The 72089-nt window shown below is 37.4% G+C and overlaps 1 protein-coding gene across 2 annotated transcripts; it reads left to right on the top strand.

Moving 5' to 3' along the window:
• The first annotated feature begins 35273 nt into the window (after positions 1-35273).
• On the top strand, positions 35274-38841 carry LOC131601718 (uncharacterized). Of its 2 annotated transcripts, none has more exons than XM_058873591.1 (5): positions 35274-35399; positions 35847-36307; positions 36400-37588; positions 37696-37842; positions 37990-38841. In XM_058873591.1, exons 2-5 carry the CDS (start codon positions 36257-36259, stop codon positions 38574-38576), a joined length of 1974 nt encoding a protein of 657 aa, XP_058729574.1. In that variant the 5' UTR covers positions 35274-35399; positions 35847-36256; the 3' UTR covers positions 38577-38841. The 2 variants fall into 2 exon arrangements, with proteins under 2 accessions (XP_058729574.1, XP_058729573.1); XM_058873590.1 differs by lacking the exon at positions 35274-35399 and adding an exon at positions 35523-35763.
• Positions 38842-72089: the final 33248 nt, after the last annotated feature.

Genomic DNA, 72089 nt, shown 5'->3' with positions numbered 1-72089 from the left:
TGGTACTGTTTGTAAAATGCAGCAGCTAATTCTTCCCAAGTATGAACCTTGGTATTTTCCAGCTGGTAGTACCACTCGAGTTGTGTACCCGACAGACTTTCTTGGAAGAAGTGAATCCACAACTTGTTATCCGTTGTATGAGGTTGTATCTTCCTTACATAGGATCTCAGATGTAGTTTCGGGCAAGAAACTCCATCATATTTTGCAAAGACACGAACTTTGAATTTTGGAGGGATAACAACATCCGAGATGAGCCCTAGATCATTGAAATCTAAGCCAGGTATTTTTTGTATCTCCATAGCTTTCATACGGTCTTCCAGCTGTTGGTATTTTTCATCATCCGGTTCGTCCCCAGAATGATCATTTTCTTCATTTGAAGAGAGAGAGGGTTTAGCAGAACCCTGGTTGCTTTGATTGTCTTCTTGTTCATCATCACCGACTGTTTCAGGGATCGGTGGCTTTTTGAACTTTTTGACTGGAATTTTGATTTTCCTTTTCAGGTGACTCAAGCCTACAGATCCTTTGGGCTTCTTTTTCTTCTTGATTATCAGGGCTTTCAGTTCTTGTTGCCCCTTTGCCAGTTCCAGAATTGCCACTTGAACTTGGGCATTCTGTGCTTCGAGATTCTTGATGCTCATTTCAGATTCCATCTTTTCTGACTGAAATAAACAGCGAGAAGATGAGAAATCCGTCATGTGAACCTGTTATGCAATGTGTATGACTGGATGCCATGTGTATGCAATGTATGAAATGTATATGCAATGTATATGAATGCAATGTATGAAATGTATATGCAATGCATGAAGTGAAATGTGTGTGCAATGTTTCAAGGATCTTAGAGTTTAGATTTGTTAAAGAAGAAACAAACGTTAGTTAATCAATTTATTTCTTTTTTTTTTTTGCTTCTTTTTTCTTTGCCTCATTTGGGCTTACAAGACAGAAATAAAATAAATGATCCTTCAGGTCTCCCGTGGACGCTTTCTCTTTGCCCCCAGAAATGTGTTGATCTGCTGTTCTTCTTGAAGCTGTCCGGTGAGCTCCAATATCCTTCTCTCATAGTCTTGACAGTATGATTTGAAGGTGTCTCTTTCCTCTTTGAGTTGAACCCGAGATTTTTGCAACTCTTCTAGGTCAGTTGGCATGTCCGGGTGTAGAATAACTTGAGGTTCATATCCTTCGACCTCTGGTTCAATAGTCACAGGTAGAACAGCAGGATATGGCATAAGGATTTTCTGAGCATGAGTGCGGACCCATCTGAGGTAGGGTTCCATAGGAATAGAATTCCATTGCCCCAGAGTTTTGCTTTCTATTCTATAGACACTGCCCCATGCATGTATGAACCTTCGTCGGTGTCTATGAGAATCATTCTCGTAATCAAACACAATGCCATGGATAATCATGTCATGAGGACCGTTGCTCCTTGCATATCCGAATTGGCGTAGAGCTAAAGAGGGATTGTAAGTGATGCCTCCTTTGATGCCAAGGAGTGGCACATTAGGGTATTCTCCACAATGATCAATGATAGTAATGTCTCTTTGAAAGAAGTTGTTCCACCGGATATCTGAATGAGACAAAGACATAATCCTGCGAGACCATTGCATTCTTTGTTCATTTCTCAACACTGATCGGGGAAGATGAAATGTAAACCACCTAGCCAGTAGTGGTATACAGCACATGAGAGTTCCTCATTTCTTCATGGTACGAGTGTGTAGAGAATGTAGAATGTCTCCCAGCAATGTTGGTACCGGGTTACGGATTAGGAAAAGGTTGATGATGTGTACACTTATGAACTGGTCGGGATTTGGGAATAAAACCAACCCATAGATCAAAAGTGCCATAACTTCCTCAAAAGCTGGATAACTTTTGTTTTCTAGCAGTAGTCGAGCCTTTTCCAACAAGAACTTGGCAAGTAAACCCTTAACTCCACTCTTTGTTTCCCAATTGGACTCGATTTCTGATTTCCGCAGATGTAAAGCAGCAGCAATGACTTCAGGTTTTGGAATCCTTTCTAAACCAGTGAAAGGTAATCGATTTCGAACAGGCAATCCAATTAGTTCAAAGAATTCTTCCAAAGTGGGTACCAACTGGTAATCAGGAAAGGTAAAGCAATGATGTTCAGGGTCAAAGAACTGGAACAGGACCCGTATCATGTCTTCTTCAAATTTTGAGGTAACCAAATGGAGTAGGTGACCATGCCTTTCAGTGAATTGAACATTCCTGGGGAATTCTGACACTAAGTCTTTTAGTACAGATGGTACCGTTGAGATGTTGATTCGAATGTAATCTTTGGTGGCGGGAGCCATTACCTGCAAAAACAAAGGTAAACTCTTTGATCCTTGAAGTGTTTGGTGCAAAAATGATATGCTTATGATGCAAACATGTGGCACACAAAGACAAATCAAACAATAGCCTTAGGTTTAAAGGCTTGCATGGAGCTGATAGGTGATACCCTCCCCACTGAAGTTGAGTTGTTTAAAACCTGTCCTAGAATAGTATTCGGGTTCTATGATCCTTGGAAGTAACATCTCAATACGGCGCTCGAGCGGCCGATCAAAATATTCCTCGAGGATAACTAACTTCGATCAATTTCAAAGCTAGCCACTTAATAGGCCACAAGTCAAGTTCAACTAAAAAGGTTCTAAGACAAATTAGTGTTTAATGACATTTCGGAAGCCTAATATACTCCTTGATCGTTTTCAAGGGACATCGGTATAAACCAAAGTATCGCACTAACGATGACTACCAGATCAACCGTATCGGTACATGCCGTACAGTTTCCTTGGTCTATTGTCATATACTTAAGGTATCTCGAGATTCGGGTTAGAATCTTTCACACAAGCAAAATACCCCAACAAACCTTTGAAAAAATAGAGCAATCAAGTCAATCAATTGAAAACATCGACCTATTCTCTTAAGGTAACCCCTTTTGAAAACATTTTGTTTTTTGAAAGTATCTCCCCAGCAGAGTCGCCAGTTCTGTGGACCTCCGTTTTTTATCCCGGGCCATACCTCTGTTCTGTAGAGATACGTGAACTGACTCTTTTTTATCGCTTAATGCTTTCGCATTTTGAAAATTCACAGAGTCGCCACCGACCTTTTATTTTATCCAATTAAGGAAAGGTTTATAAAAGAAACAGAAAAAAGACCTTTAAGAAATTCTGGGTAAGGGGGTAGGTTATACAAAGGGAAGGTGTTAGCACCCTTTGTATCCATGGTTATCCATGGGCTCTTAAGTTTGCTTAGCTCACTTGTTTTTCGATCACTTTTCAATTGCTTTAGAATGCTCATATGTGGTTTCAAATACCTTTGTAAATTGAATTTTGTAATGATCCGTGTGTGGATGTATACAAAATGCTTGTTTATCTTTCGAAAGATGTTTTGAAAAGAACGTTAACTTTGTAATAATCCGTGTTTGGATGTATACAAAATATTGTCTTTTTGGAAAGTTTTGTTTTGAAAAACAACAGTATATGAGAATTTTGTTTGTTTTGATTTGATCAAGCAAACTAGGAGGTCTACCCTGAGTTGTAAGGTCTTTATCCTATTTCCTTTAAAAATCTATCCTTTCACCGGATACAAACAAAAGGTTCGATTTTGTACTCGAAACAGTAGAATTTTGACTTTGATTTTGAAAAGAATGAGAAGGGATTTACCTTAAGAGGTGCAAGTGTGATTGTGATTGTATTCAGATATTTTATCTTTGAAGTTAGTGATCTAACGGTTCAATTTTATCTTTGACATACACGCAGTTTATATGTGCGGGAAATTAAAATGCGGAAATGTAAAGTGCGGAAAGTAAATCTACGCTATTACATCGATTGTGCAGGAAATGTAAACTAGCCTATTTACATGAATTTGACATCCTATACATTTATCTAGGAATTTAAATTGCAAGAAAAATAAAAGGCATGTTTTTGGATTTTTTATGATTTATTTTAATTATGATTAATGCATGATTAATTAAATTAAAATGAAGAAAAAAAAGATGAAAATAGATTTAAACCTAGAAATTAAGTTTAAAATATGTACAAAATATTTTTCAATTAATTTTAAAACAAAACTAATTTTTTTGGAATTTTTGGAATTGATTTGAAATTGATTAAGTTAATTAATACATAATTATGCAAATAATTATATAAATAATTAAAACTTAGAGAGAAAATTATTCAAAATATGTACAAAATTAGTTTATAATATATAAACAATATTTTATATAAAGAACAATTTTTTTTATGATTTTTTGATTGGTTAGAATAATTAAAAAGCCAATATATAAATATATACTAATTAATTATGCAAAATATTGAAATTTTGAAGAAAAATAAAATATTTTTATTTCAGAAAATAATATATTATTTTAGAAGTCTAAAAATATTTTTTGTATATTTTTTTGGATTTTTAAAACTATTTTTAATTAATTTTACAAAGAAAATTAAAATAAAATAGAAAGTAAAAGGATACCGATCATGTGTGGTGGGATTGAGAGTCCATGGTAAGGACTGCTTTGTCTGGGGCGTTGGATTAAATTATGAGGAGATCTTGTGGCTCAGATTTAAAGTCACATGAGGCGCATGGATAAGGAGACAGCATGTGATCATGCAGAGTTTGAGAGTCCAGCGTGGGACCCATTCTAGTTGACCAGCAAATGAGGAGCATGGGATGTGCCACGCGTGCAGATAGAATGGTCAATTTTGACTGACGAACCACGCTTGGACGCGTGGTCGTCTTCAACCTTCATCTCCTTTATTTTTTAAACAGATAGCGGGGGTTTTAAACCTCCTCTATTTGTACAGTAAAAATGCCATTTTTGGTAGCTTCATCAACCTGCAAAAATAAGTGTTAGGAATAAAAATAAATGACCCAGATCCCCTAATTAGGATGCTCTGAGTCCAAATATGACGTTAGTTTCGCTGTTTGAGTATTGTAGTTATGGATTCGAAGAGATCAAAGTTGAAACATGCATGAACACTTGTTAATGGCATAGAGCTATCCTCACGTGGAAACTAACATGTTAGAGCCCAGATCTTCCCAATAGGACCTCATGAACACATTAGGATGATTAGATTACATTAAGACTGATTGAATATAGGAAAACGAAAATTGATCATGTATGAATATGAAGAACACTATGCACGTGCTACGACTCTCATGGGACCATATTAAGGGTTCATTCTTACTCTATATGATCTCAAAAGATGATTGAAAGTGTTTGTTTGTATTGATATTGATTGGAAATATGAAAATGAAAATTACATAGCTTAGAGATTTTTGTGAGGATTATGATGTTTCTATGCTATGCTTGAGCTATAATTTCGTGTGTGTTGGCCCTCCTCTGTTGCTGAAATATGCTTGCCTATTTATAAGCCATGAGGTGCTTAAAATTGAAGCTAAAAGCATTGATTGCTTTTGTTGAAATTTTGACCTTTTTAGCTTAAGAATCAAGCAACCCTTGCTTAATTTTTCCACACCTCTTGCCATAGACCTTCCTTGTATCTCATGCTGCAGAATTGGAGTGATTATTTGATGAGTCATGCTTGGAAAATAAGCTACCCATTATTCTTCCATTTTCCTTTTTAAATTTAATCTTATATGTGATAAAATTAAATCAAAAATGGATAAAAATGATGTGGGCTTTGTCTTGGTCGTGGGAGGCCCATAATAACATGGCAAACATGTTTGAACCATGAAAACTTGGCCCCATTTGGAAAAAATACATTTTTGAGCAATGTTGATTTCATGTATTTTCCCAAAATTTAGCCAACTTCAACAAGGTGTAAATCCCTCAATTTTTGTCATATGAAGGAGATCTTGCACTTTTTGGAAACCTCAAAGAGTCCTCTAACCAATGCCTTTGGTCTCATGTCAAAATGATTTTTGATGCTCTTTGTGTGTCCTTTTGAAAAAAGTGTCTTTTTGTTGACTTTGAAAATGACCTGTAATGTCTTTGATCATATTTTTCAAATGGTGAATCCAATGACCATGGGATCAATGGCATTTGAAAGATAATTGAATTTCCTTCAAAATTAGCTTTGGTTTGAATTTTTTGGATGAAGGATGAGAGAGTTATGATCAGTCAAAGTTGAGTTGACTTTTCAGGCAAAAACCCTAATTTTGAATCTTAGGGTTTTGTTGATTTTTGATCTTTCCTTGATGAATTATGATCATCCAATGATCAAATGATGAATCCTTTGACAAAATATGGACTTTGACAAAAAAATTCATTTTTGACTGTCTGTTGACTTTTTTGGTCAAACGGGTCGTCTGTTGACTGTTTGGGCTGCTGACGGTGCGTCTGAGTGAATTGAAGTTTGAAAATTTGTATGATGGTACTTTGAGATATATGGATGTGTATGAAATCCATTTGAGCTCTCAAAAACTTGTTTCTCCTGTAAAAACAAGAAAACCCTAGTCAGGGACTGTTTATGTAGGAGACAGTTAAGCGTACCTGATTTTTGTGCAGTGTTGAGTCTCTGCTAATCGCGTGATATTCAGAAGACTTCTAGAACAAAAATCTTGGAATTTTGAATTGTGAAAGATTGATTTGATTGATGGTACAAAACACTGAGAATTGTACTGCCAGCAGTTTGGCTGTCGACTGACTGTTCAGGTATTGACGTAGCAGTTAGAGTGAAAAATCAACAGTCAAAGTTAATTTTCTTTTTTTGTTGTTTTTGTTTTTATGTGAAAAATGAAAGTTATTTACATGACTTGTTAAAAACACAGACATAATAACTAACTAATATTTACTGTATGCGGGCAAAATTACCGATAATAACCCTGAAAATCATTTAATGCACAGAAAAATGAATATTTGACTGGCAGAAAACACATAAAATATTATCTGAGTAATTAAGCAATATTATGACAAATAGTACAACATTTAATACTGACAGTACAAATATTACATACTATATTGAACAGTACGACGAATAAACGGTACATTTAAGAAATACGGCAAATCTTAAAAATAACGATTGATAACCCATGCTACAAATAGTAACATGTAGATGATTGGGAGCATAAGCATCCCAGGTCCACAGTGTTCCGGGCTATGTAGACAGAAGAAAGACATGATCACCGTAGCAATGGTGATGACCATAAGAAAACACGTTTCCCACCGCTTCGCCATTTTGTCGGGGAAGAAGAAAGGATGGATTATGAAGTAGAAATTTGAGAGATGAATTAGAATTTGATGTGAGATTTTATGGAAGAAAATGGGAGGTATTTATAGAATGGAAAGAAGGATAGAGACGTTGGGGAATGATGTGATTCCGTACAAAAGGAAAATTTGAGTGGAAGTAAGATTTGAAAGAAAGTGTATGATAGTGTTGGGAAAAAGAGAGATGTAGAGAATAAAGTTAGGATTTGATTTTTGAAAAAGAGATTTGAAAAGATTTTTGAAAATAATGGAATATAGTACAAAAATTAGTGGGAAACAAAAGATAATAATAATCTACTTGTTACCAGTACAGTCTGAGTTTCCTGATTCTGCGCCTGCAAAAAGATTTAACTCTGTACCAATTGTGTCAGTACTATTTATCTGTAAATAAATAAATAGCATGTGTGAAGTAATAAACAGTATTTGGCGTTTGCGTAAGAATAAATTCAACTGCAAGCCAAATTACTGTATAAGAAGAATTCTAAAAACTAAGTATTTCATATATCAGGATCTTTGTTGAAATAAAAATCCATGATTATATGAGACTTTTAATTTTCAGATTGGAGTTTTCTTGAAAAATAATGCGGGCAAATTTTGGGGTATAACACCAACACTCACTTCTGTTCTTAGTTTTTCAAAGAAGTCAACTCCAAAAACAGACTCTTTTACTTGCTTTGAGAGATCATCATATGATGTTTCAGACGCGCTAGTACCAGAAGGAGTCGAAGCCCCAGACGTACTCTTGTCAGAAGAAGATTCCCTTTGAGCTATCATCAGTCTCACGTATTCAAGAGGATATTTATGCTCCAGAGTAGTCAATTCCTCTTCAGAAAGTGGCAAAGTTGAACTCTGAGTTGCAACGGTTCGAGTGGGATTGGTTTGTGTAATGTTGGTAGCAGCATTGTCAACAAGAGAATGCTTATTCACTCCAGGAGCCATTTCTTCCTCGATCGTTATTTCATTTTGGTTGGAAGTATGTTCAGCGTCCCTAGTGGATTGATCGTCATCATAATCTCTAGGAAAATTGGCATGAGAAGGAAGATTGTTAGGAGTTTCTTCAGAGTCCTCATCTTCTGAATTGGACTCTTGACCGTGTGCCATATTCGTTTCCATGTCTTTGACAGGAGAAGATATCTCTGGTTCTTGTTGAGCGTTAATTCGTTCAAGCAGCGACGCTCCAGTCGAAGATCGTTTGTTCTGGGCAACATTACTTTGGGGTGGAGACTAATTGCCTTCATGTGAGGGTTCACCTTGATTGATGGCAGTAGGGATCACAGTTGTTTCCTGAATGAAAGAATGTTAGAATAAAGGAAAGACTTATTCTTTTAGCTGATGAAAAGAAAACAATAAGAAATGACTAACGGTTGGGTATTACGTTCGAAAGCGTTGCTTCCAATGTACTCTAGAACCAAGTTTCCAGAGGCCTGAGGCTGAGTTTCTTTGGGAGACGGAGGAACGATTTTCAGTTGAACATTAGCAACGTTCGTGGCTTGATAAGAGGAGGTTGTTGCCTTTTGCTTCTTTTGTTTCTTCTTTTTTTGTTTGGGAGAAGCAATCTCTTCTTGTTCTTCGACGGCGGCATCACCACTGGATTTCTTCCTTTTGTTTGGCGTCACGGGAGGTTTCCCACTACCCTGAAAAAGGAAAAGATAAAGGCTTTTAGAAAAAGGAAAGGAATAAAAGAGCATATCACTAAATACCTTTGCTTGTTGTCTTGGGAGCAACCTCGTCAGATGGAACTCCTTGACTTGAGGAAGTGGTCATGCCAGAGGTAGTTTTAGCTGAAGGTTTGTCTTTTCGTGATGCCTTCCTTTCGATGGCTGAAAAGAAAATAATTGGTCAAAATATGCACTTTATTAAAGATTAGTAGTTTAAAAGGTTATAAGACCTAGAAATCCAAACATTCCACACCTTGACCCATTGGTGAGGTAATCCTCACTGCATCCAAGTCGAAGTGGAGAAAGCCTTTGAAACTATCTAAGGTATGTTTGGTTGCTACTACTCTTTTAGAAGGTTTTTTTCGGTCATTTGTTAGTTCTTTAAAGAGATCCCCACATACAAACCAATTTGGGTAAGGGGGAAAAACGATAAGGCAAAATCTGCACTTGGTAATCGTGGGAATCGAGGTGGTTCGAACTCGAAAGCTAAGTCATATCTAAACTCTGGTTTTACAGCTTTGAGAGTTTTTCTTTTAGAAATTTGTTGTTCGAACTTTTCTTTGAGAATAGGAGTTGCATCACAAACTGTTCGAAGAATATCGGTAGGCTTGTAGACAGTTTCAAAGTACTTTTGGAATGCTTGGATTTCTTCGCAATGTGTGAGTTTACCTTTGTAAGACTGATCCTGCAAAGACGAAAAAGCTTTTGTTAGATTAGCATCGATTTCCTCGGTGGTGTACATATTCACATAATAGAAGTCCGTCCAGCATTGGTCGAACCCTATTGTAGAATAGAATGCTGGTTGGTATGCTATTAATTGGAAATCAGCAAATTTTGCATAGCGTTTTTGGTGTGTTTCAATATCTCGAGCCGTCCAAGTGATATTCGCAACACATAATTCTTGCTTCCGTTGAAAAAGTGAAACGGGGATGAGTTGGCATAATCCAAATTGTCTGGAAACAAAATTAGGTTGGTAAGCCAACGAGCATACTTGGCTTTTTACTGGTAGAAGTCTGAAAACCAGTAATCGAGGAAGCAAAAATGCACGCCATGTGTCTTCGACGGTGGGGTTCTTTTCTTTTACAGCATCTTCAAGGGAGGCAGTAAACCAGGTTGGACCATGAGTTCAATTGGCGAAGGGATCCATCGAAGGGGTGAAATTGTGACATGATGAGAACATTAGAGTGAAGTGGGTAAGAGAAGCTTGCAAATTTGTGTCTTCATCAGCAGGAGTCAACCTAAGGAGTCTGGTGCCTTCGATCTTCCTATCTTTGATATCTAGACTATTTTCGTCAACGGATCCATGCGTTGACAAAGAAGGTTCAAAGGTAGCATTAAGCCAAACTTGAAGGAGCCAATAAGGGCCGGACAGAAGCAAGTTAGTGCCAGGTTTATAGTTTTTTAATTTCTCACTAGCAGATCCTAGACTCTCATATAAACCTGCTAAGAGGAGTTCACTTAAGCATATTTTTCGACCAGCATTTAATTGGTTAGCAAGTGTTAGGAACCTACGTGCAACTTGCAAAGATTTACAACAAAAGACGAATTTGGATAACCATAGACCTAAGAATGCTATATGTTCTACATTTGAGACATCTTCTTCTTGGGAATGGTAGAAACTGATATAAGAACTGAAAGCAGCATTTTTAACAGTAAATCCGATTAAGTCTTCACTATTCTGATAAGGATCAAAGGTTTCTCCTGTTGGAGGGAGTTTGGAGATAGCAGCTATGTCGAAAAGTGTGGGAGTTATCATTCCACATGGAAGCTGGAAAGTGTTATATGTATTGTCCCAAAAGTACAAGCTAGACAACAACAAGGGTTGATAGTAACTAAACCCTAGCCTGAACATTTTAATTAGGTCAAAAATGCCTAGTTCTTTCCATAGCGGAGCTTTCTGGGTTTCACTCTATCTAACCAAGATAAGTATGATTTATCCAAAGTTGGGCAAGAGCGGAATGGCCTAAAATTATCTGTTATATAGTCCAGTCGGAAAGCCTCTCTCATCCCTTTGTTAGAATCAGCAGATTGCTGAGTTGAATCCTTTTTCTTAGACGAATTGGTTTTGTTCACTATAGGTTTTGTGTCAAAGTGACAAGGGAAAAACTTTATGCATTTTTCCAAGTGACCTTCCGGGGCTAACGTCCCTAAAAACCCTAGTGTACTTTCAGAAAAAAGAGATGAAATCATTACCTGAGAAGCCATGATAATCCTTTGTTCTTTTGTAAGTTTTGGGGGTGAAATGTTCTCCCGATTTCCATTAGTCACGATCCTGCTTGTTGGAGTGGGTTGAAGATCGGAGCTTTTGGAGGAACCTATATTTGCGGGTTGCTTTGTTTTCTTGGTTTGTTTATCAGAAGGCATTGTGATTTTTTAGGATTTGTGTTTTGAAAAGGGTTTCTGAAAAAGAAGTGGAAAATCGTGAATAAGAGAGAAGGTTGAAGATGAAGTTGCGTGAAAAGAAAGTTGTGAGGTAATAATGGGCTTTTATAGAGTTTAGCTTATGAAGAGTAGGTTATAAATGTCAGAAGTGTTAGGTTACGTGCCAACCGTTTTTAAAGACAGCTGTAATTTTACTATTGAAGTTTCCTTGGGAGTGGGAAGTTATGATGAGCTATAACTGCACGCACGTCTCGATGAGACGTTTTGAGAAAGCAAACCACAATTGATTGGCAGTGTCATACCCCAAAATTTGCCCATACTAGTTCTCTTATACAAAGTTAAATCAGTACATAAAGCTCCAAGACACACTCTCCTATGCAAGGCTCTGAAACTAGGGTTTGGTCTGCTCAAAGGAAAATCAGTGAATCAATGGCTCCAAGGCATCTCATATGGATCAATATATCTCACACTATCTCTATAACAAGTATCAAGTCTCAATTCAAAAGATTGGCCACTCATTTGTTCAGAAAGTCAACAGTCGAGTAAGTTAACCTAAAAGTCAACTGTAGGCAAAGTAAAGTCAAAACTCCCGATTTTTTGTCAAGATCCTCATATTGAAGTATCATTCACCATTTGATCAATAATTGATCATGGTTCGTCAAGGAAAGATCAAAAAATCAACAAATCAAAAAGTTTCTAAATTAGGGTTTGTATAGGAAAAGTCAACTGAACTTTGACCAGCCATAACTCCTACATGGAACATCATAAAATTTCCATCCAAAGCTCATTTTGAAGGAAATTGAATTCTCTACAATTTTTTCTCTCACATGCCAAGTCTAGAAATGCTTCATTTGAGAGATATGGACTAAAACATTATAGGTCCCTTTCAAAAGTCAACAAAAAGTCACTTTTTTCAAAAGAACACACAAGGAGCATGGAAAATCATTTTGATATGAGACCAAAGACACTGGTTAGAGGACTCTCTAAGGTTTCCAAAAAGTCCTAGAACTCCTCCATACCTAAAAAATTGAGAGAGATATGCCTTGTCAAAGTTGGCTAATTTTGAAGGAAAAAATGTGAAGAAAAAGGCTTCAAATTAATTTCTTTTGCAAAGGAGCCCAATACTTTGTGATCCAAACTGGTTCCTCAAGGCACTAGGACCCTCCGAACCCAATCCTAAGATTATTTGATTTTTATTCTATTTTTATTGAATTTTTATTCATTTAAAAATATAATTTCAATCAAATAATTAAGAGAAAATATAAAAGATGTGATTTATTTTATTTCCAATCATTTTTTAATTACCCAAATATCACATTTTTTATTCAAATTCGTTTTAATGAAAATTGGGAAGAAAAGATTGGATTTTGGCCAAGTTTAGAAGGTTTTGAAATCATATCCAAATCAACTTTCAAATCTTTGATTCAAGAGGATTTAGTTGAGTTTTGGCTTGTGCTATAAGTATAGAATACGCCCACAAGGTTTAAGGGAGGAGGCGGCAAGCAGAGAACCCTAACAAAAGCTTCAAAATTCAAGCGATTCTCAAATACATTTTCCAATTTGCAGGCCGATTGAAGGATTCTTGTTGATCAATTCAGGTTCCCAAGGCATTAAGGAATCCTCCTAGATCGATTTTGAGCCTTGAAGCGTCGCGAATTTTCACCTGCATCCCACGGTTTGAACTGTTTTTTTAAGTTTTCGATTGTCTTGATTCATGCACCTTTTTCATAATTTGAATACACATACATGCTTATCACGATGCCATTAATGTCTCTGGAGGTTTAATTGTATTTCTGAGCACGTTTGTAGATGACCACCATTGTTAGGGTTTACAGTTCTCAGATTGGGGCTATGCGAAACAGCCAAAATTAGACAAAATTAAGTCCATAGCCATGCTCGGGCATTGATTTCGGTTCAGTCCATGGCTTTATCTTGGATTTATATTATGTATGATGTGTTTTTGAAGATGACAGGTCTATGGAAACGCAGAGAAAACCGTTGCCATATCTCTGTGAAGCGCGAAGGAGGAAGACAACCTTTGGGCGCGCAACTTTTTTGATTCAATTTTTCTTGACTTATTTTATATTATGTTGTTATTGTTTCATAATAATTTCAACTTGCGAGGATGGCACTAATGGCAAACGCGCGCGTGGGTGATCAAAGGGTCCAGGGTTCGATCCCTGGCCCTTGCAAAGTTTATTTTCAATTTGTTTTCTTCTATGGATCCCATGCGTCTCATGTGTGAAGGCCTACCATGCGCCTGCATATACCAACCAGCAGATCTACAGAGATTGGAATCTGAAGGCCTAGAAGGCGCCTCCCCACCATGGACTCCCAAGGACCTATCACATACAATCAAAAGTTAAGTTAATTTTTATTGCATTGTCTTTATATATATATATATATATATATATATATATATATATATATATATATATATATATATATATATATTTATATATTACTTTTATTAAAATCCTTTTAATAATTCTCTTAACAAAAATTGTTTTGTCTAAGTTTTTATTTTTACAAGAATATTAAATCAAAATATTTATTTTAATTGTCATTAGCCATATTATTTGATTTAAATTGTTTTAATTTATTTAAATTATGTTTATTTACTTATATATTCAAAATTCATATATCTTTCATTTTAACTCTAAAAAATTCATAAAAAATACCTTTTGTGTCTGATTTTATTTTCTCGTTCTCGATTTAATTAATTAGGTCGCGAGACTAATAATTAATTAAATCATTTACGTTATTTTATTTAATTCGTACCCTAATCAGGGTTCACGACGATCATTCCTTACACTGAATATTTCTTTTTTCTGTGCCTTTTCAGGGTTGGCTTTTTACATGCTTTCTGTAACACCCCATATTTTCTAATTTTAATTTAATCGGAAATTAAATTATTATTTAGAATTATTTGGTATTTTGTTGAATTATTGGAAAATTATGGATTAAGGGCCATTGGGCTAGAATGGTGAGATTAGTAGTATGGGGGTGCTAAGGGAGTAAGCCCATTACTAATTATTTTATGTTTTCATAAAATAAAGGAAATAAGGAAAATTGGGAAAAAGGAAAAAGGAACGTGAAAAGCAGAGCAGAGGAGATAAGAGATTGGAAAGCTGATACGTGAAAGAGGAACAGAAGAGGAAGAGGGCTAATCAAGATCTTTGGCTAAGGTAAGGGGGGACTCTTCCGGTTAATATCTTTTATCGTATTATAGATAATAGGATTGATTTAGATGCATTGTTTGTGTCAATTGGTTGTATGATGGATTGGGGTTTTGGGATGATTTTGAGGGGAATTGTATGATTTGATGAATTGTATGATTATAGGATTGTTATGATGATTAAATGATCCTCTTTGGGTGTTATATTTGTGTTATAACATGTATGTGGCTGATATGGTGGTATTTGAGGTTCATAACATAACTTGGTTTGGTTTTGGGGATTTTGGGGTAAATCCCGTAATGCTGTCAAATGCGATGAAAGCTCTGACTTTTGCCAGTTCGCGCCGCGAAGGTAGGTGCGCGCCGCGAAGGTGTACTTGTTTTCTCGCATCGCGCCGCGTGCATAGGTTGGCGCCGCGAACGTGTTGTATGCTTCAGGTCGCGCCGCGAACTTTGGTTGCGCCGCGTGCTGTAGCGATAACTGTTTTCTTGTAAAAAGTTAAAGATGTGTAACTTTCAAACCGTAAGTCCGTTTTAGACGCCGTTTTGGACGTTGTTCCTTAAATTGAATGTTCTACCATATGAAACGAATAAAACAATAACAACTTGATTTTATTTTAAAAAGTATCATTTTCTTCAAATGTGGTTTATTCTGGTTTTGCATAGCTGATGAGGTGCAATGGTTGTTGTGTGCATAATTGAATATGTGCAATGATGTGTGTTGTGATAATGTGGTTGCTTCTGTTAATTGTGCAAATGGGTGTTGTTCATGGTAAATATGGTTATCATGTGTTTTGAGGAATGATGAGGTAAATACTCTGTCGTTGATGAGTTGCTTTGTTGTACTTGGTACACGATTGTGAGGGGTGTTATCGTTGTTGCACTGTATAATGAATGATTTACCTGTTATGATGTTGTGGTTGTAATTGGTGTTTGTTATACATATATTGTTGATGTAAAATATGTATTTTATTATGGTTGAGAAATAGCATAACTGTGTATGGCTATTGATTATTGTGGTGGTTGATGATTATGACATTTGGTTGATTTATGTGGGTGATAAGCATGTTATGGTTGATACATGCATTCATAATCATTATGTGGCTGATCCTTGACGATGGTGGATCAGTGGTAGCTAATTCCCATTGTGTGGAATTAGTGAGTGGGTGTTGCCGTATCCTTGACGATGGTGGATCGGTGAGTTGGGTTATCCCAGATTTTGGTACCACATGCATATAGTTGCATTTGCATTAGGTTACTTGTGTTATTATAACATGAATGGAAGATTGTCCAATGTTATAATATGTGATGATTGTGTAATGGTTATGATTTGTTTGGATGAATTATGGTGTTGCCTCTTGGTAATGTATTCTATTTGTTGTTGTGTGTTGATGAGTACTTCCTGACAATCTGAATATAATGAAATTGGATGAATAATGTGACTATGATGTGTTATTGTTTATGATTCGATAACATTTGTTAATTGCGAATGAGACTCACCCTTACTTTGATGATTTCAGATTGGCGAGTAGCGGCTTTTGGCTCGGTGAGGATTAGCTCATGAGTCAGTTTGTTTAGTATAGCGTTCGGTGTCATGCTCTGATATTGTAACACTGGGGGAAACGATAGCTTAGAGTTTATGATGATACTCTATTGTGTTGTTACTGTATTAATTCTGTGGGATATTGCATAGATGATGTTATGCTTATCCGTATGGTGAATTTCCGCTGTGTTAACATGGGATGTTTATGTATTATGATGAATTGTTCCTTAGTGAAAGCTTGACAATTGATTTATGATAATTTGTTTTAATTGGAATTGTGGCACCCTTGTTTTCATGTTTTACTCTGAATTATTTTATAAATTTCCGCGGGGTTTAGAAGGGTGTTACAATAGTGGTATCAGAGCAGGTCGGTCCGTCCGGCCAATTGTTGAGTCAGTTGAGTTGCGCGACAGTTGTATATTGTCGGCATTTTATTCCTTGGTACGCGACATGTGAGTGAATCACTGTCGGTACTTGGTTATTTGTTGCAGGTGTTGGATTGAAAAAAGTGGGGGAGAAGCTTCGCTTCTCGGTTATGTTTCAGTTGTAAGAAGATTGATTCAGTAGGCTGTTGTTGGCAACAGTGCGAGCGTTGTCGGAGTTTATTGTTTTCCGAATTGAAGGTGACTTGGAATTAAGACTTCACTGGGAATTGAGTTGGAACATCTTGAAGGAAGGTGATTAGAGGTAATTGACAGTTATTGTAAGAGAAGGAAATTGGAAAGTTGCAATGTGTCAGCTCTGCTGGTGTGCTGCGAAGCTGTCAGTTGAGTAGCCTTACGACTCAGAAGAGGTTCAGCTGCAAGTTTGCGAAGAGGATTGATGTAGTAATGTTCCAGAAATTGCGCTTCGGCGATGGGAAGTGTTGCTCAAGTTATAATAATGTTTGGAAGTAAAGAGATATGATAAGGGGCTGTTTGGAATGTGATAGAGTTGAAGAGAATGAGTTTTGGAGAGAGATTTTCGTAAGCAAAACGCAGGAAAATTGCTGAATAGCTGCGGAACTTCGAAAATTCATAACTGGAGTTCTGGACATCCGAATTGAGTTCCGTTTGAAGCGTCGGAAAGCTAACGAGATGAACTTTGTTATAAAAATGGTTGCAGCAGCTGTAACATAATTAATTGTGACAGGATGACGTTGGAAGGAGGCGAAGTTACGGTTACTCTTGTTCTTATAACTAGACTTGTTTATTGGTACTGCACGGGATGTCAGTGTCAGTGTTGAATGGATCGAAGGAATACTTGGATGGTTTTTTGAGAAGTAATTTTAAGAATTGAATTTACCAATTGAGGAGTTTTGGATATATCGTATAGAGTGTCGCTGCATGATGTCAGTGTTGCATTTTCGGGCAATGATTGGAAAATTCATATCTTGGGTTCCGAGTGTCGGATTAATGTGCCGTTTGAACCTACGAGGAGGAGGGATTGTGTTCTAATTTATGGAAGAGTTATAAATACGGTAGAGTGACCCTATGAGGAGAGGTTCTAAAGTCGGTTATGGAAGCGTGAAACTTGTTGAATAAGAATGCCTACTACCGCGATTGTTTGAAACGACGTGGAGTAGAACATGTTGTTGATGAATAAGTCGATGAGATGTTCGGTCACAAAGATGATTTGAATACCGATGGATTTTAGTGAATGAGTAAATTAGTAGTAAAGATGGGACAAACTTTAGAACCCTTGGAATCGTATTTGTGATGGCAAGGTAACGATAAGTATAAAAGAAGAATTGTAGGGAATTTCTAACATTTGTTGACGTGAGGAAGACTTTGTTGAGATTCCGAGTGGGATGATAATTGGACGTGAAGGATGTAATAGAATTTGGATTAAAACCACGAGTTATGAATGTTGTGCTATTGTGTTGCGTAGGAAGTCTTTAAATATGTCGGTGCTAAGGATGAATGAGTTGGATTTAATTGGACAATTTAGAGACTTGAGTTGGTATGTGAAGGTGATCCTAATAGTGTTAGATTGAGTATGCTAGAAGATGACTAGTGATATTCTTAACGAGATTAGAGAAGGTCAGAAAGATGATGTTGAGTTGATCGATAGGTTGACTTTGAATTACCAAGGTAAAGGCGGTGAATTCAGAATCGACGGGAATAATATAATGAGGTTGAGTGATTGGATTTGTGTAACTGATGTTTTTAGCTTCGGAAGAATATTCTAGAAGAAGGACACCGTAGTGGATTATTGAACTATGATGATGTTAATGAGTTTGGGTGCAAACTCGGAAATGGACACTATTATGTAGTAACGAAGGTTTATGCTTAAATATGATTTTCAACTAATATTGACAAATTTAGGACTTGATCACCCTAAATCTCTTGTTGGTAGTAGATGGAATCATATAGAAGAGATAAGCTTGTTTTGTTACCTTAATGGTTTAAGATGTGATGAATACTAAGCCGTGAGAATAATCACTCACTATGTTGTGTGAACTTATGAAGAAGTGAATATGAAAGAGTGCAACATGGTGGATGATGACTTAAGACGGGTAATCAGAGTCGCGCAGCGAAAGTGTGAGGTGGAGTAGTGTTATGAGTACTACTCGCGGGAAGTAAGGAATTAATATGTCGGAAGCCTACATAGAGAATATGTATTGATCTATATGTTGGATTTAGAATCCAGTGGATGTAAGGATGTCGTGTCGAAGAATTATAACTCTTTTGAATAATTTCCAAGATGATGAATATGTCATTACGGTTGTACGTAGTTAACGAGTATGTATTCGGCGAAATTAAAACGAAGGATTGATAATATATGATGCTATAATAATTTTGTGCTGTTATTGAGGTGATATTGTAAATTCCATATATAATGAGGAATTACACTCTATGAAGGACGGAGTTGATTTGATTCTTAGTAGAGAGCGTGACTTAGTTGAGCTTTTTTGTAAGCGATGGTATACTGAGGCTGATGAGTGTGTACTTGTTCTGATGGTTAGGATGTTTAAATAGAGGAAGTAAATCAGGAATTGGTTTCGTTGGATGCGAGTAAGGATTGCTAAATGGTAGATTAGTACCATGAATGATGAAGAATGATTCTTGAAACGAATGAGTAAAGAGAGTCGGAATCGGGTAAAACTCAGAAATCTATTTGGTATAGATGATTGTGATGAGTAGTCAGAGTAGTGCGGAAAAGCGGAATGTAACGTGTTGGATAATTACTGGTGTGATTTAAGAGGAGTCAGATAATTGGAATTCAATGGTATAGGAATATGAGTATTGAGTTTCTTGAAGGAAGCGGTTGGTGAAAAGTGTAAGTATTACCTTATCGCTCAGATGGAAAAGCGTGTCTAAGGTTGGTATGTTTGGTAGAAGGGATCCATTACTATATTGATGATCAAGTGTGATCATACTATAAATTGTGTAATTGTATTACTCGTTTGTTGAGCGTATTGTATAGGTTGTATCTCAATGTTCTGTTGTTGTTAACCTTTTGGAGATAAAGCGAGTGGTATACTTTTGGATAGTCAAATGCGACGCAAGAACTGGGATTTGAATGTATGAAACATGTTTCCTGTTGGTTATGTCAGATGGATTTTTGGGGATTGACTGATGGTAATGTTAATTGAGAGCTGGAGACTCAGGTAAAGGACTCTTATACGAGCTGGTTACTTGAGGTATGTTTTCGAGGACGAAAACTCTTCTAGTGGGGGAGAGTTGTAACACCCCATATTTTCTAATTTTAATTTAATCGGAAATTAAATTATTATTTAGAATTATTTGGTATTTTGTTGAATTATTGGAAAATTATGGATTAAGGGCCATTGGGCTAGAATGGTGAGATTAGTAGTATGGGGGTGCTAAGGGAGTAAGCCCATTACTAATTATTTTATGTTTTCATAAAATAAAGGAAATAAGGAAAATTGGGAAAAAGGAAAAAGGAACGTGAAAAGCAGACCAGAGGAGATAAGAGATTGGAAAGCTGATACGTGAAAGAGGAACAGAAGAGGAAGAGGGCTAATCAAGATCTTTGGCTAAGGTAAGGGGGGACTCTTCCGGTTAATATCTTTTATCGTATTATAGATAATATGATTGATTTAGATGCATTGTTTGTGTCAATTGGTTGTATGATGGATTGGGGTTTTGGGATGATTTTGAGGGGAATTGTATGATTTGATGAATTGTATGATTATAGGATTGTTATGATGATTAAATGATCCTCTATGGGTGTTATATTTGTGTTATAACATGTATGTGGCTGATATGGTGGTATTTGAGGTTCATAACATAACTTGGTTTGGTTTTGGGGATTTTGGGGTAAATCCCGTAATGCTGTCAAATGCGATGAAAGCTCTGACTTTTGCCAGTTCGCGCCGCAAAGGTAGGTGCGCGCCGCGAAGGTGTACTTGTTTTCTCGCATCGCGCCGCGTGCATAGGTTGGCGCCGCAAACGTGTTGTATGCTTCAGGTCGCGCCGCGAACTTTGGTTGCGCCGCGTGCTGTAGCGATAACTGTTTTCTTGTAAAAAGTTAAAGATGTGTAACTTTCAAACCGTAAGTCCGTTTTAGACGCCGTTTTGGACGTTGTTCCTTAAATTGAATGTTCTACCATATGAAACGAATAAAACAATAACAACTTGATTTTATTTTAAAAAGTATCATTTTCTTCAAATGTGGTTTATTCTGGTTTTGCATAGCTGATGAGGTGCAATGGTTGTTGTGTGCATAATTGAATATGTGCAATGATGTATGTTGTGATAATGTGGTTGCTTCTGTTAATTGTGCAAATGGGTGTTGTTCATGGTAAATATGGTTATCATGTGTTTTGAGGAATGATGAGGTAAATACTCTGTCGTTGATGAGTTGCTTTGTTGTACTTGGTACACGATTGTGAGGGGTGTTATCGTTGTTGCACTGTATAATGAATGATTTACCTGTTATGATGTTGTGGTTGTAATTGGTGTTTGTTATACATATATTGTTGATGTAAAATATGTATTTTATTGTGGTTGAGAAATAGCATAACAGTGTATGGCTATTGATTATTGTGGTGGTTGATGATTATGACATTTGGTTGATTTATGTGGGTGATAAGCATGTTATGGTTGATACATGCATTCATAATCATTATGTGGCTGATCCTTGACGATGGTGGATCAGTGGTAGCTAATTCCCATTGTGTGGAATTAGTGAGTGGGTGTTGCCGTATCCTTGACGATGGTGGATCGGTGAGTTGGGTTATCCCAGATTTTGGTACCACATGCATATAGTTGCATTTGCATTAGGTTACTTGTGTTATTATAACATGAATGGAAGATTGTCCAATGTTATAATATGTGATGATTGTGTAATGGTTATGATTTGTTTGGATGAATTATGGTGTTGCCTCTTGGTAATGTATTCTATTTGTTGTTGTGTGTTGATGAGTACTTCCTGACAATCTGAATATAATGAAATTGGATGAATAATGTGACTATGATGTGTTATTGTTTATGATTCGATAACATTTGTTAATTGCGAATGAGACTCACCCTTACTTTGATGATTTCAGATTGGCGAGTAGCGGCTTTTGGCTCGGTGAGGATTAGCTCATGAGTCAGTTTGTTTAGTATAGCGTTCGGTGTCATGCTCTGATATTGTAACACTGGGGGAAACAATAGCTTAGAGTTTATGATGATACTCTATTGTGTTGTTACTGTATTAATTCTGTGGGATATTGCATAGATGATGTTATGCTTATCCGTATGGTGAATTTCCGCTGTGTTAACATGGGATGTTTATGTATTATGATGAATTGTTCCTTAGTGAAAGCATGACAATTGATTTATGATAATTTGTTTTAATTGGATTTTGGCACCCTTGTTTTCATGTTTTACTCTGAATTATTTTATAAATTTCCGCGGGGTTTAGAAGGGTGTTACACTTTCCGACCACGCGCCTTCCGAATCCGAAGCTAAGTATTCATTTAAATTTCAAAGTCTATTTTGTTTCCTTTAATTTTAGGGTTTGCCCTTTATATTTTTTGAACTGTGCATACATTCACTCCATATATTTTTCTGCCTCAGGGTTAACCCTGAGGCTTCCTCCGACCGCCAACTATGTCAGATCAAATTCGAATGCAAAGCTAAGTACCTTTTTATTTATTTATTCTAAATTTCTTTATTTTTTTTACCATTAGGGTTAGCAATGTTTGCCTCCGAACCGATAATGCACTCACCCCATTTTTTTTGGTTTGCCATTTTTCCCACCTTTTCAGGGTTTGTCAATCGCCAAAGCGTCGAGTATCGGTAACCCTAAACCCTAATCTCAATTATATTATTACTTGTTTCAAACCCATTTGTGTTATCTCGCTGGTTACAATTCCCCTCTCCTCTGCTGGTTGCAATTTCCCTTCCCCCATTATTATTGATTATATCAACTGCGTGGTTAGTAATTCTAGGGAGTGCAACTTGTTAATTGAATTAGAATCACCTATTTAGAAGATAATATAACCGAATATAATCACGTGATTGGTGCACACACGCACACTTTTGGGTAAACCTCTCTGTTGCATGTTGCCTGTTGCCTTGTTGCCTGTTGCCTTGTGTTTTTTGCAGAATAGTCAGTCCCTCGAATACGAGGATACCTCAGCCCTGTTGCCTCGATTAAAGATCATGGTCCCTAATGATGCTGCCTTCGGTACACTAAAAAATGATCTCGACCCTCGGAAGTTGCCTACGAAAAGGCTGAGGTATCCTTTGGCTGCCTACGAAAAGGCTATTCTGATCCTTCCCCTTAGACTACCTGCCTCTCTATGGCATGAGTCAGTCTTATGGCGAACGATAATGCGATGACCCGTTTACATCCAAACGAAGGCTTCCTGCCCTCTCATGGCATGGATAGACCCTTTCATCCTGAAAGGCTAAAAGAAACCTATCATCTAAGTTTGAGGTAATTGCCCCTAATTGCTTTGCCTTGCTCTAAACTTTTTCATATTCTTTCTCATAAACCTTCAAAAGGGCTACGCTCATTTACGAGCTAAAGTCCCTATTCTTTTCTTCTACACTTCTTTTCAAACAAAGAGCAAAGCAATTAAGAGCCCATGGAAAACCATGGATGCAAAGGGTGCCTTACACCTTCCCTTTGCATAATTACCCCCCGAACCCTATTTTATTTAAAAGGTTTTTCCTGTTTCTTTTAGCCTTTCTAACTTGTTTGGATAAAATAAAAGTCGGTGGCGACTCTTGCTTTACCGTACATTTCGATTATAAAAGTCAGTTCACCGAGTTACAGAACTGGCGACTCTGCTGGGGATTTTTCGATAAAAGAGGGGTTACCTTAAAAGTTTAGGAATCACTTAAATGTTTTCTATTGCTTGCTTTGCTTGTTTTATTTTTCAGGGCTGTTTTGGGAAAATTGAAGGACGAATCCTATTCCCGGATTCAAGAACACTTAAGATTAGGAGTGGCATAGTCATGGAGACCCCCCTTGTGCATGCTTGGGGTTGGTCAAAATGAAGTTCACGCTTGAGTTAGGCCTTCACTGGTTATTGTGTACCTCTTTTGCATGAGAGAGGTTTATGCATGTACCTTTGGGTGCGTCGGAGCTCAAGGACCTTTAGTCACCTTTAACCCATCTTAACTTTTAGGAACGTAGTGGGGGGACTATTCTTGGTGCATGCCAAGCTATGGTCGCTACCCGATACTACAGCTCAGATAGGTTTCTTCCTAAAGTATCATTGCGTGGTATGCATGTACCATGTTCGAGGGTGCTTTAGAGGGGGCTGACAATTCTGGGTCACTTGGTAGAACCCGTTGCTGAAATCTCTTCATCCATAGAAACACCCTTGGGAAGGACACCTGATCAGACTCCATGCAAGCCTTAAGCCAAAAATTGTGTGATTTGTGTGACTTGTTTGTGTATGTGCATCATGCATACATGCATCATCCATACATAGCTTGACTAACCCCTTTCAAGGGATTAAGGGATTGTTAACCATAATTTGTTTTGTAGGTCATGGAAATCAAAGTTCGTAAGCCTTTTTGCCTTAGTTTCAAAGGAGTGCCTACACCTTTGAAGATGCTTTGTGACAATGTTTCTGGTGCTCTCGTGCTTTTCGAATCTCTTAACAAGTTAATCAGCTTGGTACGAATCAAAGTGGATGAAGCGCTCCTCAACACCATGATCCGGTTTTATGATCCTCTACTGCATTGCTTTACTTATAGGGACTTCCAGTTGGTTCCTACATTGGAAGAATTCTCCTCCATTTTAGGATTACCAATACTTGATCAGATACCCTACACCGGTGAAGAAGAAACTCCTAAGTTGGAAGATGTTGCTGCTACGTTGCATTTGCCTCGATCAGAAATTAAAAAGGCTTGGGTGAATAAAGGAGAATATACTGGTTTACCGATTGACTTCTTGTATAATCAAGCTGACATTTTGATCAATGCAACAAGTATGGATGCTCTTGAAAAAGTCCTCGCTTGCCTAATCTATGGACAAGTGTTGTTTCCTCGTTATGATAAAATTGTGGATGTGATTGCTCTCAAGATCTTCATTAGTAACAATCTGGTTCCTACTTTATTGGGTGACTTGCTGCATTCCATCAATCATCGATCATCTAAAGGCAAAGGTTGTATTCTCGGATGCGCACCATTATTGCATAAGTGGTTTATTTCGCACTTACCTCGTTCTACAATAAAGAATGAAGAAGGTTTGACTTGGGCTCAAAGAATCATCAAGCTTTCCTACGACGATGTTATTTTGAGTCAAAAGGAGTTTGAAGGATCTCATTTGTTTGATAGTTGTGGAGATTTCTCGAATGTACCTCTTCTTGGTACTCGAGGGGGAATAACTTATAATCCTACTCTGGCTCGACATCAATTTGGTTTCGCTCTAAAAGACAAGCCTCGTTCCATATATCTTAGTGCGGAAAATTTTGATTATGACTCGGACCCTACTGGAAAAAAGAAGTTGTTCATCAAAGCTTGGTCCAAGGTGAAGAAAGTAGGAGTAAGAGAATTAGGATTGAGGAATCACATCCCTTCAGATCTTTATTTTAAATGGGTTTATGATCGAGTGGTTGAGTATGGCATACCATATCCATCTGATACTCCTATAGTTCCAAGGATTACTCCTCCCGTCGTTCATGTGGAAGTGGAACCATATGTACCCGCTCCTAACGAAGACCTTGCTGCCACCATTGCTTGCCTAAGACAAGAAAAAGCTGATTTAGAAAAACGCTTACATGAAGTGGAAGAAGAAAAAGCAATAATGGCGGCCAATGCCAAAGAGCGTGATAGCATGCTTGATTACTTTTCCCGCAAGTGGAAGATTGAAGACTTCATCTCTCCCGATCAGATACAATCATGGGAGCAAGAGATTGATAGACTTGTCCAAGAGAGAAATGAGATGATTAAAGCTCACAAGGAAGAAATTCGAAGTTTGAAGAGAAAGCGCCGACTTGGGGACTGATTTCCTTTATTTCTTTTTATGTTATTTATTTTCAAAACGCTTTGATGTAACTATAAAAGCTATAAGACCATAAGTTCTTTTCTTTAAATTAATAATATTTTTATTTTTATTTCCTTTTGATATGTGTTAAAGGTTCTTTAATCCCTTGAAAACATTGCATATGCATAATCATATCATTCATAAACATCGCATCACAGGTTTCATAAAATCAAAGGCCTCATCTTTCCGCTGTTTATTTCAGCATCATGGATCTCGAACAATCTGTCAAAAATCTTCAGGCTCAGAATAACCAGTTCCGGAAAATAATCTTTCACTTGGCCAAGGGGCAAGAAGAACTAAAAGCACTTCTGATCGAGAAGGAGAGGGATCAACATAAGCATCAAGGTGGTCAAGATAATCAGAGATCCAAGCCTAAGCGATCATTTTCTCTGTTACCCATGCCGCTGTCTCAAGTTCTGCAACAACTGCTCAATCAGAACTTGATAACTTTATTGCCTCCATATTCATTTCCTGCTAATCCTACTCCTGGGTACAAGTACCATGCGAGATGTGCTTATCATTCGAATAGTCCTGGTCATGATACAGAGGATTGTGGACCGTTGAAACACAAGATCCAAGACCTCATTGATGACAAGATCATTGACTTCAACTCACCTGAGGAACCTCATATGGCTAATGCTGGGTACAATCGGAAAGGTCGCAATGAATACAACCTATCCGCTGGGGCATTTCCACAACAACAAAGACGCAAGCCAGATGCACCTAAGCGTCAGTTCACGAAGATCAACATGTCACTGGCTCAGGCATTACAACATTTGTTGAAAGCAAACTTGATTACTGTGAGGGATCCTCCTGTAAAGCCCAACACTTCCGCTCCTAGCTATAAGCCCAATGCGAGGTGCGCATATCACTCCAATAGCCCTGGACATGATACAAATAATTGTTGGCCATTGAAGAACAAGATTCAGGACATGATCGATGCTAGTGAAATTGAATTCAATCATCCCAAGACTCCTGTGGTGATCACCGCTCCCATTCCTAGTCACGACAAGATTGATTAATGTTTAGAAGGATGAACTTTTTAGATCATTAGATTTACTTTCATTTACAATTTCTTTTCCTGTTTGTTTAAACATTCGAATTATGATAGACATTATCTGTTTAATAATCATCATCAGTGCATTGCATATGTTTGTCTTGAATAAATTATTTCGTTATCACTCATTTTAAATTATGTCTTTATTCTGCATACGTTTTTGTGATACTCAACTCCTGCTAAAGTTGTATACCTTTTGAGGGAGGATGACAAAAACGATACCGCAACCTCATACAGTATGCTTTTGAGCGGACTATGCTGACGATGTACAAGCATTGTTTCAATTCCTAAACGGTGGAGATATAAGGATGTTAATCCCTCGTCAACCCCTTTGAGCCTAAGAAGTGGAAGTTTCTTTCTTGTACTAATCAAAACCCTTTGATCATAACCTGGGGCAGGGTAGTTCTCAGTTTAATTTTGGCAGTGCATTCTATTTTAAGAGAATCAGTCGGTACACCTTTCAACAAAGGGTTCAATCACAAGCGTTCGTCCGCACACATCAAAGAAGTGTTGGAGATGTCAATCAAAAAGCCAATGATGGTTCATCAATCATTAAGCAAGGCAGTCAATATCTTTCAAAAAAAAATGAATGAATGGAAAAACATATATACAAAGAAAAGCCTGCTAAGTCAAAAATCAAAAAAAGGAAGACTTAGGCAAAAGTCAAGGCATCCCGCTGACTGTAAGCTCAAAATAGACAGTTCAGGAAAAAGTTAGGGATATCAACAAGATGAAAAGAGAAGTCAATAAATTCCTGATCAACACAATGTTGTGACTACCAAAAGGAAGAAGTGACTGCCATCTCAAAAGTTCTCTTTGCTTGTGAACCATCATCATTATCAAAGGTGCAGATCCAAAAGTCTCTTGGAACCTGAATGCATAAGTTGAATTAACTAAGCTTAGGACTGAAGAGCATCACGAAGAGGGGTGGGTACAATCAAATTTTGAGCCTTTATCCTTTGTTTCTTAAACCGTGAACCAAGCCACGTTACAGCCCTTCAAAGTCCTAACTGAAGCATGGTTAGTTCGAAAGCATATTGTCACCAAAAAGGTATCCTGACTCCTTAAGGTTTGCTACAAATGTTGAGTTGACACTTCGTTTTTTACAAACATCACGTTTTTATAAACATCATGCTTTTACATATCCAGTTTTAATGTTTTTCAACAAACTCAAGACAGACATATGCATTGCATCTCATGAATTCATTATTAAACATATTTTGCTACATTATTTCAAATGTTAGCATCAGAAAGAACTTGCACAGGGTATAACTAATGACTTGAAGTTATCCCGATAGACAAGATTACTCCGAGAAGCAACGTCTCTTATGTATAAAAGGGGCACGACACATTTTGCCAATCAATCTGGGGCAATCAGGTCAAGATTCCGAGAATCTCTCAAAGATGCAAAAAAACAATCAGGGGCATGCATCCAAGTAAATATGAATCTATCAACATGGGACATTGCTTTGGGCCTATGATTACTAGGGGCATGTCGCCCATAGTGCACATCTCATAAAGTCCTCGCGAGGCGAATCTTTCCAAAGTTCCTACTAGCAGGGGCAAATCTATGCAAGTCCAGTTTGACATCTTGATCAATACTCAGTGGTGCGTCCTAATCAAATCCAGGAATGGTAGTTACTATAATACTAGGGGCAACTTTCAAGACATCCATGCCTTCCTGACTTCACAAGATCATATCCCCACAGAGCAATCCTCAAGAAGATATCTTCAAATGCCCTTGTTCCGACAAAGACATAGCTCCTCAACAGAGTTCACATCTTTGACATCGTCTCTGCTCCAAACATGGTCTGTTAATATCTCTAATCCCCAGTCAAGGTATATCAAGTTACTGACCATCCCCAAGCAAAAATCATAAATCCCCAGCTTATGTCTTCAAAACAAGATCAGACATCAAAGTCACAATGATACAAAGATTTATTTTCTCAGAACAATATTAGTCATACATCATATACATCATATACATCATATACATCATATACATCACATACATATTCATACATCGCATACATCACTTCATGATACATAGCATATAAGTTTCTCATTTATTTTAAGAAACTCATTACATAACACATGCATCATGACATTGCATAAAAACTTGCTATGTCTAATGCAGGATACAGACAAACGAACAAAATCTCCAACTTTCCAAGATCTAATTCAGTTACTACGAACAGTACTGACACGATCAACATTCAAAGATCTAATTCTATCATCACGAACGGTGTAGACACGATCATCTTCCAAGATCTAATTCATATACCACGAACGGTAATGACACGATCATTTTCAAAGATCTAATTCTATCATCACGAACGGTGTGGACACGATCAATGACCAACTAAGTCTAATTCAGCTACTACGAACGGTACTTGACACGACAAAAGATCTAATTCAGTTACTACGAACGGTACTGACACGGTCAACGCTCAGAGATCTAATTCTATCATCACGAACGGTGTAGACACGATCAATGACCAACTAAGTCTAATTCAGCTACTACGAACGGTACTGACACGACAAAAGATCTAATTCAGGTATTACGAACGGTACTGACACGATCAACTTTCAGAGATCTAATTCCATCATCACGAACGGTGTGGACGCGACCAACTGCTTCTAAAGTCTAATTCGGTTACTACGAACGGTGCTGACACGACAAGAGATCTAATTCTATCATCACGAACGATGTAGACACGATCACCTTTCCAAAGTCTAATTCAGTTACTACGAACGGTGCTGACACGACCAACTCTCCAAAAATCTAATTCATCTACTATACGATCAACATTCAAACAACTACTTCTCAAACACTTCAGTCTCGACATTTGGATGGCATCTTTAAGCCCATCTCCAACAAATATTCCTCAATACAGAAAATTTCAGCCTAACGCACGGCATTCCAGACATCTACGGATGCAATTTGGATTAGTCTGACGCACGACTTATCTTTCAGCCTAACACACGGCCTTCCAGACATCTAAGGATGTAATTTGGATTAGTCTAACGCACGACTCATCCATCAAACTGACGCACGATTTTCCAGACATCTGAGGATGCAAATGAGATTAGTCTAACGCACGACTTATTCTTCAACCTAACGCACGGTTCTCCAGACATCCGAGGATGCAATTGGGATTAGTCTAACGCACGACTCAATCCTCGACCTAACGCACGGTTTTCCAGACATCTAAGGATGCAAATCAGAGTAGTCTAACGCATGACTTATTCTTCGACCTGACGTACGGTCTTCCAGACATCTACGGATGCAATTCGGATTTGATCTAACGTACGACACATCCTCCAGCCTAACGCACGGTTTTCTAGACATCACATGCTGATGCGGACTAAATTCAGTCTAACGCATGACTCAATCTATTCTTCAGAGACGGTCCCACGAACGACGTATTCTGGTTCTCAATTCTATCAAGCTTGATGGCATCTTTAAGCCCATCTCAATCATGCATCTGTTCTAAACCCCTGGATGGCGTCTTCAAGCCCATCTCCCAAAGTCCCTTCATCATCAGCAAGGGCAAATTTTTTGGTATTCTAGTGTTCAATCCTCTTCTACCTTCAGATTCCGACAGGCGCACATGCCAGTCTACATCTTCAGATATAAGAAAATTGAACAGGGGCAGCTGTCATACCCCAAAATTTGCCCATACTAGTTCTCTTATACAAAGTCAAATCAGTACATAAAGCTCCAGGACACACTCTCCTATGCAAGGCTCTGAAACTAGGGTTTGGTCTGCTCAAAGGAAAATCAGTGAATCAATGGCTCCAAGGCATCTCATATGGCTCAATATATCTCACACTATCTCTATAACAAGTATCAAGTCTCAATTCAAAAGATTGGCCACTCATTTGTTCAGAAAGTCAACAGTCGACTAAGTTAACCTAAAAGTCAACTGTAGGCAAAGTAAAGTCAAAACTCCTGATTTTTTGTCAAGATCCTCATATTGAAGTATCATTCACCATTTGATCAATAATTGATGATGGTTCATCAAGGAAAGATCAAAAAATCAACAAATCAAAAAGTTTCTAAATTAGGGTTTGTATAGGAAAAGTCAACTGAACTTTGACCAGCCATAACTCCTACATGGAACATCAGAAAATTTCCATCCAAAGCTCATTTTGAAGGAAATTGAATTCTCTACAATTTTGTCTCTCACATGCCAAGTCTAGAAATGCTTCATTTGAGAGATATGGACTAAAACATTATAGGTCCCTTTCAAAAGTCAACAAAAAGTCACTTTTTTCAAAAGGACACACAAGGAGCATGGAAAATCATTTTGATATGATACCAAAGACACTGGTTAGAGGACTCTCTAAGGTTTCCAAAAAGTCCTATAACTCCTCCATACCTCAAAAATTGAGAGAGATATGCCTTGTCAAAGTTGGCTAATTTTGAAGGAAAAAATGTGAAGAAAAAGGCTTCAAATTGATTTCTTTTGCAAAGGAGCCCAATACTTTGTGATCCAAACTTGTTCCTCAAGGCACTAGGACCCTCCAAACCCAATCCTAAGATTATTTGATTTTTATTCTATTTTTATTGAATTTTTATTCATTTAAAAATATAATTTCAATCAAATAATTAAGAGAAAATATAAAAGATGTGATTTATTTTATTTACAATCAATTTTTAATTACCCAAATATCACATTTTTTAATTCAAATTCGTTTTAAAGAAAATTGGGAAGAAAAGATTGGATTTTGGCCAAGTTTAGAAGGTTTTGAAATCATATCCAAATCAACTTTCAAATCTTTGATTCAAGAGGATTTAGTTGAGTTTTGGCTTGTGCTATAAGTATAAAATACGCTCACAAGGTTTAAGGGAGGAGGCGGCAAGCAGAGAACCCTAACAAAAGCTTCAAAATTCAAGCGATTCTCAAATACATTTTCCAATTTGCAGGCCGATTGAAGGATTCTTGTTGATCAATTCAGGTTCCCAAGGCATTAAGGAATCCTCCTAGATCGATTTTGAGCCTTGAAGCGTCGCGAATTTTCACCTGCATCCCACGGTTTGAACTGTTTTTTTAAGTTTTCGATTGTCTTGATTCATGCATCTTTTTCATAATTTGAATACACATACATGCTTATCGTGATGCCATTAATGTCTCTGGAGGTTTAATTGTATTTCTGAGCACGTTTGTAGATGACCACCATTGTTAGGGTTTACAGTTCTCAGATTGGGGCTATGCGAAACAGCCAAAATTAGACAAAATTAAGTCCATAGCCATGCTCGGGCATTGATTTCGGTTCAGTCCATGGCTTTATCTTGGATTTATATTGTGTATGATGTGTTTTTGAAGATGACAGGTATATGGAAACGCAGAGAAAACCGTTGCCATATCTCTGTGAATCGCGAAGGAGGAAGACAACCTTTGGGCGCGCAACTTTTTTGATTCAATTTTTATTGACTTATTTTATATTATATTGTTATTGTTTCATAATAATTTCAACTTGCGAGGATGGCACTGATGGCAAACGCGCGCGTGGGTGATCAAAGGGTCCAGGGTTCGATCCCTGGCCCTTGCAAAGTTTATTTTCAATTTGTTTTCTTCTATGGATCCCATGCGTCTCATGTGTGAAGGCCTACCATGCGCCTGCATATACCAACCAGTAGATCTACAGAGATTGGAATCTGAAGGCCTAGAAGGCGCCTCCCCACCATGGACTCCCAAGGACCTATCACATACAATCAAAAGTTAAGTTAATTTTTATTGCATTGTCTTTATATATATATTTATATATTACTTTTATTAAAATCCTTTTAATAATTCTCTTAACAAAAATTGTTTTGTCTAAGTTTTTTTTTTACAAGAATATTAAATCAAAATATTTATTTTAATTGTCATTAGCCATATTATTTAATTTAAATTGTTTTAATTTATTATAATTATGTTTATTTACTTATATATTCAAAATTCATATATCTTTCATTTTAACTCTAAAAAATTCATAAAAAATACTTTTTGTGTCTGATTTTATTTTCTCGTTCTCGATTTAATTAATTAGGTCGCGAGACCAATAATTAATTAAATCATTTACGTTATTTTATTTAATTCGTACCCTAATCAGGGTTCACGACGATCATTCCCTACACTGAATATTTCTTTTTTCTGTGCCTTTTCAGGGTTGGCTTTTTACATGCTTTCCGACCACGCGCCTTCCGAATCCGAAGCTAAGTATTCATTTAAATTTCAAAGTCTATTTTGTTTCCTTTGATTTTAGGGTTTGCCCTTTATATTTTTTGAACTGTGCATACATTCACTCCATCTATTTTTCTGCCTTTGCCATTTTTCAGGGTTAACCCTGAGGCTTCCTCCGACCGCCAACCATGTCAGATCAAATTCGAATGCAAAGCTAAGTACCTTTTTATTTATTTATTCTTAATTTCTTTATCTTTTTTTTATCATTAGGGTTAGCAATGTTCGCCTCCTAACCGATAATGCACTCACCCCATTTTTTTTGGTTTGCCATTTTTCCCACCTTTTCAGGGTTTGTCAATCGCCAAACCGTCGAGTATCGGTAACCCTAAACCCTAATCTCAATTATATTATTACTTGTTTCAAACCCATTTGTGTTATCTCGCTGGTTTCAATTCCCCTCTCCTCCGCTGGTTGCAATTTCCCTTCCCCCATTACTATTGATTATATCAACTGCGTGGTTAGTAATTCTAGGGAGTGCAACTTGTTAATTGAATTAGAATCACCTATTTACAAGATAATATAACCGAATATAATCACGTGATTGGTGCACACACGCACACTTTTGGGTAAACCTCTCTGTTGCCTGTTGCCTGTTGCCTTGTGTTTTTTGCAGAATAGTCAGTCCCTCGAATACGAGGATACCTCAGCCCTGTTGCCTCGATTAAAGATCATGGTCCCTAATGATGCTGCCTTCGGTACACTAAAAAATGATCTCGACCCTCGGAAGTTGCCTACGAAAAGGCTGAGGTATCCTTTGGCTGCCTACGAAAAGGCTATTCTGATCCTTCCCCTTAGACTACCTGCCTCTCTATGGCATGGGTCAGTCTTATGGCGAACGATAATGCGATGACCCGTTTACATCCAAACGAAAGGCTTCCTGCCCTCTCATGGCATGGATAGACCCTTTCATCCTGAAAGGCTAAAAGAAACCTATCATCTAAGTTTGAGATAATTGCCCCTAATTGCTTTGCCTTGCTCTAAACTTTTTCATATTCTTTCTCATAAACCTTCAAAAGGGCTACCCTCATTTACGAGCTAAAGTCCCTATTCTTTTCTTCTACATTTCTTTTCAAACAAAGAGCAAAGCAATTAAGAGCCCATGGAAAACCATGGATGCAAAGGGTGCCTTACACCTTCCCTTTGCATAATTACCCCCCGAACCCTATTTTATTTAAAAGGTTTTTCCTGTTTCTTTTAGCCTTTCTAACTTGTTTGGATAAAATAAAAGTCGGTGGCGACTCTTGCTTTACCGTACATTTCGATTATAAAAGTCAGTTCACCGAGTTACAGACAGTTATTACTGTAGAATCAGGAGGTGATCGAAATCTAGAATTTCAAGAAATGTCTATCTCTTCTTGAATTCGAAATGGCCATTTATTGGGGACAATTTGTTAGCTGAAGATTTCGATTAAGGGTTTGTGATATCTTGAATGGTTTTGATCATGAGGAAGAATTAGTTCTCATGGAGCTATTTAAGGATTTTCTCTTTAAAAGAGATGTTATTTGACTAAGAAGTAATGATTAGCAATGTGACAAGTATCCTTCGACATAGACGCTAGTATGGTCGAAACGGCATAGCGGGAAGATTTGAATTTCAAAAGAAAGCGGTTTCGTCCAGAAGACGCGTGGAGACATCTGAAGGATAAGAAACGTTCGAAACGTCGAACGTGGCAGACATCTATGTAGTGACCGTTAGGGTCGAAGTAGTATAAATAGGAGTACTATTGTTTAGTTTGGCATGTTCGAATCAATGTACAAAAAATTTCACAAAATACACTCGAAGTACCGACGCGAGAGAAAAGAGTATTTGCTTAAACAATGTATGTGTGAAGAACATCATATTTTCATACTTTATGTTATTTGTTCAATGCTAAGTTATACTTAAAAGTTCTTTGTTTATACATTTACTTTATTTCGCTTTAAAAGTTGTTTACTTATTGCAATTTACATTAGCAAGTTGTATATTTTGCAAACTATAGAGATTATTGAATATGAATCAAACCACTAAAACACTATTCGACAATGTCCTATGATCAATCTAGTCGATCCTGCGAGTAACCAGATTGTTTAAACACTTTGGAGGACTAACGGTTGTTTGTCAGAAATTACTGGTAAACACTTTTCTGTCATATTAATTTCAAATTTCATTTTAAAATAATTTAATTGAACATAATTTAATCATAAATTATAATTAATTAATGTAAATAACATAATTCAAACCAAAAAAATATTACGTACTAAAATCAAACGTCACATTTAAATTTGTTGAGTCATGCTAATGAGTGTCCTACACACACTTCTTTAAGTATTTAATATAAAAAAAATATTCCTTAAATAAATTATTTATTTCAATTTCGAATGTATGAATATGAGTTTTAGTCTTTTACTTTTAGGCACGTGTTTTTAATTTCCAAAAATTAAAAAGGCCCACAATTTTAGGCTGATATTTGTTATAAAAGCGTTTTTAATGTCAAATAATTACTCCTAGTATAAGTATAACCAACCAAGGGTTAAACCTAGTGATTGTGTGGCACTCAACACACCTTTCATTTGAAACCTATTATTATTTTTATTAATTAATAATTAATCATTTATTTATTATATATATAGAAAATTGAAGATAAAAAATAGTTTGTTGATATTGCGTAGCATTGCAGGGTTGAGAAAGAAAGAAGAGGCTGCGTCTTGATATAACAGTGTCCTTTCTTTCTTCCCTAACTTTCTCCTCTTTTCTCTTCAATTTCTTCTGTAAGTTTTATGGATTATTATTATACTATTTTCTTTGCATTTTTATATATTTTATTTTATTATTGTACGTTTGTTTTGCATTTATCTTTCAAATTCCCAGGATTTTGAAATAATACATCGTACCTTTGTTTTTTGTTGTTGTTGTTGGATTCATAGATGCGATTTTGGTTATATTTTTCTGTTTAAATTAATTGATATGGTTAAATTTCAGGTCTATTTTCTTAATTTTGTTTTTGTATTTTTGTGAGGGTTAATTTTTCTTAAATTTTTGAGTTTGTGTTGTTAGATAGAATTTTCAGAATATCGAGAATATCAAAACTGGAGAAATCTTAAATTTGTGAAGATGGAGTTTGTTTTTATCTGTGTATGTTTTGTTGATTGATTCTGTTTTTGTGTTTTACTATATCAGATCAACCATTGATAATTTGATTCTGTTTTATTCGATAGGTTTGCGACTTTTATGCGGATTTGCTTCTGTCTCTGGATTGTGCTAGTTGAAAAAGAATTTATTTCACTCTGGCCGCTATAACAGATTCGAACAATTCTCGCACCTCTAAGAGGGTGTGGGGTGATGAAGGAGGAGTGATCTGGCTTTACGTTTTACGTAGAACAAAGGCATCAGATATATGGAGATTGTGCCGTGTTTCGGTTGGTTTGTCCGTTGATTATGGCTAAGGGTGGCTTTTGATTTTTCCCTCAGAAGGCCTCTCTAGTTTTGAACAATAGCAGTGTATTTAAGGTTTTTTTTATTAGGCTTTCTGGAAAACTGATGAACGGTATAGATTATTGTTGGCAGTGGTTTTTCTGCCTTAAAAGAAGTTTTATGTTTAGGTGTAGCTTTCAACATCGTTGCAGCGATGTTTAAATTTTCTTGTTTTCATGTTAATGTCCAAGGCAACAAGACAAAGGTATGAAGAAATGCATTTTAGTATAGAATTTGTATAACTTGGTTTGTATTGAGTGAATTATTGACTTGAATAAGCTTTTTTCTTTTGATCAGAAAATAACTCAACCTTCTACTGAAACAATGGCAAGAGTTTTGCGAGAAAGTTCCAAAATTCCAGTCAGGAAAGATCCGTCTACCCCTACGAACTTAGGTTCATTACTTTCAAAACAGCAATCAAGTAAGCTAATGAATGTCGCCGAGAATGATATTCTCAACCAGGATTCAGTTGAGCACGTTGGTAAGTTAGAGGATCTCAATAAGAAGTTTTGCGTTGAATTTGACGGAAAAGTTCGCCAAACTGAGCGTCTTAGGAAAAGTCAGTCGGAAAGTGTGCTTTGCCAAGTCATAACTGAGGGTGATCAAGTTCTGGAGTTTTCCAAAAGCCTCAATGACTCACCAAATTCAAGTGGCAGCCCTAGTGATGAATTTAAAACAAATTCAAACTCTGAGTTTCAAGTTATTCCTGGTCGTGACAATGATGGCTCAAGTTTTTCAGTTGGAGATCCGACACATTTGGATATGGATGCTCATGAAATTTCTGATACTCCATTATCTGGCGATCTTGCTGGCGATTCTGCTGAAAATACTTCTGGTCCCAGTTCACCAACTTTAAGGAAGTCGCATTCCTTACCCAATTTCAAAGCTCCTACACTTTCATATGGAAGTATTTGTGTTTTTAAACATGCATCATCAATGTCAAGATCTTCGGACGATCTTTGTGCTTTAGGCCTGAGGAACGTGTCTTCTGATCAAATAAGGAAAGGAAAAGAATGTAGCATGAAAAAAACTGAAGATTTTCGTATGGACAGATACTTTGAGGATAGTTTTGATTCTCATCTGCTTTCTCACTTACCAAAGGACCGGATAATGCCAATTACAGACGATATAAGTGATGTTGAACCCTTTCAAGGAGATTCCTCGGCTGAATTTCCTAACAAGGATTTTAAAGTTAAGCGGATTGAGGATTGGGTAATCGGTCTGCAGCAATGTGCACCACCTCTAGAGGATATAGCCGAATTGCCTGAACCTGTTGATCTTATAGCTGATGTTAACACCGCAATTGCCGCTACTCCTGTTGTGGACCATAAGATCTCCCCAGGAATGGAAGCTGCTAAAAGATATATTTCGTCTTTAACTGCCAATGCCTCTGCAGCTCAGCTGGCAAGTCATGGGTTGGTTGCGATCCCCTTTTTGAGTGCATTTGTGAGTTTGAAGGTGCTCAATTTATCTGGAAACGGGATCGGTGAGTAGTTTGCTTTATTTATTCATTCCTTTTGACTTGTGACAATCTTTAACTTCGGCATGATACTTACTTCATTTACCTTATTTCTTTTGAATTCTCGATTTCAGTAAAGATAACTGCTGGTGCGCTTCCTCGAGGACTTCACACTTTGAACTTGTCAAAAAACAATATCTCCACTATAGAGGGCTTACGTGAACTTACTCGGCTTCGTGTCCTAGACCTCAGCTACAACCGTATACTAAGAATTGGACATGGTAAGAGAAATTCTTAAACTACATCTCAAGTTTAGTCTGTGTGGTATAATTTTTTATACCGATATCTATTGACATTGAATTGTTAATTTGTGATGTTCCTTCAACGTGTTTTCTTTCTTTCGGCTAATCTTTTCCTCCTTTGCGAAGGTCTGGCATCTTGTTCTTCTCTAAAGGAGCTGTACCTGGCTGGAAACAAGATCGGTGAAGTTGAGGGTTTGCACCGCCTATTGAAAATAAGTATCTTGGATCTCCGCTTTAACAAGATTTCGACCGCTAAATGTCTTGGACAACTTGCAGCCAACTATAACTCTTTGCTAGCTATCAACTTGGAAGGGAACCCTTGCCAGAAAAACGTTGGAGATGAACAGATTAAGAAATACCTGCAAGGCCTTCTTCCTCATCTTGTCTACTACAATCGGCAGCCCTTCAAAGCGAACGGTTTGAAGGACAGTGCAGATCGTGCAGTTCGACTAGGAATGAGCTCACAACAGTTTGATCGCGGTCTTAGAGTGGATCGCAAAACTACAAGGAAGGTGCCATCATCTACTCGGAGGCCATCCTCCGGGTCCTCACCAAAACATTCCAAAGGAAAGCAGGGCCACCTCCCACCTATGGGGACAAAACCATCATCCCAAAGTCGCCATCATTTGGATTCTTTTGACAAAGCGTTGAGCTTGAAGTCACGGAACTTAATGCGCAAGAGTCGCAGCGAGGGAACTCTTGGAGCTTTCTAAGAGGTTATTGCATTGCAGGTTGATTCAGTTACTGCCATCTGTTTCAGTATGAGTCTATTTACATTGGTTTTTCGAATTTATTTCATGTTTTGTTTCAGTCATTTTGTCAACCCTTTGATTGTGGGTTGTACTTAGTTCCTCAATAAGTGGCTTTATGCTTCAGTACTTTCTATTTCGTTATTGTTTTTGTGTTAATTAAGTTGTTTGAAACATCATTGTCAATTTGTGGTGATTACTTATTAGTTGCATTTGTGATTTTTGTTTATTTTTTGAAGTGATTGCTGGTTTCTAGTTCTATAAATCATTTATTTTCTGTGCGTAAATGGGGAAACTAACTCAGCAGGCCTGATTAAGTGAATAAAACTTTCTCTTTAGAATTTTAATGTTCTTTTTGGGTTTCTTTGCTAAAATCCATTGCTCATAACATATTTTTTTAGAAAAAACGTCAGCCAAATTCATCTGCTTGATTGACCTACTCAAGTTAAAATGTTACTTAGTTTTTTTATTAACACTGATGTGTATTCAAAGGCTGATTTAAAATTCAAAACTGATTTCGAATTTAGGACCTCTAATTATACTAATTTTTTTTAATATAAACTGGATGTCTTGTATGCTTTCGAGTAGAAAAACTCCACAAAATGGTTTTAGTAATCCTTGCTTTCTCAATTTTCTATAAATTTGCATTTTGTGATATAAAATAAAATATAGTGTAAAGGTGGAACAGAGCTTATCAACCGCAAATTTGATTCTGTATGAATTGCGGTGAGTGGGTTGCCACTTGGCACGCGTATTCCTTCCATATCTAACACCCAAAAAGTAATTGGACAATAGAGTCAACCTTATTTTGGTTAATAACACTATTTTTTATTTTTCTAAAAAAAATAAATGCGAGATCCATGTTTTGACGAGAATAAATTTTAAAATGAGTGTTTTAACAATTTATTTAGATTCATGTTGACATGTAAAATGATTGGGAGGAGAGGAGCAATGATTCAAATGTGTGATTAATTTTTTTAAGGTGAGCACTCAAATACTTTTAAATTTAGTTATATATTCTTACCTCAATAAATCAAATAATATAATTGTTGGAACAATCTTAAAGTTTGTAGGTGAATCAATGGAGAAAATAGAGAATTTGAGAAGATAACGAAATATGAGATATTGAGGTAGAGAGAGCAATTGAGGAAAATTATTTTAAAAATGGCATTAGCTTTGATCATATTACATGAGGGTATTTGTAGGATACTAAACAATACAACTTGGAACCAAACAGGCCTATAAAGCAACTAAAATTTCAAAATATCGTGTAGGAAATCGATTTCTCCAAACTGGGTATCGATTTCCATAACAGAAAATTAAACCAGAAAATTGAAAAAGCTTCAGGAAATCGATTTCCCCAAATTGGGTAATCAATATCCACAATGCAATTTTGAATTTCCAGATTTTCAGAAGCGCTTTTCAAATAAGTTGCTTTCCACGAAACGGTCTCAAAAGCTTCCACAATGCATTTGAATTATCAAGGACTTCAATAATAATTTTATTAGTTGGATATTGTTACCAATGTTTTAAAAATTGGACCGAACAGGCCGATTCAACTAGTTGGATCGTGAACCGTAGATGAATCTGGTTGGGTCAACCTATCAAAACTGCCAGTGGGTCAGAATCGGAGTAGAACCAGAAAAATCGGATTGAACCGTCCAAAATCGCTAGTGGTTTCAGTTTGAATTAGTTTAACTTATTTTATTGTAATTCTTTAATTTGTTAAAATCATTCTTAAATGAAAGTTGACATGAAATATTGTGTTATTATATATACTATCGATATTGTTGTATTAAATTTGTAATTGATTTTTGAAATATGTGAATGTATGATTATGTGTGACATATCTATCAAAAATTAATTTCATATTATTAGTTTCTTCAATAAACGGTTCGACCATATGTTTAACCGATTAAACCAATAAAACCTTAAATCAGAAGCTTCACCGGTTTGATCTCCAGTCCAATTTTTAAAACATTGATTGTTACCTCAATAAATCAAATAATATTATTTTATTTTATTTTTGAAAACAGCAAAGAACTTTATTAAAACTCAAAACAAAGGCATGAGCCATGCCAGTTACAAAAAGTTGTGACAGCTTGCCTACTAGCAGAATAACTTCTATGGATATCCAGTCTAATTACATACAGAAACCACCAAAACCAAAGCATTCCACAATTAATCCACCAGAACCATTTAGGACATTGGATCATACTGTTTACGGTGATTTCCGGTAAACAACCGCTAGTCTTCCAAACTATAATAAATATGATTTGGTTACTTGCAGGATCGACTAGATTGATCCTAGGACACATAGTCAAGAAGATTGTTATCAATGTTCATTTGAATCATATTCATAATTTGTCCTCTTCGATGAGTATTGTTCGATTCAAGAATCTTGGTAATTGCTTCGTTATATGTAATTATAACTTCAACAAGAAAGATAAATAACATAACATATGAAACTTAAAGATTGTTAAAACATAAAGAATCTTAAACTGCGGAAACGTTAAAGACTTTAAAAGTAAATGATCATGAAAGTAAATTCGGAAGTAAAATAAAGATACAGGAATGTAAATGACAAGAAATAAATGAAATGCAGTAATTCAGAAATGTATTCGAAAATGAAATACAATACACATGTATTAAAATGGTGGTGTCATACGTACATTTTCTCAGCGAACTCTTTCTCGTAACACTTGATACTTGAGTAAATATGTGAGTGATTTGTACAAAATGAACACACGGAATCCTAACATTAAAACTCCTATTTATACTAGTTTCGACCTTAACGGTCCTACACTAATCTGCTGCCACGTTTCTCATCAGAACTTCCAGCGAAGCCATCTGTTGTTGAACGGTTACGAAACCGTCTTCGAATTTCAAATCTTCCCGCCTGAGTCCGTCTTCGACGCGTGGCAGTGTATTAAACAAACACTACTAAAAAACACGCTAAGTAGTAATACTTGAATACATATTCTATGAATTTTGTCTAAGTCCCGAAGACATATGCTTTCATTAGTCTTTCAGTGTTCACTATCTTCAACGAACTTAGAAGTCTGTATCTTCGAGGCATGACCATCAGTAGCCATTCTTTCACTTTTTAAGGGATGGCCATCAGTAACCATCTTTCCTTCGATTCTCAACTCCTTCGAAGGACAAACAATATAAAACGAAATCTTCAGCTAACAAATTGCCCCCAATAAATGCCTGTTTCGAGAATCAACAGAAATAGGCGTTTCTTGTCATTATAAGATTTCGTTTTTATGATCTTTGAAAGTTCCAAGACTGCTGACTAACGTCATAATCACTGATAACACTGTTTCCGAAACGTCTTGTCATTTTCAAAGATGTCTTCTCATAACTTACATTCCCACGTTTTAACCTTACTTCCTGATCATTACTCCTACATACTAGGAGTGAAGCTAACTCATTCGACCGCCGTTGGATTAAATCACCAACCGCCATGTGTCTCTCGGGTTTTACCCAAAAAAATTTAAAGGGTTTCCGTTAAACCTTTAAATATTTGATCTTGTGCCTTTATACCGCCTTCCATTCATCTTCTACACCGAGAAAACTAAGAATATCTTCACTCTTTCTAAAATCTTGCTCTCTTTAGCAAAAACTCTTCCATGGCTTCATCTTCAAATGTTCTTCAACCCGCTTTGAAGCTCCAATCAACAACACGTTCTGGGGAACGAGAGTTCGTTCCAAACCCTAACACTGAAGAAATACGCGCAATCTACGCTTCCCAGGTAATCATACCTTTTGATCTTTCTGGAAAAACTCTTGCTTTTATGGGTCCGTTACCGAGTGAAAGTATCCAATCTGTGAATAAATTCTTCCCTGCTTATTACAAGACTAGACCATTAGTTAGAAAAGTTAAGATAGATGAAGACGGTCGTTCTCCTTTAGGCAAATCTGCTAATGTTGAGAAAACTTCAACTGCAACCCCTTTAGCTTTAGCCAAAATTAGGTTAAACTATATGACCAATTCTGTAAAAGTTTTTAGGTCAATCCCTTTAGCCAAAGATCCTGACTTGTATTATGCTTGGCTAGAAAAGGTAGAGAAACAAAAAGGGTCCTTTTGGAAATCGTTAGGGATATACGATTTGATCCAACTGTCAAAAACAGGTTTAGAATACAACCAACCCATGTTAGTAGCAGCGGTTCATTTCTGGGATGCTTCTCACAATACCTTCCATCTTCCCTGTGGAATGGTTACCCCCACGCTCTTTGATGTGGCAGCTATTATGGGACTTCGACCAACTGGCGAAACCTTTGATCCTAATGACATGGATAATGACACTATAGGTTTCAACGATTCGCAAGTTACTTACACGGCATTCATCCAGAAACACCATATTACCACCGAGGCGACAGTATCTGACGAAGAGCATATTGCTTTTCTAGCATTATGGCTCTCACGGTGTGCCTTCTGCTCAAGATCTATCCAGGTTGCAAAGAGGTACCTTTGCATGGCTAATCAGTTGCATGCTGGTAGAAAACTCAACCTCAGCCAACTACTTTTAGGGTCTCTTTACGAAAACCTTAGTGAAGCTGCGAATCTTACCAAGAATTTCAAATCTGGCAGCTTACTTTATGCTGGTCCTTTTTGGTTATTGCAACTGTGGCTCAATGCCACATTCGAAACTTATCTTCCCTTTCGAGGAGATGTCAATGAGGAAGATAGCACAATCAAAAATCGAACTATAGAAGGGACCAGGTTAGCTTACCTAACTTCAAAAGAGGAAATGGGAAAGCTTCGTGAACATTTCTTGGCGTATTCAATGATGTTTGCTCGGCGTGATCAGTTTGATCCTTCCATGGCCCCATTTGCACACAGAATAATAGGTCCTGAATGGTTTACTCGAAAATTTCCACCAACATCTCAAGATCAGCAAACTGAATCCATGGAAATTTGGGAAGCCTTCCTGACTCCAAGGTTGCTTTCCCAACGTCTTCGACCGTCAAAAGGTCAATGTACCCTCATGTGCTACCAACCAAATTTGGTCTCGAGGCAGTTTGGGCTAACTCAAATAACACCCAAGTGCTTATATGAGAAAAGGAACCATATGTGTTTCCACACTTTGTATCTGACTGAAGAAGAATGTGAACAAAAAATCGACAAATACGTTGACGTCGCCAATCTTTCTCCTATTCCTTTTGAACCTTCTTTTTACTCTACACCAGATTTCCATCAATGGTGGACAGAGTATTATAGCTCTCAAATTTTTGATGCTGATAGCCTTGCTCAAGAACTAACCGCAGCTTTCACTGATGTGCAGGAGAACTTCAAAAAAGGTACTTCAACTCATATTAAAGAAATCCAAGCTTTTCAAAAATTCTTTGAAACTATCTATAGGCCTGATGATCTTAGTCGGACCGTTCGTGAGGCTGCAGTCACTTTGCGCGAAAAGTTTTCCACCAAACTAAATAAATTGAAATTGCCCTCGTATGTTCGACCAGAACTACGTTATGAAGTGGCTTTCAAACTTCATCCTCCAAAATTCCCTCCACTACCAAGTGCTGATTTTGGTGTGGCTCTAAGTCCTCCTTTCCCAGACTGGTTCGTGTGTGGGAATGCTCTCAAAATTCTTCAAGAGAGTGCCAAAAAACGCGCTGAACGAGTGGTTCCGACTAAGCATACCTTGGATACTTTCAAAGGACATCTTCATATAGATCTTAAACACGTTCGTGTCCTGACTCCAATACCTGAAGGTTTGGATTAAGGCAATCTTTTTCGACTGACTTTTCTTTTCTTTTACTGATATACTGATTTCAGTCTCAACTACAGCTGTTGCACGAAGGAGGAAGATTAAAGAAGCTTCTGCCCCAAAAGAGTCTGAGACATCTAAAAGCGACTAACCAAACGAAAGTGATTCGATTGTCACGGATAAGAAGCCCACGGTAAATACTTATCTCATACTCTCAATCTTGTACAATTCTGTGATTGGTACTCATCTTTCTCATCTTTCACTTGCTAGAGCTCGAAACCCCCAACGGGTTCGAAGCGTAAAGCTTCTTCGACCAATGCCTCAGATGGTGAAGACAAATCTCCTCCTCAAACTAGACAAGGACAGAAAAAGAAACACAAAGTTGTTACCCCTTCAAGAAAAGGGAAAAAAGCAAGTCCTTCAAAAGCTGCTTCTCCTGGCAATAAGGCGTCTTCTGAAGAGTCTCCTTTGAAGACTGCCAGCAATGCTCTTGTTTTGGAAAGTCATAACTCAAGCCCAGACAATAATCCACCCAAGGTATCTTGCGTTTGTCTTACATATTATCTTGTAATTTTAATTAACTAATTGCACTGGCATTTTACCTTGTTATTGCAGGATGCTGCTGGCACTGCTACTTCTGGTTTCAAAGACCCTGGCCTCACCATTGATGTTGATAAACTTTATGGTAATTGTTAAATTTCAACTTTCGTCAATTAAAACTTTCGAAGGCTTAACCTCATGATTATCTTGGCTTCGTTCGAAACAGATACTTCTCAAGCTAGAACCCATGTTCTCTCACCAGTCTTCGAAGACGTTAGGCCAATTGCCACTATATTGCCTAATGAGCCAATCGAAGAAAGCCAATCTACTGACGAATCCCCACCTACTCATCAAGGCAAAGATTTGGAAGAGGATCATCCATTCTCCGGCAGCGACAATGTGAACCAGCAATCTCATGGGAACGAAGATTCTGCATCGGAAAAAGATGCCATGGAGGAGATTTCTCAACCAGAAAAACCAATTTCTCAGGGAACTTCGACTCCCGATGTAAAAACTATTCCTGAGACAACTTCGACGCCTGCTCCTACGAAGCCTACTCCTTCGGAGCTTGAACAACTTAAACAAACTGATCCTCTTGGGTTCCTAAGGGCTATCATGAATGTGAATACTTCTTCACTTTCGGAGCCTGATGTCTCTCCAGCTGTAACTGCAGATTCTAGTGACAAGGAAGATACTCCTAATCTTCTTCGACAGATAAAAGAGAGATTCTTTGGGGTCAATCTTGTAGATGTTCTCAACCGGGACCCTGTTAAAAGCTACAACTTAAATCAACTTTTAAAGAAAGTAGATTTGCTTCAAGTTTCCCCAGAAGTCTCAGAGATGATTGTTCTGCTAGGCTCTCTCCTTGAACAACTCCAAGCTGACATTCTTCGAAAGCAAAACGTCGAGAAAGAATTATCTAAGATAGTAGCCTCTCATGACTCTTCATGGAATTCTGCTGTGGAAGCCACAAAACAAGGTGAAGCCCTCAAGCTTAAACATTCGGCGAATCAAAAAGCCATTGATGAATATGAGAAGAAAATCAGCTCCTGGAAACAAGAAATAAAAATGCTCGAGGGCAAGATAAAGGAAGCTGAAAGTAGCCAAGCAGCCCTCCAAGAATCTAACCAACAACATTTGCTCGAAGTGGTGCAGTCAGGAATCAAACATTTCGAGACTGCACAGAAGTTAGTGCCAGAGATCGAAAAGTTGAAGAAACAAAGGGCACTAGTTGACCTTCGAATGTCCTCATGGGAAACTCAATATCTGAATATCAAAAGGAATCTCCCTGAGGACTTTAGCTAGATGTCTTCCATCTTGTTTCATTTGTTGGATTTTTATTTTGTAATCGAGACATATAATATTTGTACGCCTGACTCCCATTTCTATCTATAATCTTTGCTTGCATTAATTTTAACAAATCTTTCAATTTTCTGCCAAATATATCTTTAGATTTCCTACAGTGCTTTTATTAAATACAACATGTAGAACCTGAACATCCTTCGCAGCACTCTTGCCTCTAGACTTGACGTTTCCACTTCTTCTAGCCATAATCATTATTAAAAGTGACGTCATTTTCTCCAAAACGTCGGTTTTTAAGACGTGCGTGCATCAGTTTAATGATTACTTTTCAACTTCCAAGGGCGGGAAACGGCGGAGGCCATAACTTCTTACTTTGAAAAACGAACCGCAGTCTAATCACTCATTAAAAATGTAAAACCAACCTTCAGTATTCTCCTTCTATATAAAGGGTTCCATATCACTTTTATTTCTTCATTCAAGTATTTCTTCCCCAAACCAAAACACAGAAAAAAGAGAAAACACAACTCTTTCCTCTCAAACACCATTTTTCCCTGAAATGGCTGGAATTCTCTCCTTTAACGATCTCAAAGCTCTCATCAAGGGTGAGTTCAGACTTGATGGGGATGAACTCCTTCGTCATTTCATTAACATTGAAAATCTCTTTGCTAATCAGGAACTGAACTTCTATTTTGAGGAAGTCCTGGAGGGTGCCATCTACCCTAATATGGTGGCAGAGTTTTGGATGAATGCGTCTTTACGTATGGACCCTGAAGGTAGAGCCACCATTGATTCATCCGTTCGACATGCTCATCTTAGCATTACCCCCACCACTATTACCAATCTCATAAGATGCAATAACACCGGAGCAACTTTTGATGATAATGTTCTCAGCATGACTACTCATATCATGTTGAGAACACTCATGGATAGTGATCGCTACAGCGCACAAACCATCAGGATTTGGCACCAAATGCTCGTAGGCAACTTTCAACCTCGGGTGATTGATGAGAATAACATCATGGTTGAAGATCTGGAGTTTATTCTCTGTGGTATTCGGGGAAGAAAGATTAACATACCTTTGATGATCTTCAAAGGTCTTGTCAAAGCTGTTGCTATCGGCGTGGACCGTCGAGAAAGTGTAACTTGTCTTCCATACGGGAGACTCCTTAGTTACATTTTTCTCAAGAAAGGCGTAGTGAGAAGAATGCGTGATTCTGGGGCTAGGGACATGTTCGAAGCTGAACCTGTTCCTGTGCTATCTCTGGACAGTCTAGACGCCAGAATTAACTAGCGAGTCTAGGTTTAATCTTTTTGTATGTCTATGCCTTCCTCTCTTTTTGTAATCTCAGATCCTATTTCTGGATCTTTTTGTAATGAAATGCATTTCCATGCTTGCAATGAAAAGAATATTTTGGTGTTTTGATTTTTCTTTCCATAATTCTTTCTGATTCTAAAGCCATTTTGATCAATGTGAAGTATATTTTGACACATGCCTGACCATTTTGGCTTTTCGTAGTACTTTGAGTGTCTACGTCTTTGCAATCTTTACTTCATGCATGCTAGGTTTATATCTCTTCAAGTATTTCCCGTTTACTCTTAAGATCCTGCGATCTTCTGCTAACTCTTCAATTTCGTAGGCATTGTTCGAGAATACTTTTAAGATTCGAAAGGGTCCTTCCCAATGTGGGGACCATTTACCAAGTGCCTGATTCTTTCGATCTATAGGTAGAATAACTTTCCAAACTAGATCATTATTAACAAAAGTTTTACCTTTCACCTTTTTGTTATATGCTCTGGACACTCTTTCCTTTTGCCTCTTTATCATTTCCAATGCTCGAAGCCTGTCTTCGTCCAAATCTACTAACTCGTTCATCATTAATTCCCAGTATACGTTGGGAGGAATGTCTGCTTGCCTTTGTATTCTTACTGATTGCAAACATATCTCAATTGGAAGTACTGCATCATGTCCAAACGTTAACTGAAAAGGAGTTGTATTTGTGGCTTCTTTTGGAGATGTTCGACAAGCCCAAAGTGCCTGATCTAAAGTCTTATGCCAATTCTTGGGTTTCTTTCCTACATGTTTCTTAATAAGGCCGGTTATTACTTTATTTGCTGCTTCGACCTGGCCATTTGCTTGAGCATAATAAGGTGTAGAAGTAAATAACTTGAAACCTATTTCTCTGGCAAAGTCTTGCATTTTTCGTCCAGTAAAGACTGATCCCTGATCCGTTGTTATGCTTTCTGGGATTCCAAACCTATATATAATATGTTTTTGAATAAACTCAATCACAGCCTCCTGATCCACATTTGCCAGCGGTATTGCTTCGACCCATTTTGTGAAATAGTCTATTCCCACCAAAATGTATCTTTGACCTTTAGAGGACTTGGGGTGAATTTCTCCAATCAAATCTAGTGCCCATCCCCTAAAAGGCCATGGTTTTACTATCGTACTTAGTTCGTTTGCTGGGGCGTGTTGGATACCTGCGTGTTCTTGGCATTCTTGGCACCCTTTTGCAAATTCTATGCAATCTTTTAACATCGAAGGCCAATACATCCCATATCGAAACAAAAGCCATTTCATTTTGTGCCTTGATTGATGTGCACCATATGCCCCACTATGTACGTTCGAGAGAGCCAAGTATGCTTCTGCTTCTCCCAAGCATTTTAACAATACCCCTTCAGGAGTTTTCTTGAATAATTCATTTCCCATCAGATAATATGACAAGGCTCTATACTTGATTTTTCTGTCTGTATCCGTCGAAGGATTTTTCAGATAGTTAATAATTGGACTCCTCCAATCTGTGTCTGTTAATGAATCTATATTCAGTACCTCGAATTGTTCTTTGTTGGCATAACCCAATCGTGAGTTCTCCAGATCGCTTGGCGAAAGTTTAGTAAACATTGCTCTTCCTCTTACTTCAATCAATTCTTCCAACTTTTCTTTTGATACTTTATATCCTGAGGCTAGTTGTGCCAAGTCATTTGCTTCCTGGTTATTCACTCTTGATACGTGTTTTAATTCCACATATTCAAATTTCTTGAGTAGCCTATTTGCAATAACAAAATACATGATCAAATTTTCTTTGATACACTTGTACTCTTTTGTTAATTGATTGATGACCAATTCGGAGTCTCCTTTAATTTCGACTCTGGTTGCCCCCAATTCTAACAAAGCCTCAAGTCCAGCAATCAATGCTTCATATTCAGCTTCATTATTGGAGCATAATGGACCCTCAATTTTATACTTGAGCTTTGTTGGAATTCCATCAGGAGAAATTATCAATATTCCAACACCAGTACCCTCTTTATGTGTTGAACCATCGAAATATAACTTCCAAGGTTTCAAATCCACATAATGCTGATGATTCTCCACCACCGCATGGTCAACAATGAAATCTGACACAATTTGACCTTTCATTGCCTTGAGAGGCTGAAATATTAATGAATATTCAGTAAGGGCTAAAGCCCACTTGCCAATTCGACTGTGTAGTATTGGCTTAGATAACATGTGTTTAATAACATCACAATGAGATGAAACGTAGACGTCAACTGGCTTTATATAATACTTAAGTTTGATACAAGAGAAATACAAACAAAGGCAGAGTTTTTCTATATCAGTATATTTAGTCTCTGCATCATTGAGTACTCTACTTAAGTAATAAATGGCTCTTTCGATGCCGTTCTCATCTTCTTGGGCTAACATGCTGCCTATTGTTTTATCTGATGCTGAGATATACAGGCGCATGTGCTTCTTCCCATTCGGGGGAATGAGAATTGGTGGACACGTTAAGTATTGCTTTATTTGATCGAAAGCTTCTTGATGTTCTGCACTCCATTCGAACTTTCCTTGCTTAAGCCGTAATAGGGGCGAGAAAGCTTGGGTGCGTCCACTTAAGTTAGAGATAAATCTTCTCAAGAAATTTATCTTACCCAATAAAGACTGCAATTCTTTCTTCGTGGATGGAGACTTGGTTTCCATAATGGCTTTTGTCTTGTTTTGGTTGATTTCTATCCCTTTTTTGTGGACTACGAAACCCAAGAAATCACCTGCCTGCACAAAGAAAGCACATTTAAGGGGATTCATCTTCAAGCCATATTTCCTCATTCTTTCGAATGATTGGCTTAGATGATCGAGATGACTCATACCCGAGGTAGATTTTACCACGATGTCATCTATATACACTTGCATGAATGTTTCTATAAAGTCATGAAATATAGAATTCATTGCTCTTTGATAAGTTGCCCCAGCGTTTTTCAAACCAAAAGGCATCACAATCCATTCGTAAGTGCCTATTGCTCCTGGGCAACGAAATGCTGTCTTGGATACATCATCTTCTGCTATAAAAATTTGATTGTATCCTGAATATCCATATAACATGCTCAAATACTCAAAACCTGCGGCTGAGTCTACTAGCATTTCTGCTACAGGCATAGGATACTCATCTTTAGGAGTAGCTGCATTAAGGTCGCGAAAGTCTATGCATACTCTTAACGAGCCATTCTTTTTAATTACAGGTACTATATTAGCAATCCACTCGACATACATTGTAGTTCGGATAAATTTGCAACGCAAGAGTCTTTCGACTTCTGTCTTAATCTTCGAGTGAATCTCTGGCGCGAATCTTCTGGGAGTTTGCTTTACTGGCTTCTTCCCTTCTTTTATTGGTAATTTCAATTCGACTAAGTCTCTTCCGAGACCAGGCATCTCATCATAATCCCAAGCAAAACAATCTCTGTTGTCTTTCAACATTTTGATGATCGTTGCTTTCAATTCAGGCTCTAATTTCGCGCTGATGTATGTTATTCTCTCTTGGTCATTGTCTCCAAGATTTACTTCTTCAAGAGGATCTTGGGCCAACATCTTTATGTTCGACGCCATTGGGTCTTTCTCGAATCCCAAAGGTTCTTCGTCGTATATTGCATCTAACCTCTGACTTGGTTCTTCTCTTATGATCTCTTCAACTGGAGCCGTGTCTTCAGGGAATTCGAAACTCGTACGTATCTCCAATTCTGTTGTTCCTTCCTTGATTGGAACTGTATCTATCTTTGTACTTGATAGTTCGGCTTCGAGAGCCGCCTTTCTTTTGTTCTCGGCCACATAGGCCGAAATCTTTTCGAAGAACACAGACTCAGACATTATTACCGTCGTCATCCCAGCCTGTTGGCCGTACTGTCTGATGATTCTCCAATGTTGCTGGATCTGGTGGACCATCCATGATCTCTCTATCCCATTGGAATCCATTTGGATGCAAAGTCAAATAGTACAATGCATTTCTATTTGGAGCATACATCTCTTCAGCAGCATGACAAGGACCTATGTTTGCCAGGTTCCTATCGAAGTTGGTTCTATTTACCTGGTTGACTTCAGCCATGTAGTAACTCTGATCACCTTCGATATTCTCCACTATACCATCTTCTCTCCAAATCGTCACCCTCTGATGCATTGTTGAGGGTACAGCTGCTACACCATGAATCCATTCTCTACCAAGCAAAAGGTTGTAGTTTGCTTTTGCTGGTATAACCATAAACATGGTTGGCCTCGTAACTGAGCCTACTGTCAAATTGACTTGAACAACTCCCAGTGTTTGTCCTATTTTGCCTTCATAATTAGATAAGACCATGTTATGTGGCCTTATATCTGTATCGAACATACCAATTCTTTTCAGCATATATTGAGGCATTAGATTCACTGCTGCTCCTCCATCAACTAAGACTTTATTAATACCAACATTCTCAATCTTCGCCCTGATGTAAAGTGGCTTCAAGTGGTTTCGCATACCCTCATCTGGTCTTTCGAAGAAAGCATTCTGTTCTTCTACTGCACCATTATTCAGCACATAGTAACACACAGGTCTGTGTTTTGTCATTTCTTCGATATCAGCCTCTTCGCAGTCTTCTACTTCAACTTCCTGGTTAAACTCGTGAGGGAATACAGATACTACATTACAATTAAGATTTATGGATGACACTCCATCGGAATCAAAATCATTTGTCATTCTATCCTCTTCTTTCCAGGAATTTGAACGCATCTTCTCTTCTTCATCTAAGAGTTTCTCAGCTTCGAACAACCTGCGTTCCACCGGAGGTTTGTTTAACTTTGCCCCCTGGTATGAGACTTGGTTGCTACTAGATTCTCCAACTTCTCTTGGCCTGTATTCCTTCTGAGACTTTTTTATCCTCTGATGCCTTCTCCACTGGGATCGAGACATAGGATTTTTTCCCTTATAATTCTCCAATCGATTCGCCTCTCGATTTGGTCTTTGAAATTGTTTCCTATATGCCATTGCAGTTCTTCCTCCTTGGTCCCAGCTTCGCCATTTGTTGGTTCTTGCATCAGCTTGTATCCACCTATCCCTGGGTGCATTCGCAGGGACTTTGAAAGTCACTCTTCGAGCTCTAGGGTGTGGACTATCAGGCCTCTTTGTCGGAGTCCATATGTCGAAACCATAAAGGTTAGGACGCAACCCCTGAGTTTCCCTACTCATATGGCAGTATATGCGTTCGAATGATCGTGCGAGTCTTTCATCATAGACTGCCCCGCATCTGGGACACAGAGCAACTTCAGTGTTTCCTTTGTGGCATCTGACCAAAAATCCTACCAAGCTCTCATCCATCTTTGGATAAAGTTGTAGCAGGGGATTTGGCTCTCTTCCAGGATGTTCCCATCTTTCGCGCCGAGCCCTCTCGAAGTTGGCTTCGACTCTTCGATTTAGCATGATCGAGCATCTTGGACACATCCATTGCTTACCACCGCTTCTCTCGTGACATTTCCAAAGATATTCTTTGAGGCTTTCAGTTTTTTGTGGAGCTTCGATGCCCCCATTTTGCCTTGTTAACCAAGTCTCTAATTCGCCAAACTCAGACACTGGGCGTCTGGCACTGACCATGTTAACTGCTACTGGAGGAACTTCAGAGATTTGTATTTTCTGGAGTTTCATCCTGAGGTCTTCAGTGGCCTCGCTGCTTTCTTCCTTCGAGGCTTCAGTTATCTCTGCCTTGGAAGATTCTTCAACATCAGTATTGAAGATTATGTCACCATTTAGGCTTTCAGTAGCCTGCTTTCCATTGAACTTTTATTTAGTTTCTATAACTTCGACTTCAGACGCCTCCACCATGTTGATATCTTCTACCTCACAGAGGCTAGCGTCAGCAATGTTCAGAGGATTTGAATCTACCCTCATTTGATTCTTGGTTTTGTCAGCAAACTTCAACCTTCCATCATTGAGAGCATTTTGAATTAGATCCCTGAAAAGAAAACATTGAGAAGTTTTGTGGCCTAAAAAACCATGATATTTACAGAAACCTCTTTTCTTCCGTTGTTCCAACGGAGGAATTTTGGAATTTGGGGGTAGTATCATTTGGCCATCTTTTACCAGTAAATCAAATATTTCATCACATTTGGTAATGTCAAATGTATAAGTTTTCTTAGGGAACCTATCATTCTTATCATTTTCTACTGGGTTTTTTCCATTTGCTGGATTTAACAATTTGCAAGCATAAGGCGGCGCTTCTTTTAATTCAGCCAAGTCTATTTCGACTTCTTCAGGGCTATATGAGTCATTGAAAGACTCCTCATCAACATTCTCGGCTTCGACGTACGCCACTCTTTCTTTCTTATAGTTTTTATTTGCCCTAGCTTTTTCTGCCTTCAGGCGTTCGACCTGTCGCACCCTATCTGCTAATTGGGCCATGTCCCTGAGGTATTGGGTATCTAGTTTCTTTCTTATTGAATAATCCAAACCACCCGCAGCCATTTCGACGAGTTCATGTTCCGGAACCGTTGTAAAACATCTTGATTTCAACAGGCGGAACCTATTCAAGTAGTCATCAATTGTCTCTGCGAATTTTCTTTTAACACTGGTCAATTCTTTCAGACTTATCTTAGTTTGACCCATGTAGAATTGCTCGTGGAACAACCTTTCTAAGTACGCCCATGCGTCTATCGAATTTGGTGGCAAAGTCGTGAACCAAATAAACGCATTTTTTGTCAGCGAACTAGGGAAATATTTAATCCTTAGATCTTCGTTTCCCGCTAAGTCTCCTGCTTCTGTTAAATATCTAGCAATATGTTCCACAGTTGACTCATTAGTTTCGCCAGAAAATTTTGTGAATTTAGGAACCTTAGTTCCCCTAGGCAATTCTGTTTGCATGATATAATCTGATATAGGGGATGTATAATTTGGACGTCTGAGTCCAGTACTAAGGCCATTATTGGCCATAACCCTTTCTATCATGGCAGTTAAATTATTTTCTGTGGCCAGATTTTCTCTTCTGACTCTTTGGACAATCTCATCTGGATGATCGTCCCTACCCAAAATCCTCAATCTGGGTCGTTCTTCCTCCATTTCTTGTCGAAAGGGGACGGTCCTTTGACTTGAATCCTCCAAGTTAATTACCGGAGTCTTTTCGAACGACTCCGTCCTTCGTGAGGGGCCTATATCCCTAGGAACCGTCCTAGGTGGGGGAACCATATCTTGCACACGTTCCAAAATAGGCCTCTCTTCTTGATTCACAGGCTGTTTGTCTTTCCTTTTAGGTGGTGGTACTCCCATGAATTCTGCCATTCGATTCATTTGCGATGATATCTTTTGGAAAATTTCTACGTTTTCTCTATTTGTTGTAGTAACATTTGCCATTAGTGGGTTCAAGACTGAAGTTAGTTCTCTGGCCAAAACCCCTACCATATCATGGTTGCTTGCATCCATTTCTTGTCGAAATGCTGCTTGGTTATTTGTGGTGAAATTGGGTATTTGGGTAGAAAAATTAGTGTTGCGTCCACTTCGACCCACTGAACTAACATTTGGTGAAAATGTCGTATTATTAGTTGAGGTGTTTATAGGTCTTGCCCCTCGGACGTCTGTTCCAAATGGGAATTGGTATGGCATTCCATATGGACTATTTGGTCTCCATTCGAAGCCAGGACTTGTGCCTTGAACCATTGAATTGTTTGCAGCGTTTGTCCAGGGATACAGTACATCATCTGCACTTGTAGATGAGGGTGCGGTTGTCGATGCCGAAACTGGAACAGTTCCTGAATGTCCTGTAGTATTTTCAGGCGCAGTCTGGGAATTGTCTGCAGGTCTCGATCCATTTGGACCCGTTGCATCTCGTGCTTCTTGAGTAGAAGTCGAATTTGCCGCTCCTGATCCTGAACCTTGTGGGGGATCTTGATTACCCCCTGCACTGGCCGTAACGACCATTTTCTTGTTGTACCTTCGTTTGGGAATCGGTTGTGCACTGTCTTTTAATTTACCGTTCCTAAGGTTCATACAAGGTCTTGATATTGTCTAGACAAAAACAAAACAATTGATTAAAACAATCCGCGTGACACTGTCCCACTGGGCGTGCCAATTTGTTTACGGTGATTTCCGGTAAACAACCGCTAGTCTTCCAAACTATAATAAATATGATTTGGTTACTTGCAGGATCGACTAGATTGATCCTAGGACACATAGTCAAGAAGATTGTTATCAATGTTCATTTGAATCATATTCATAATTTGTCCTCTTCGATGAGTATTGTTCGATTCAAGAATCTTGGTAATTGCTTCGTTATATGTAATTATAACTTCAACAAGAAAGATAAATAACATAACATATGAAACTTAAAGATTGTTAAAACATAAAGAATCTTAAACTGCAGAAACGTTAAAGACTTTAAAAGTAAATGATCATGAAAGTAAATTCGGAAGTAAAATAAAGATACAGGAATGTAAATGACAAGAAATAAATGAAATGCAGTAATTCAGAAATGTATTCGAAAATGAAATACAATACACATGTATTAAAATGGTGGTGTCATACGTACATTTTCTCAGCGAACTCTTTCTCGTAACACTTGATACTTGAGTAAATATGTGAGTGATTTGTACAAAATGAACACACGGAATCCTAACATTAAAACTCCTATTTATACTAGTTTCGACCTTAACGGTCCTACACTAATCTGCTGCCACGTTTCTCATCAGAACTTCCAGCGAAGCCATCTGTTGTTGAACGGTTACGAAACCGTCTTCGAATTTCAAATCTTCCCGCCTGAGTCCGTCTTCGACGCGTGGCAGTGTATTAAACAAACACTACTAAAAAACACGCTAAGTAGTAATACTTGAATACATATTCTATGAATTTTGTCTAAGTCCCGAAGACATATGCTTTCATTAGTCTTTCAGTGTTCACTATCTTCAACGAACTTAGAAGTCTGTATCTTCGAGGCATGACCATCAGTAGCCATTCTTTCACTTTTTAAGGGATGGCCATCAGTAACCATCTTTCCTTCGATTCTCAACTCCTTCGAAGGACAAACAATATAAAACGAAATCTTCAGCTAACACATACATACCAATATTCTATCTCCAAAATGCCTAAAATCTGAAACAATCTTCAAACGGCAAATTGATTGCTGATAAACACTGCAGTGTTTTGCTGCCCGAAACCCCGTTCTTGTCGATAGAACGCTGCAATTGACGATTACCCGAACAAACTCCGCCATAAATATATAAAGATGCATCTGCTACACTAAAAATTCGCTAGTTACCGCCACTGTAGCAATGACCTGTTGGTCTGCAACAACACTGATTATCTCAATTCTCATTGTTCATATGCCAAGACAGCTCCTAGGATTTGACCGCCATTGTGCATAATTGAATTGGACATCCATGTTGATTCAGGACAGCCATCTCCACGCATGCTCAACAACGTCGTCGAACATCTTTTCCAGATTTGCATCTTTGTTGCTGAATATCTTGGCATTCCTAGCTTTCCATATGCTCCACACTGCCGCAAACCAAATAATTCTGCCTTTTGCCATAGTCTCCTTATCGCCTCCGAACAGTCCTTCGAATTGAGCAAAATGAACCTTACTTTCACGATGAAGAGCAGAAGATATCCGAAGCCACTTGCAAATTAATTGCCAGATTCCTGAAAAAAATTTGCACTCGAAAAACAGATGAGTTATAGTTTCATTCGCTTCACATTCCCCGGTACAACTAATGGATCCTTGCCCTATGACGTTCCTCCTAACAAGGTTATTCTTAGTCGTTATACTGTTGTCATTTTTTATTTTAATTTATTTTAAAGTAAATAAATAAAACTTAACTTACTTCATGGGTATCAAAAAATTTGTCTTATTTTAAAATTTTATTAATCAATCATAAAATCAAATAATTTATAAAATCAATTAATTTATAAATGTCTGTTCAGTTTTGAATTTTAATAAATTAAAACGAGTTGAGTCGTTTTATAATTTTTTTATTAAACGATTAATTTATAATTAAAATTTTAAATTGCAAATAAAGTGGTTAACACTCCGCTCAAGTCAGATACTGAAAAAGGTGAAATATGTAAATGCAAGAGTGAATGAATATATGGGGGTCAATGAAAAGAGGTGAAACATGTAAATGCAAAAGTGAATGAATATATCAGTGGGACTTAGAGTTATACTTATATAAGAATGACAGTTAGAACCATCACCAGTTAATTATGCGTGAGATGTGGAAGATTGTTGGATAGGCATCAGCTGTTGAGATGAATACGAGACCTTAATTTTATGACATTTTAGTGTGGAGGTTTAACTCTTCACCAACTGATGGAGCGTTTTGGTTGGATTAGACATCTAGATTTGGCCAATTTTATTAGGTTTTTGGTCAGTCCAAAATAGTTGTCCCCAAAGTCCTTGCTATTAGTAATGAAGTGATAAATATTGACATGGAAACTTTGAGACTGGTCACTGTTGTGACACCCAAAACTCCATTTTTTTGGTTTATAAAGCATGGTTTGTGAAATATTTATTTCATATAATAAAACAAGGCATTACATTAACTCAACAACATAAACATTATCATACATGAGTATTTGATTAAACATAAAACCAAACATAATAATTTGAAAAAACATGAATCCAGACTCTAATGTCTCAATACTAGAGCCTTATTACAAACATCAAACCTCTCTTTCTTGTGTTTTCTTTACCTTGAAAAGGCAGTGGAGCAGGAATAATGTTAGAAGGACCAGGTGACGTGGTTCTTGAGCAGTCACTTTGCTTCAATTTCCAAGATAGCAATAATCAGGGAGAGTATGAGGTCGTTATTATTAGTCTGAGGTTAGCAAGAGAAGTCAGTGTCACCCATCTAGTAGTGCACACAGATTCCCAGCAGGTCGCTAGCCAAATCACAGGGAATTACTAAACAGAGGACTCGTTGTTACTAAAGCACCTACATCAAACTCTGTAGTTGATTAAGGGATTTATAAAGTTTGAAGTGACATGTATTCCCCAAGAAGAGAATGTTAGGGCCGATTTGCTCGCCCGATTGGCCAGCACTAAAAGACCTGGATTTAACATGACAACTATTCAAGAAACATCAGAAGCACCAAGCGTAGAAGCTGAAGAGATCATGGCTTTGGAAAATACAAGGGCTTGATGTCACCCATCATTCAGTATCTCACACAAAGATAAACTGCCGGAGGACAAGATCAATGTCAGGCACATCAAGAGGGTTTCTCCCGATATATCATTATGGCTTACCAGTTGTACAAGATGGGCAGATTCACCCCGATGTTAAGGTGTGTAGCCGAAGAGGAGGCCATGCTTATAATCAAGGAGGTGCACGGAGGCGTATGCAAAAATCATAATAGGGGAAGAGCATTGTCTGGAAAAATACTCAGGGTCGGGTATTACTAGCTGAGCATGCTCGAAGGCTGCGCATAATTTGTGAACGGGTGTGAAAGGTGTTGGGTATATCCTTCATTCATACATGCTCCGGACGAGCTGTTGCACTCAGTAATTTCTCCTAGGCCATTCTATCAGTGGGGATCATATATCCTTGGTCCATTTCCCCTGTCAATAGGTCAATTAAAATTCCTAATAGTGGCAGTGTATTACTTCACCAAATGGGTAGAAGTCGAGGCTGTACCCTGGATCACGGCTGAGAGGGTGAAGCATTTCTATTGGATAAATATTATATATCACTTTGGTTTACCCTACATCATTGTATCTGATAACGGCACGCAGTTTGCAAGTTCTTCTGTTGTAGAACTTTGTAGGCATCTCGATATACAAAATCAGTTCATATCAGTGGAACACCCCCAAGCTAATGGCCAAGCAGAGGCAGCGAACAAGATCATCCTGTCAGGAATAAAGAGGAAGTTGGACGAAGCCAAGGGGCTTTGGGCCGAGTACTTGCAAGATATTTTATGGTCTTATCACACACGCCATACTCAAGCACTAAGGAGACTCCTTTACGAAGGGTGTATGGGACTGATGCAATGATTTCCGTGGAAGTCAATTCACCAACATGGCGTCGGGTGCATTTTGATGATAGTCTCAACTAGAAGGGATTGGAAATTTTAGCCGATCTCATATAAGAATTCCGAGCAATGGATCACATCAATGAAATAGCGACAAAGAAAAGAATGACACATCAGTTTAACACCGAGATTCATCCGAGGAGTTTTCAAGAAGGTGATTTGGTCCTAAAGAACATCACAGATACAAAGAAGAAGGGGAAACTCGCTCCAAACTGGGAAGGACCTTATATAATCAAGGATAAGCTTAACAATGGGGCTTATAAGCTTGAAAATCTAGAGGGAATAGAAATGCATAGGGCTTGGAATGTAGTCAACCTAAAAGTTTAATACAGTTGAAATATGTAACGTTGTCTTTAAATAAAATAGGGGTAGCACTATTTTCCTTTGTAAGGGCAAGGGCCTTTAATGAGACACCCTTAAGTTTGTAATCATGCCTGTATTAAGTTTTGCAGATAGAAATTTGGGAGAGCAAACAAAGTAACCCAGAATTACCGAGTTGTGTCAATAAAACCACCGACCTCTTTCACGTCAACCCCCATGGGACTCTGAATGTCGCTCACTCTCCCACGCCTCTGACCCTACTTCAAGTCAACCCCCACGAGACTCTAAACATCGGTCACGCCCCTGCACCTATGACCTTACTTCACGTCAACCCCCACGGGGATCTGAACATCGGTTATGCCCTTGCGCCTCTGACCTTACTTCACGTCAACCCTCACGGGACTTTGAATGTCAGTCACAGCCCCCGCGCCTCTGACCTTACTTCACGTTAAACCCCACGGGCTCTGAACATCGGTCATGCTCCCACGCCTATGACCCTGTTTCACGTTACTTATAAGGGGATATGAACGTCGGGTTACGCCCCCGCACTTCTGACACTGCATTATGTCACCCAGAAGTGCATGTCTTTGCGGGGGCGAATACCAGGATTCTCGACCAACCCCTTGTTTGCAACAAAAAAGAGCACGAATAAAACGAAGAAGTATCATTCCATGCATTTTTACACAAAGAACTATAGACATGGGCCAAAACAGTTGAACCCCAACTATATGTATTTATTTTTATTGAAATCTCTTAACAACGGTAAATACATCAGATTTAAAGTATTACAAGTTGTTCAGGAAATAAAAAATGACCAAATAAAATCATAATATAACACTGAGCTTTCATTATTTTTTCTTCCTCTGTGGAATCTTTGATTAATATTATTTTTGTGTAATGTTCATTAAGGAGCTTGAGATTAATACCTTGGCCCCTGCTCCGTGATCAGAAAAATAACAAGTGTACTATTTTGCCAATGTATTAATAGTAGGAATTTTCCCTGAATATCGATCTCAAGGACTGCGTAGAAATATTGAGTTTAAATTATTGTTCAATTAAACAAAGACTATGGTTTGGGTTTTTGAGACGTATGAAATAAAATGCAAATAAATATAACTAAAGTACGTGGAAGGTTAAGAAGAATATGAGTAGCATGCTAGGGACGGTGTATGATTCGCTTATGCAACGACTTCGACCATATAGTGCAACAACGTATTTAAACTCAATGACTACCGATTCTTAAGGGTAATTATTCCAAAATCATTAGGAAGAAATTCTTTAATCGTTCAACCAATTACCATGTCCATAGGAAGTTATGGTTGAAATCAAGCATTACAATATCAAGAATAATCTGATTATTACAGGGTACCTCTAGTCCTAGGTGATATCTACAATAATATGTTCTAAAACGGATCATGAACAATAGTTGTCCAGCTTAATTGTATCACACACAACAGACTCCGTTTGTACGACAAAGAAATCAATGAGAACAGTAAGAAAACAAATCAAAGATTGAACAAACCAAATTGTTATTGCACACATATAATCTTATTCATTACAGATCTGAATCAGGGACACCCCCTAGCATTAGGGGGTTTAGCTACTCATGAAAGTAAAGAAAAATATAGTATTTATTATAGACATTACAGATAATGGATGAAAAATAAGTCTTCAATTGCAAAAGCTCATGAAAATCTGAATTCCAAGCATAAATTCGGGTTCTTCAGCCTGGTACAGTGTTCTTTGCCGTCAAATTTCTCTCCAAAATTCAAAAACCAGTGCACAAAATTCTCCTATGCTTTTTATTTCCTCTTTTTGAGCTTTCAGACCCAAGATCCACAAATCTCACGCCCAAACGCGTTTTGGAACGCATCTGGCCTGTTGACACGCGTCTAGATACGCATTTGGGCAGTGACATACATTCTGACTTGAAGGTGGAGAGTTGGAACGTGTATAGGGACTCATTTGGCCAGGAAAGTGTAATTGTTTTGCCCCACACGCGTCTGGGGACGCATTTGGAAGACTGGCACGCGTCTGGGAACGCATTTGGCCAGGAAAGTATAATTTTTATGCCCCACATGCATCTTGGGACGCATTGGGCGAGGGAAACGTGGTTTTGCTTATCCACACACATCTGGGCACGCATTTGGCCAGTGCTCCATGACTCTTTCCCTATTCTCTATATTTTGTCCTACAAAACACACAATACCTTTCGAGAAACGATCAAAAGCATCTTTCATTATCTAATGAAACAGATAACTTTAAAACCATGACATCTTAATATAAATATCCTAATTCGGTTAGTAAACACTACAAAAGACTAAAAAACAACTGATAAAACATGGAAAAAATTTGAATGATCACAACCCCAAACTTATCTTGTTGCTTATCCTCAAGCAATGCTCAATACAACACAACATGTCACCCCCAAAGTTCAATGTTTACCACAATACTACTGAGATTTTTCGCAACCCACTCTCTCTTATTCTTTCAAAGTCCCATGTGTTTCACAATCGATTTTTCTGCTACACTTCCACATCAATGTACTACTTCACTTGCCAGCTTATTTCAAACTCTCACCAAGACTCTCGGGGTTAAAGTGTTTGCACTCAAAAATCACAATATGAAATATCAACTCATAAGCTTGAATAAATTCTAATTTCATTTTAACTACACACAACACACACTTTTTGAGGTCTTTAGGGTTGTAACAAGGCTTAGGTTAAGTTGAGATACGAAAGAAGGAAAAACGGGTGGCTCGACTCAACATTAGTGTCATCGCTCCTTTCACTATGTCCATTCCAAAATGTTATTGTTAAACTTTTAGACACATCTTTGTTCCTTGGCCTGACTACACAAATTTTGTCTTTTCGAACATGTTTTGTATCTAACTGGGTGTCTCTCTTGGATGAGTGCTTTTCTTTGTGCTACAAATTCTCATTATTCTTTTTTTCTTTCATTAAACTTCAATGAAAACCCTTTTGGTTTTTTTCACTGTTTCACTCACCCTGTTTAGCTTCTGTATGTCCACCCCAAACATATAATGGATCACAGATTCAAGAACAACAACACTTGTCTGAGCAAGGTAGGGAAGTGTTTAGGACAAGGGTTGTAATGATGCGGTGATAACACAAACAAAAGGATACATGCTCAAGTGGGGTTAGCGAGGGATAATAATTAAAAGGGTGACTTAAAAGGCTTAGAGGTAAAAAGAAATAACTTGCCTCAGTGTGTGTAATCATGCAGTGATATTCCAAAAGAACTTACGCAAACTCTGAGTGATAGAGACAAACCTGAATCATCTCTCATGATGAATAATGTGTTTATATTTTTCCTCACTCACCATGCTGGGTAAAGCTAACTAGGTCCATCGTACCTCTCGTGTAATGTAGCTTCCCTTTTAACTTTGGATGCATTGGTTCCTCTCTAGTTAAGCTCAAGAAAGTTGCGTCCAATCATCTTCAGCAGAATCAACTCTTTGCCTAGGGCTTACAGAGATAATTGTTGTGCCATCTATCTCACTTGAATTTCCAATTTTTTTATTGAAGTTGTGGTGTTCCTGTGGTTGCTTCTTGTCGCTTCTTGGAATTGTGAACTTTGTGTAGCCATTCTTTCTATAGCTACTTCCTAATCAGCCTTTTGTGGAGCTTGTTGATGTTGCTATTTTTAGGACAAGTTAGGATGATTATTCCACCCTGGATTGTAAGAATTTGAATATGGATTATTTTTCTTTAGAAACTTTATCTCTTCAATTTGTTGCGCAGTCACAACGCAATGTGTAGTAAGACGGGGTCCATTACAAATCTCACAACTCACAGTCTGACCAGGTTGAACTTGAGCTATATGTTGTATACCTACATTCATAGCTTTCAACTTTTTTTCTACTTCTGAAACAATTGCATCTTCCAACCTTGTCTTGTTAGTCTCTAACTTCAGATTAATCACTCCTTCAGGTTTTCTTGCACACCGATCGTATAACTCTAGAAGCTCATTTGTTGATATGGACTCAATAATCTTCTTGATACCACTGGTTGTTGAGAATTTAGAGGAGCCACCGACTGCTGTATAAATCAACTATTTGGTCTTGATTCTAAGACCATTCATAAACATCTTCATCTATTATTTTCATCCATATTATGCGTAGGACAAGCCACTAGGACCCTTTTGAATCTTTTATAGGCATCTCCTAGGGATTCACCCTCTTTTTGCTTAAAATTCATAATCTTATATCTTTTTCTTAGAAACACAGATGCTGGAAAATATTCTTCCAAAAAAGCAGTCTCCATTCCTTCCCAAGAAGTGATACTACCCGCTGGAAGAGAATAAAACCACTCTTCAGCATCTTCTGCTAGCGTAAACGGAAACATTCCCAACTTTTTCGCTTCATCAGTATGCCCATCAATCTTGAGAGTAGTGCTCATAGTCAGGAATCTTTGCAGATGTTTGTTGGCATCTTCATTGACCTTTATGGTGAAAGGTCTTCTCTCAAGTTGAGTGATGGTGCTCGAATCCAGTTGGAAATTGAGCAAATTCACCGGTTGGTTTACAATTGTCAACCTACCACCCGGTGCATTTTCCCTACCGTAGTCACCAAGGAGTCTCTCAGGTGCTGGTGGATTATCTCCCATTATTTCTTCTTCACTTGTAGACTCTGAATCTAAATGAATTGAGATAACATCTTCTTCAGATTCCAGTTTAACCAATCGAGCTTGTTTGCGCCTTGTATGAAGAGTTCTTTCGATTTCTGCGTCAAAATAAAATTCAGTTGAGGGATTTCCTTGCATAAAACATTAGACATCAATCAGTAATAACAAACATAAGAAAATAACAGAAAAATAAAATTTTAGTCGCAGAGCAACAAAATTTCAATTGAACTAAAATTAAAACACTCTATTTTGGCAGTCCCCAACAACGGCGCCAAAAACTTGATCGGAAAAATAGCAAGTGTACTATTTTTCCAATTTAGTAATAGTATGAATTTTTCCCAAATATCGATCTCAATGACTGCATAGAAATATCGAGTTTGAATTATTGTTCAATTAAACAAAAACCATGGTTTGGGTTTTTGAGACGTATGAAATAAAATGCAAATAAATATAACTAAAGTACGTGGAAGGTTAAGACGAATATGAGTAGTAAGCTATGGACAGTTTATGATTTACTCATGCAACGACTCCGACCATATAATGCAACAATGTGTTTGAACTCAATGACTACCAGTTCTTAAGGGTAATTACTCCAAAATCCTTAGGAAGCAATTCTTTAATCGTTCAACCTAATTACTATGTCCATGGGAAATTATGATTTAAATCAACCATTATAATATCAAGAATAATACGATTATTACAAGGTACCTCTAGTACTAGGTGATAGCTACGAAAATATGTTCTCAAACAGATCATGAACAATGGTTGTCCAGCTTAATTGTATCACACACATCAAACTCCGTTTGTCTGACAAAGAAATCAATAAGAACAGTAAGAGAAAAAATCAAAGATTGAACAAACTAAATTGTTATTGCACACATATAATCTTATTCATTACATATCTGAATCAGGGACACCCCCTAGAATTGGGGGGTTTAGCTACTCATGGAAGTAAAGAAAAAGATAGTATTTAGTGTAGACATTTTAGATAATGGTTGGAAAATAAGTCTTTAATTGCAAAAGCTCATGAAAATCTGAATTCCAAGCATAAATCTAGGTTCTTCAGCCTGGTACATTGTTCTTTGCCGTCAAATTTCTATCCAAAATTCAACAACCCGTGCACATAATTTTCCTATATTTATTTTTCCTCTTTTTGGGCTTTCAGATCCAAGATCCACAAATCTCATGCCCAAACGTGTTTTGAAACGCATCTGGGCAGTGACATGCATTCTGAAATGCATATGGGGAGCTGGCACGCGTCTAGGGACGCATTTGGCCAGGAAAGTGTAATTTTTCTACCCCACACGCATCTGGGGACGCATTTGAAAGACTCGCACGTGTCTGGGGACACATTTTGCCAGGAAAGTATAATTTTTCTGCCCCACACGCGTTTGGGGTTGCATTTGGCTAGGGAAACGTGATTTTGCTGATCCACACGCATCTGGGCACGCATTTGGCCAGTGCTCCATGACTCTTGACCTATTCTCTGTATTTTGTCCTACAAAACACACAATACCTTTCTAGAAACAATCATAAGCATCTGACGTTATATAATCAAACACTTAACTTTAAAACCATGACATCTTAATATAAATATCCTCATTCGGTAAGGAAACACTACAAAAGACTAAAAAAACAACTGATAAAACATAACAAAAATGTGAATGATCACTCCGCGTTCAATTAGAGGAGAACCCAACATTTCCTTGCATGTGGAGTTTTATTAACTGTCTTACCATTGATAGGAAGACCAATAACTTATACATGTCCTCTGGGGCAGGGACGGAGCTATTCCCATTGAAGTGTGGGCTCATGCCCCCACTAACTTTTAACTCATCTACAACCAAGATATAATACTGTATATATTATACATCATGTAATACTATTACATAAATAATTTATTTAAAAATGGTTTCATATATCATGGGGTGGGGGCTCCGGCCATAGAGTTATAACAATTGTTATACCTATCAAACATGTAACAATGACCTTACCTTTAATATATACCTACTTAATTCATTATTTCAAAATTATTTTAAATGTTCAATTAAATTAACCAACATGCACTATCATAACAATCCAATTGAATCTCATGTAATTTAAAAATTTGAAGAAAATTCAATTGAATCAAATTGACATATATGTTATAGTGATAGATATGCATGAAACATAAAAAGTTGTCAATTATTTATAAATATGAAAAATTAAAAATATTTTTAAATATAGATTTCTTGTAATTATTTTTAGATATGAAAACTTTAAAGAATAATTGTGATGTATATTTTTATTTTTAAAAAATAAATTATTATATTATTTAAGAGTTTAATTAAGATACAGTGAAAGTATAAAAATTTTTTAAAAATTGTCATTCATTAAAAATATATCACCCTGTTATGTCATGCAAGTAATTTAAAAATTTCATGCATGTAATTTAAAAATTTTAGTCTAATTTAACAGAATACATGATCGTCATTGGTTGATTGTATATATATATATATATATATATATATATATATATATATATATATATATATATATATATATATATATATATATATATATATATATATATATTGCCCCCACTATTCAATATTCCTGGCTCCGTCCCTGCTCTAGGGTGATGATACATTTACTGCATGGAAGATGAAATATGAAAGATGTGTGTTTCGGGCCCCCATCTTTCCACCAAGGCCAGAATAAATTTATAATCAACCTGATAATTGACTATGTTGATAACATGACCAAAACCGTCAAGTTGCAAATAAAGTTTGATAAGTTCATCGTGTGCGAGATGCTCGTGTACACAACAACAAAATCTTGCAGTATCCTAAAATAAATAAAGGAAACAATGGTTTAGAGAACATGATTTAGATTAAAAAAATAAATTAGATAGCTAACAAAACATAATTTAGAAAAATCAAAACTTACAAAGTTTGCAATGTTTTTGGCAGTTCCTCTGTGTTGATCGCCCATTGTCAAGAGAGACATTTTTTCTTGAGAATTTTATAGTGGTGCTTGAAGAAATAAGAGAATTAATGAGTTTGTGATGAAAATAGTGCAATGAACAGCGACATTTATAGGAAATGGTAAAGCATGCATGTGAGCAAATCATGCATGCAATATTGCACTAATGCGTCATCCAAGATGGCGAATGCATACAAATTTCCACTGATGCGCCGTACTAGGTGGTGCCATCCTTTCTGCATGCATGAAAATTCAGTCTAGGGTTCAACCTAGGTTTCAGGTGGCAGATGGATTGCATGCAAGATTCCATTCACGTGACAAGCCACGAGAGATGGTGCATGAATGCAATTTTTAAAGCTTGTGCCATGCTAAGTGGCGCATCAGTGTACAATTTAAAAGGATGCGCCATAATTAATGGCTACTGAGTGTATTTTGAAACAATCATGTTGCAATGTATTTATATGCATACGATCACCTCTAAATCCAGTCACACAACTAACTCTCCAAAATACACTATTACCAACCAAAGTTACACAAAATGAATCATACACAACATTATATTATTAGTGTTCATGTAAACACGGAGACGTTTGACTGTGAAAAATTCGTTTTTAATTTTCGTAATACCGATGTTGTCTGATGTAAAATAAATAGTAGATTGAGCTATGAACATTTTAAAGAAAGACTAGAGTCTAAATTGCAGTCAGTTCCAGTATACCAAATTAGTTACAAAAGTCAATTCATATTTGACAACAACCAAGTCAGATATTTTCAAGTCAAGATTCACGACGACAATGATGTTCAGAGTATGTATCGAAATCATGAACATTCTAGGTTCAATGAAATTGAGATATATGTTTCACATCAACAACCATAACAGTCTCAAATCTTTGATCCCTCGCAAGTTATTTTAGAAATTGACGATAACGACAACCACACCAAAGTGAATGTTATCGACGAAGAAGAAGAAGATGAGACACTGGTTGATTCCATGGTGAATGATGACGTTGTAGACCAAAAGCATGAGCCATTACCTGTGAACCATGTGTATGAACCTCTGGTTCACATTACAAACTTGAGCTTGGAAGAAGACGAACCAACCTCAAATATCTTTCACAATATTTATATGCAGACCAAAGGGACGTTAAAAGTTGGAGACAAATGTTGTACAAAAAAAGAATGTGTGTGAGATATAAGAAAGTATCACATGGAAATTTCAACTGATTTCTCTATACATTGCACCAATTCAAGGAGGTACATCATTCTATGTTGTCAAAAACCAATTTTTCCGTTTCGGCTAACTGCATCTTATAAGAAGAGAAGTGATTCATGGGAAATATGTACTATTGATCCACCCCACACTTGCATCACAACCGTTCCAACGCATGATCATCAGAAACATAACTCTCAATTAATATGCCATGAAGTCTTGCCTCTCATTAGTAAGGATCCATCATTGAAGATGAGTACAGTTATTTCTTATATAGTTACAATATTCAATTATACTCCCACTTATAGGAAAAGGTGGATCCCGAGGACTAAAGTCGTTGAACATGTATACGAAAACTAGGAGGATTCGTAAAAAGAACTTCCAAGGTTTTTAATTGCACACAAGTATTATGCTCCGAGAGCTGTTATTAGTTTGGAGACCCTCCAAGCATTTGCGCCAGATAGAACTTATATTGGTGGAAATAGAATATTTCATCGTCTGTTCTGGGTGTATGAACCATGCATCAAAGGTTTTGCATTCTACAAACCTATTATACAAATTGATGGAACCGGGTTGTACAGGAAGTATAAAGGAATGTTACTAATGGCAGTGGCACAAGATGGCAACAATAATATTTTTCCAACTGCCTTCGCTCTGGTTGAAGGTGAGACGACTGGTGGCTGGAGTTTCTTTCTCAAGAACCTACGCTTACACGTTGCTCTTCAACCCAAACTCTGTTTGATTTCAGACATATATCCTTCTATTGAGAGTACTTACAATAACCCTGATAACGGTTGGCAAGAACCCCATTCGGCGCATATCAATTGCATTAGACATATCGCTCAAAACTTCATGGGGGAGATAAAAGTCAAGACGCTTTGAAAAAAAGGTGATTAATGTGACATATGCCTTAAAAGAGCCATCATTCTAGCACTACCACAAAGAGATCCAGTTGACAAATGCAAATGCATTCAGGTGGATTGATAACATTCCAGTGAAGAAGTGGAGCAGGGCATTTGTTAATGGTCAATGATAGGGGCACATGACAACCAATCTAGTGGAATTAATGAACTCCGTCTTCTGAGGCATCACAAACCTACCGATAACTGCATTGGTTAGAGCAACATATTTGAGGTGGGGGTCACTGTTCGATACCAGTGGTTTAAAATGGAAGTCAATGTTGCAATCAGGGAGATTGTTTAGTGAAAGCTCTATGAAATTTATTCAAGAGGAAACTGCCAAGGCTAACACACATGGTGTTACAGTGTTTGACTGTATTAAAGGTTGACTCAGTGTACAGGAGACAATGGATCATAATGAGGGCAGGCTAATGGGTACTATCACGTCAAACTAGATAGAGTTTGGTGCAACTGTGGAAATTTCTAAGTCTTTTGTATGCCTTGCTCTCACGTTATAGCAGCATGTGCACATTCTTGCATGGATCTTGTAAGATATCTATCCCCCGTTTACAATGTCTAAAACGTATTAAATATGTATATCAGTACGTTCTCAGTCGTAGCAAAGGAGGATTATTATCCTGCTTATCAAGGAGACATTGTTTGGCGCAATGACCAGATGCGAAGGAAGAAAAAGGGCCGCTCTAACAACACTTGTATTCGAACCAAAATGGATACGACAAATTAAATGATAAGATTATGCAATACATGTCGTCAACTGGGACACAATCGAAAAAATTGTCCGAATGTTATTTCTAGCTCTGCAATATAATTTTTAAATGCCAATCTTGATATGCAATTTATTTGTTGTAAGCAAGAAATTTCAATTTAAATTAGACTTTTGTAACAGCCCAATTTTATTCGTTATTATTTTAGTAATTATATTATTTGATGTTAATAATTATTTATTTATTATGTGACATAATAATTATTTAAGTATTTAATTATGTGTGTGTTTGTGTTATTTGGCTTAATTAAGTAATTGGAAAGGTTTTAATGATTTGGGCCTAAGTGGTAGAATATAACATAATAGATGGATTATGGGTTAAGCCCATTAAGATAAGAGATAGTAAGAGTAGAGATTAGAGTTGGAGAATCATAACTCATTTTGGGGGAGAAAGAAGAAATACAAGAGAGCAAAACTCAAAGGGAAGAGCACTTGAGGGAAGAAGAAAAATTATAGAGGAAGCCTCAATTTTCGCAGCAAGTTTCAGCAGAAAACCACCTTGGCAAATCGGGCGTATCTCTCAATCCAACCGTTGGATCATTCCGATACTTGGACACGGCGTTCTTGACTCGTAAAGTTAAGTTCTGACCAGAGCTATTTTCATTTTGAGGGTTTTAAGTTCGTCTGATAAGCCGATTTCTGAACTGGTTTTTAGGTGTGTCTCCAAATGATGTTAGGAAGGATTTCTTGTGGAGAAAAGCTTAGAGCTATGGTGAAAGAGTCCAAATTTACCAAGGTAAGGGTGAGGTTCTTTCATGATAAAGGGTTGTATGATAGTATGTTATGATGGGTAGATTCTATACTTGATATCCAAGTTCTTCTATGTGTAATTTTGGGTATTTCATGGGCTTAACCCATAATCATTAGTAAAACGACTGCAATACTCCAAAAGTGCATTTCCCAAGGTTCATTGAAGAAGCTATCCACATGCAAATCCTTGGAAGAAAACAAAATCTAAGACAACACGCGAACCATTTAATGCTACGAAAAGAAGCCAAAGTTAACGGGCGAAAATCTTAAGGCTATATATACTCATGATCTCTTGAATCAAAAACAACAATCACACACGAGAACATCATTACTCTGAAAAATCATCAAGTGTGAAGAAAAACTCGCTGAAGCAAACTTTCATATTCATTCTCTAAGTTCATTACTTTGTACTTAATCTTAGTGAAATATCAGAGTTGTGATTACTGCTTTCTAGAAACAGTACTATACACTGTCATCAGAAGTTACATGGTAACTGAGTCCTTGAGAGACCGGTTGGGCCAGGAGTCTCAAGAAGTCTAGGACTAGTTAAGTCTTAGAAGTTGGTCAGTCACAAACAGTTGGTTTGTGCAGGATTGTTAGTCACCAGCATTTTTGCTCATGCATTGTATTATGAGTCACGGCAGTTGGTCGTGCAAGTGTAATCAGGTTCTAATTATAGTGGATTAAGTCCTCGTTGAGAGAGGCAAATCACCTTGTTGAGGGTGGACTGGAGGTAGCCTTATTGAGAAGGTGAACCAAGATAAAAATAATTGTGTTCTGTCTATCTTTCCTTCATCAAGTGTGTTTTAAAGAATCACTTATTCAACCCCCCTTCTAAGTGTTTTCTCAACCTTCAATTGGCATCAGAACTCTTGGTTCTGGGTGCAAACAATTTACCGTGTCAGAAAAATATCCAGAAGGAAAACACTATGGTGAATGATTTAAACAACAGTGGCTACACAAAACTTCCTGTTTTTGATGGAGAAAAATTTGAATACTGGAAAGATATGATAGAAAGTTTCTTTCTAGGACAAGATCCT

Source organism: Vicia villosa, linkage group LG5 (assembly GCF_029867415.1).
Source record: "Vicia villosa cultivar HV-30 ecotype Madison, WI linkage group LG5, Vvil1.0, whole genome shotgun sequence".
Classification (NCBI taxonomy): Eukaryota; Viridiplantae; Streptophyta; class Magnoliopsida; order Fabales; family Fabaceae; genus Vicia; species Vicia villosa.
This window is presented reverse-complemented; position numbering and strand designations above follow the sequence as displayed.

Bases quoted from the DNA above. Each gene is read 5' to 3' on its own strand.
- LOC131601718 (XM_058873591.1), top strand. From the start codon at position 36,257: ATGTTTAAATTTTCTTGTTTTCATGTTAATGTCCAAGGCAACAAGACA. The intron at 36,308-36,399 runs GTATGAAGAAAT...TCTTTTGATCAG, and splicing joins TCCAAGGCAACAAGACAAAG to AAAATAACTCAACCTTCTAC. The intron at 37,843-37,989 runs GTAAGAGAAATT...TCCTTTGCGAAG, and splicing joins TATACTAAGAATTGGACATG to GTCTGGCATCTTGTTCTTCT.